Source organism: Dipodomys merriami, unplaced genomic scaffold, assembly GCF_024711535.1.
Source record: "Dipodomys merriami isolate MVZ:Mamm:240054 unplaced genomic scaffold, mDipMer1.0.p SCAF_15, whole genome shotgun sequence".
Classification (NCBI taxonomy): Eukaryota; Metazoa; Chordata; class Mammalia; order Rodentia; family Heteromyidae; genus Dipodomys; species Dipodomys merriami.
In genome coordinates this window covers 30,354,766-30,426,854 of record NW_027202826.1, presented here as the reverse complement: position 1 = coordinate 30,426,854, position 72,089 = coordinate 30,354,766, and the positions used below count along the sequence as shown (strand labels likewise).

General features: G+C 40.2%; 1 protein-coding gene across 3 annotated transcripts; it reads right to left on the bottom strand.

The window, feature by feature from the left end:
• Positions 1-29,755: 29,755 nt before the first annotated feature.
• LOC138827018 (rho GTPase-activating protein 20-like) lies at positions 29,756-59,121 on the bottom strand. 3 transcript variants are annotated; one of them, XM_070022523.1, is made up of 18 exons: positions 59,010-59,121; positions 57,916-58,085; positions 57,088-57,237; positions 54,956-54,997; positions 54,058-54,136; positions 52,930-53,099; positions 52,321-52,470; positions 51,628-51,669; positions 50,775-50,859; positions 46,401-46,478; positions 45,830-45,896; positions 45,141-45,323; positions 43,110-43,288; positions 40,753-40,914; positions 35,730-35,839; positions 34,802-34,991; positions 33,355-33,436; positions 29,756-30,194 (listed from the first exon to the last, which is right to left on the bottom strand). In XM_070022523.1, exons 1-17 carry the CDS (start codon positions 59,070-59,072, stop codon positions 33,365-33,367), a joined length of 1,992 nt encoding a protein of 663 aa, XP_069878624.1. In that variant the 5' UTR covers positions 59,073-59,121; the 3' UTR covers positions 29,756-30,194; positions 33,355-33,364. The 3 variants fall into 3 exon arrangements, with proteins under 3 accessions (XP_069878624.1, XP_069878622.1, XP_069878623.1); XM_070022521.1 differs by having other exon boundaries at positions 43,110-43,302; positions 45,143-45,323; XM_070022522.1 differs by having other exon boundaries at positions 43,110-43,302; positions 45,143-45,323; positions 57,916-58,082.
• Between the last annotated feature and the right edge of the window lie 12,968 nt (positions 59,122-72,089).

Here is a 72,089-nt window from a genome sequence, read left to right as displayed (position 1 = left end):
TGGGATTCTTTAGATACAAGATCATGTCATCTGCAAAGAGGGAGAGTATTATTTCTTCTTTCCCTATTTGGATCCCCTTTATGTCTGCATCTTGTCTTATTGCTGTAGCTAGGCATTCTAATACTAGATTGAAGAGAAGTGGAGGGATTGGACATCCTTTTCTTGTTCCTGAGTTAAGAGGAAATGTCCTTAGTTTTTCACCATTAAGTATAATGCTGGCTGTAGGTTTGTCATATACAGCCTTTATTGTATTGAGGAATGTTCCCTGGATTCCTAATTTTTCCAGAACCTTCATCATTTTCTCAAGAAAATGTGGTGTATATACACAATGGAATTCTATGCCTCCTTCAGAAAGAATGACATTGCCCCATTTGTGAGGAAATGGAAAAACATGGAAAAACTTATATTAAGTGAAGTAAGCCAGGCCCAAAGAAACATAGGTCCCATGGTTTCCATTATTTGCAATATCTAGTATATGTATGAGTCATGCGGAAAAGGTTAGATAATGTGACATTAGGAAAATGAACCCTTAGATATGTATTTTAATGTTTTTTTCCTTCATGCATTTGTTTCTAAGGCATTTATAAGATTATCTCTTTGTTGCTTGGTATGTCCCTCCCCCACAGTATAACCCCTGCTTTCACTATATTTGATGTCAGTATAACTTGTGGAGGAGATGTGGAAAAACAAGTCGTTTAAGGATACAGGTGGACCTGTTGCAACAATGAGAAGTACAAGTTGTCATGTCGAAAACGAGCTTTACAACATCGGTGTGGTGGGGAAGGGGGGGAAGGAGAGGATTGGGATTGGGGGGAAGGGGGGAGGCTGGGAAGGGATGTGAAGGGTAAACAAAGGAGGAGGATGCAAAGCTTGATAAGAAATATACGCATTTTCCTGCCCAGGTAATTGTAACCCCTCTGTACAATTTGTTCACAAAAAAATAAAATTAAATTATATTTTAAAAAAAGAAGCTCAGGGACTGCACCCAGGCCCTGAGTTCAAGTCCTAGATCAATACATAAGCAATGTAAAGAAGATTACTTTCTAACTTTTAAATTAATTTTGACTATCTTGTTCACTATATTATTATATATTAATTGTACAAATAGGTCTTACTGAGATATTTCCATAAATACATATAATGTACATTGATCAATTTTACATCCTCTATTATATTTTCTTAGCCACCTTACCTCTTTTTAAAAAATTCTTTATGGGTTTTATTATTTTATCTTGTTTGTTTCATTTTTTTTAATTTAATTTAATTTTACTTGTGAACATACTGTACAGAGGAGTTACAATTACATGGGCAGGATAATGCATACATTTCTTACCAAGCATTGCAGCCTCCTCCTTTGTTTACCCTTCACATCCCTTCCCAGCCTCCCCCCTCCCCCCCATCCCAATCCTATTCCTCCCCCCCCCCCCCACAGACGTTGTAAAGCTCGTTTTGGACATGACAACTTGTGCTTCTCATTATTGCAACAGGTCCACCTGTATCCTTATAGAACTGGTTTTTCCCCATCTCCTCCACTAGTTATACTGACATCAAATATAGTGAAAGCAGGGGTTATACTGTGGGGGAGGGACATACCAAGCAACAAAGAGATAATCTTATAAATGCCTTAGAAACACATGCATGAAAGAAAAAAACATTAAAATACACATCTAAGGGTTCATTTTCCTGACATCACATTATCTGACCTTTTCTGCTTGACTCCTACATATACTAGATATTGCAAATAAGGGAAACCATGGGACCTATGTTTCTTTGGGCCTGGCTTACTTCACTTAATATAATTTTTTCCAAGTTTTTCCATTTCTTAAAAAATGGGGAAATGTCATTCTTTCTGATGGAGGCATAGAATTCCATTGTGTATATATACCACATTTTCTTGACCAATTCATCTACTGAGGGGCATCTGGGTTGGTTCCATATCTTAGCTATGGTAAATAATGCTGCAATAAACATAGTTGTGCTGGTAGCTTTAGTGTGGTCTTGTTTGTAAACATTTGGGTAAATGCCCCAAAGTGGGATTGCTGGGTCATAGGGGAGTTCTATGTGAAGTCTTTTGAGGAACCTCCATACTGCTTTCCAAAGTGGTTGAACAAGTTTACACTCCCACCAACAATGAAGTAAGGTTCCCTTCTGTCCACATCCCCTCCAGCATCTGTGGTTGTTAGAGTTCTTGATTTTTGCCATTCTAACTGGAGTGAGGTGGTATCTCAATGTTGTTTTGATTTGCATTTCTTTTATGGCTAGGGATGTTGAACATTTCTTCATGTGTCTATTGGCCATCCTTCTTTCTTCTTCAGAGAAGTTTCTCTTTAAGTCTTTCGCCCACTTATTTATTGGGCAGTTGTTTCTTTGAGGATTTGTTGTTGGGTGGTTTAATTTTTTGAGTTCCAAGTATATTTTAGATATGAGACCCTTGTCCGTTGTATGGCTAGTAAAGACCTTCTCCCAATCCGTGGGTTTTCTATTGATCTTGCTAGCTATGTCATTTGCCCTGCAGAAGCTCTGCAATCTTATGCAATCCCATTTGTCCAACCTTTCTTTGATTTGTTGTGTTTCCGGGTCTCTATTCAGAAAATTTCGGCCTGAGCCAAGGAGACCTAGGGTTTCTCCTATTCCATCCTGTAATGTTTTCAGAGTGTCTGCTTTGACTTCAAGGTCTTTGATCCATTTGGAGTTGATTCTGGTGCAGGGTGATATATAAGGATCTAGCTTTAGTTTTCTACAAGTAGTTAACCAATTTTGCCAGCACCATTTACTGAAGAGGTTGTCTTTTTTCCATTCTATTGTTTTAGCTCCCTTATCAAAGATTAGATGGCTATAGGTCTGTAGGTTCATTTCTGGGTTTTCAATTCTATTCCATTGGTCCTGAGGTCTGTTCTTATGCCAATACCAAGCTGTTTTGATTACTATGGCTTTATAGTAGAGTTTGAAGTTTGGTATTGATATTCCTCCAGCAGTGTTCTTTCCGTTGAGGAGCGTTTTTGCTATTCGGGGTCTTTTATTCTTCCATATGAATTTTTGGATTGCCTCTTCTATTTCCTTGAAGAATGAGGGTGGAATTTTGATAGGTATTGCGTTGGATTTGTAGATAACCTTGGGAAGAATTGCCATTTTCACAATGTTAATCTTTCCAATCCAGGAGCATGGGAGGTTTTGCCATTTTTTAAGTTCTGTGTTGATTTCCTTTTTTAAGATTTTAAAGTTTTTATCATAGAGGTCCTTCACTTCTTTAGTTAAGTTAATTCCTAGGTATTTTATTTTTTGTGGGGCTATTACAAATGGAGTTGCTTTCCTAATTTCAGCCACACTTTTCTCATTGTTGGCATACAGAAAAGCCATTGATTTTGGGGGGTTAATTTTATAACCTGCTACTTTGCCAAAGTTTTGAATCAGCTTGAGTAATTTGGGAGTGGAGTCTATGGGATTCTTTAGATACAAGATCATGTCATCTGCAAAGAGGGAGAGTATTATTTCTTCTTTCCCTATTTGGATCCTCTTTATGTCTGCATCTATTGCTGTATCTAGGCATTCTAATAATAGATTGAAGAGAAGTGGAGAGAGTGGGCATCCTTGTCTTGTTCCTGAGTTAAGAGGAAATGGCTTTAGTTTTTCACCATTGAGTATAATGCTGGCTGTAGCTTTGTCATATACAGCCTTTATTATATTGAGGACTGTTCCATGGATTCCTAATTTTTCCAAAACCTTCATCATAAAGGGGTGTTGGATCTTGTCGAATGCTTTTTCTGCATCTATTGAAATAACCATGTGGTTCTTATTCTTGCTCCTGTTGATGTGGTGAATAATATTAATTGATTTGCGTATATTGAACCAGCTTTGCATCCCTGAAATGAATCCTGTTTGATCATGGTGTATGATTTTTTGGATGAATTGTTGAAGTCGATTGGCCAAAATTTTGTTGAGAAGTTTTGCATCAATGTTCATCAAAGAAATGGGTCTATAGTTCTCTTTCTTTGATGAATCCCTGCCTGGTTTTGGGATGAGGTTTATGATGGCTTCATAGAATGTGTTCGGTAGTGAGCTTTCTCTTTCAATTTCATTGAAGAGTTGGAGGAGTATTGGTGTGAGCTCTGCTTTGAAGGCCTTGTAAAATTCCGCTGTAAAACCATCTGGTCCTGGACTTTTCTTAGCTGGGAGGTCTCTTATTGCTGTTTCTATTTCAATGCTTGATATGGGCCTGTTGAGCTGGTTTAACTCATTCTGGTTTAGTTTTGGCATGTCAATATTTGCTAGGAAAAGGTCCATTTCTGTCAAGTTCTCAAACTTATTAGCATAAAGTTTGAGAAGTATTCTCTTATAATGTTCTGAATCTTGGTTTTATCCGTGGTGATGTTTCCATTCTCATCTCTGAGTTTATTAATTTGGGTGTGTTCTCTCCTTTTTCTGATAAGATTTGCTAAGGGTCTGTCAATTTTGTTAAGTTTTTCGAAGAACCAACTCTTTGTTTTGTTGATTCTTTCTATAGTTTTTTTGGATTCTAATTCATTTAATTCTGATTTAATTTTGATTATTTCTTTCCGTCTAGTGGATTGGGGTTTATCTTGTTGCTCTTTTTCAAAGAGGTTTAGATGTGTCATTAAATTGCTAGTTTCAGATCTCTCCAATTTGTTGATGTAGGAGCTCAGAGCTATAAACTTGCCTCTGAGTACTGCCTTTGCTGTGTCCCAGAGGAGCTGGTAATTTGTGTGTTCTTTTTTGTTGAAAAGCATGAACATTTGAATTTCCTTTCTAATCTGTTCCATGACCCACTCTTGATTCAGCAGTGTGTTGTTCAGCCTCCATGTGATACCAGACTTTCTTTGGTGGCTTTTGGTGTTGAGTTCTAATTTTATTCCCTTGTGGTCAGAGAGAATGCAAGGTATAACTTCAATGTTTCTGAATTTCGACAAGTTTGCTTTGTGGCCTAAAATGTGGTCTATTTTAGAAAACGTTCCATGTGCTGCTGAGAAAAATGTGTATTTTGATGCTGCTGGGTGAAATGTTCGGTAGATGTCTGTTAAGTCTAGTTGATCTATGCAGCTGTTTAGATCTGTGGTTTCTCTGTTGAGTTTTTGCCGAGTTGATCTTTCTAGTGGGGAGAGTGGTGTGTTAAAATCCCCAACGATTAATGTCTTTGGATCTATATGGGATTTGAGGGAAAGTAGTGTTTCTTTGATAAATTTGGGTGCTCCATTGTTTGGCGAATAGATATTTAGAATTGTAATATCCTCCTGAAGGAGAGATCCTTTAATTAGTATGTAGCGACCTTCTTTATCTCTTCTCACCAATTTTAATTTGAAGTCTATTTTATCTGATATTAGGATTGCAACTCCCGCCTGTTTATGGGGGCCGTTTGCTTGGTAGATTTTGTTCCAGCCTTTAACATTGAAAATGTGTTTGTTTTTACGGGCAAGATGTGACTCCTGCAGGCAGCAGATAGAAGGGTCTTGTTTTTTAATCCAACTAGACAGTCTATGTCGCTTAATTGGAGAGTTCAGTCCATTAACGTTAAGAGATCGGACTGAGAGGTATTTGGGAGTTCCTGCCATGTTATCCACCTTCTTGGGGGCTGCGTAAACTGGGTTCTTCCTATGGTTCTTGGATTCTCAGTTTGGGTGCAGTTTCTTGGCCTTTGTTGCGGTCTTGTTGGTTTTCTATGTGTAGGACATCTTTAAGAATCTTTTGTAGGGCTGGTTTGGTGGAGATGTATTGTTTCAATTTTTCTTTGCTATGGAAGGTTTTTATTTGGCCTTCAGTTATGAAGGAGAGTTTAGCTGGGTACAGTATTCTTTGTTGATAGTTGTTTGTTTTTAGGGCATGGCATACGTCATTCCAAGCTCTTCTTGCTTTGATTGTCTCTGATGAGAAATCTGAGGTGATTCTAATTGGTTTCCCTTTATAGGTGATTACCCTTTTCTCCTTGACAGCTTTAAGGATCTTTTCCTTGGTCTGAGTTGATCCTGTGTGGATTATAATGTGATGGTGCGATGTCCTATTCTGGTCTGGTCTATTTGGGGTTCTAAAAGCTTCTTGTATCTGAATAGGCCTATCTTTTTGTATGTTTGGGAAGTTCTCTGCTAGGATCCTGTTAAACAAATTTCCTAGACCATTAACTTCTGTTTCTAGGTGCTCCTCTACACCCATTATCCTTAGATTAGGCCTTCTGATGGTGTCTTCCAGGTGTTGGATAGATCTATCATATTTCTTGGACTTGTCTTGGATGGTTGTATGTTCTTTCTCTATAATATCTAGGCTGTCTTCAATCCCTGAGATTCGATCTTCTGCATGGTCTAACCTGCTGTCAAGACTCTACTTTGTTTTTTATCTCTTTTCCTTCTAATTGGTCAGCTTTGATGGCTTCAAGTTCTTTGTTGAAGCTCTGTTTTAGGTCTTGTATGAATTTCTTTACTTCCTTAATTTGGTGTTCAGTGTTTGTTCTCAAATCACTTAGTTGATTGGTTATGGTTTCTTTGGACTCTCATTCCTTCTGTTGGGTTCCATTCAGCATTCCCATTGTGGTCTCTCTGACTTCCTTCAGCTCTTTGTTAATGGATTCCATGAATGCTTTTAGTGATCTTTGTTTATTCTCTACCTGGTCTCTCAATTCCTGAATTACTCTTTGATTAGCTTCCTCCAGTCTGTGGGATTCCTGCAGTTCTCTTTCTTCCCGTTAGTGGGATTCCTGCAGTTCTCTTTGAGTGTTCTCAGCCTGCTCACGCCATTCCTCCCTTTCTCTTTGAGTATTCTCAAGTTGTTCATGCAAATCCTGTATCAGTTTTTGAGTAGCTTCCTGACGCTTATGATATTCCTGTATAAACTTTTGGGTTGCCTCTTCTCTCTCCCTATCACGCTCATACAGAGACCTTTGTAAGTTGTCAAACTTCTCATTTATCATGTTTGCCACCAGTGTTTGTAGGGCTATTTGGGAACTCTCCTCTGGGTTGTTCATTATCTGATCTGACCCCTGATTATCAAGATTGGGAATTGAGATACCCGGATTTGCCATTTTTCTTGTGTTTTTCCGGCTTACTCTGCCCATTTGAGATAAAAATAGCACCAGTTTTGTGCTAGAACACTATCGTAAGGCTACCATCAACCAACGTTTGCATTTATACAGGCAATAGTCTACAGATACAATCTAGTTCAAGAGATACATCTATTCAACATCAAACAACTATATGTTATTGGGTTTCGAACCGCAGAGAAGAATTTGGAAAACCAGAAATTTTTAGGGTTAGGGAGAGATGTGGGTAACAAATAGGAATAGATTGGTGTGGGGAGGCACAGGGAGAGTTAACTATGTCCTAATCTCAATGCAGGAAATGGGTTGGGTAGGTGACAAGTAGAGAGAGAAAGAAAAGGAAGAAAGGGAAAGGTACATGAAAAGAGACCAGAAAAAAATAGAAACATAAAAATTAATATTATTATGGAGATTAAAAGACCATCTATTTAGAGAGGAATGTGAGTATATTAATAGAAGGGTAGGGACATAGAGGAGAAGTGAAAAACTTAAGAAAATGCTTAAGATATTATATAGGTATAAAGAGGTAGTACTGCTATTAAGGAATTAAAGTCTCAGAGGTTTTGAATTGAGTAATAAATTTGTGGATTAAGTGTGTACACAATGGGGGATAGGGTCTACTAGTTAACTACGGGTTTATCTGAGCATGTGCAGGACAAGAGTTAAGTCACATACAGAAGATCAAAAGAGAGGAAAAGGTAAAAGGGATTAGAAAGGGAGAGAAAAAGATCAGAAGTTCAGTAGAGCTAGACAAAAAAACAAAAATATAGTTAAGAAAGAAAGAAAAAGAGAAAGAAGACAAGAAAAGAAAGGAAAACGCACATTCATGTATTCCTAAAATAAAAATTATAAGAGGAAAAAAAGTTACTGGAAAACAATTATTTTTTCAAAAAAGGCAAAAATTAAAGATTAATAAAATTTTTAGAAAAGGAAAAAAATTATATATATATATATATATATATATATATATATATATATATATATAAAAGGTACCAAAAAAAAGAAAAAAAAGAGAAAAAAAAAAGAAGAGGAAGAGAAGAAAAAAAAAAAGTTCTTTGATTTTTTTTTTGATTTTTTGGGAGGGGTGGGAAGAATCCTGTATCTCCCTTTTGTCTGTAAACAGCCTCTGGTTGGAGTCTCTGGTCAGGTTAAGGTCCTGTGGCTTGATTGGTTTCTTAAGTCAGTTTGTTCGAACAGGCAGAAAAATGCTCTGCTTTACCCAAGATTTTGAGATCCCCCTCCCAGATTAGTTTACTGGGAGGGTGATCTGCTTTGAGAATCACAAAAGAGGGGGATGCAGTGGTAAGGCTAGGTTCTGGGTAGAGTTGAGGCCTTTCAACAATCAGTAGCTTCTTCCTGGGGCTATTTTGTGAAGAAAAAAAAAACCAAACTCACAGAGCCCAGCCTGGAGCCGTTCTCAGGGTTTCCGTTTTTCAATTGATTGTTGAGGCTGCTAGAGGGAGGGGCAGCCTCTGGCTCTGGTTACCCAGTTAGGAAAGCCACTCCAATGGCTGGTGCCTGAGCTGGGTGACTTTTCCCTGGATGGAGCCGAGTCTGGCAGGTCACTTCGCCGCCGTTAAGTTCTTGTGACCTGCTAAATGACTCTTTTTATTCCAAGGCCTGGGTTGGAGCTGGCAGCTCCTCCGAGCTTTGTCGGTATCCAAGATGGAGATCACTGGTGCTGGGGGGGGGGGGGGAGGGGTAGCCTTCCCTCCTCTGCTCCCTGAGAAGGAGTGAGGACATCGGGCTTGTACTCACGTCGAGTCTTGGATCCTGGGTCGTCTCTGGTCTGCGAACTGCAGGATGAAGATGTCAGCTCCTCGTCGGTTCTTGCTGGTGTTGAGTAGGATCCTCTCGCCCGCTGTGTCTGGCTCCTTCGTCCAGGACTCTCTGTGTGAGCGCTCAGGTATGGCTGGCTGCGTTTGCCGCCGCAACCCTGCCGCCGCCTCGGAGGGTGCTGGCAGGCGCTCAGATGTGTCTTTTTGCCTTGGCTTCCCCTCTCTTGTCTAACTCTCTGTCCTATGATGGCACACTTGGTATGATTCTCTGGCTTAGGACTGTTCACTGGAACTCTAAAACTGCTTTCTATGCGAGAGCTTGTTCAGATTCCAGCTTCTCCTCCGCCATCTTCCCCTCTCTCTCCAATGAGTACCTTGTTTGTTTCATTTTTAAGATGAGATTTTTTTTTTAAACTGCAGTTTCAACACATAATTTTGTTGGTTTTTGTGGGGGGTCCCATCATGGAGCCTGAACTCTGGGCTTGGGCACTGTCCCTCACCTCAGCTCTTCAGCTCAAGGCTAGCGCTCTACCACTTGAGCCACAGCACCACTTCGGGCTTTTTTCTTTTTGCTTATGTGGTGCTAAGGAATCGAACTCAGGGCCTCATGCATGCAAGGCAAGCGCTCTACCACTGAGCCACCTTCCCAGCCCCCACAATACATAATTTGTTGAAGTAATACTCTGATACAGAACAAGTTCTATCCACTTTTCACATATTTTCCTTTTTGGTATCAATAATTAAGAGACTCTTAAGAGTGGCAAAGTTTCTTTCTGAAGCTGAATAATAAGCATAGCTTATTACAAAATTTGTGGATGGGCATGCATAATAAGGGGAAGATTCTTGCCCTTGGAGGTAATCTAACATGGACCATGATGCTTGGTGATTTCTTTGTACATGGAGCTTAAGCAACAGGTTACCAGGCTGAAACTGAAGCTGCTTAGGATTAGCACTCTACCACTTGAGCCACATCTCCACTCCCAGCTGTTTTTGGTGTTCATTGGAGATAATAGTTTCAAAGACTTTGCTTCCAGGGCAAGCTCCAAAACACATATCTCAGCCTTCTGCATAGCTAGAATGTCTGATTTGGGGAAGAGAAAGGGTATAACAAAATGGTGAAATAAGGACACAGGGTGACCCAATGCAACAATAATATTCACAAGACACTATGCTGAAAATGAACTTTACAACTTTGGGGAGGTAGGGGGAAAATGGGGGAGGGAGGAATAGTGGGAGAAAAACTAAGGAGTAGGTAACAATGTTCGACAAGAAATGTACTCATTACCTTACTTATGTAACTGTAGCCCCTCTGTATAGCACCTTCACAACAAAATAAAATACAATTAAATTTTTTTAAAAAAGAGAAAGTGATTATACATTTTGAAAGAATGACAAAGAATCAGGTGTACAGTAAAATTCAGTGAGAGTACTGAATCTCTGCTTTTCAACCATTGGGACTCTTTGTTCCTAATAAAGATAAAATTGATGCTACACTGCCTAAATCAATAGACATGTCTTTTTTACCTGGTACATGGAAATTCAACTTTCTGATAGAGTATTATAAAAGCTTACCACAATAGAAATGATAGAATTACTATGCCTAATTCTCACACACTGAGTTTGTAATGGCCTGAAATATAACACTTACATTTAGAACTCTGTCTTAAAAATCATGTCACAAGGACTTTTCCTTCTCAGAAGGAAATCTACATTAAAACCATGCTGTCAATGTACTTCTTTATTTCCTATTGTTCTGAATATTCAATAAAATCCTGACTACTCTGGATTTCCTTGTCTCTCTGAATGAGAAATCATAACATTTTCTCAAGTACTCTGTCAAAATAGATTCTATCAACATTCATAGAGTCCTTTAAATACAAAAGCAAAGAACCATTTCATGTAAAACGGGAGTAATGCCACCTTCAGAGGCTCCTGCCAGTAAAGCTTAAGTTGCTCAGGACTCTGAAACCCACAGGACTGTTCTTCAAAGTTGGCCCAGCCAGGAAAACCCAAGTGACTACATTTGCAATGAGCCATTCACAGTGTGCACCACTAGTAAGGAATGTAATAGAACACCAACTGATCAGACACAGCTACTAAGCATGAGGTCCAGGGTTCACACACATCTACTAGCAACACAATCAATTTTTTTTTAAATAGATGAAATTGGGGCAGACACAGAAGCCTCCATGTCCACAGGCTCATTGCAGATGCAGATCAACACTGTCCAGAGCATTAAGGTAGCACATGCAAAGCCATCCTTACCATTCATATCCATGGGAATGTTTCAGGCATGTCTTCTGTTAAAAGATGCCACTAATTATGCACTTACATGGACTTTCCAGTAATAATGAGAGGGAGGATGAGCAAGAAGAAAGCAAAAACAAAGTCCAGAGAAATACCTGAAATGATTGTGATTGAATGCCAGTCCTGGGTCTGGAATGTAGAATGGGAGACTCTCCTTGAAATTTAGTGCTCCAGGTTAGATGTACGCTACTGGGGCCACAGCTCTACTTTTGGCTTTAGGGTGGTTAGTGATGGGCTAGCTTCCTGAGTAGGTAGGATTACAAGTATCAGCAACACCTCCCTGTTGTGAAACTTTCTTAAGCAGAGTCTGAAACTAGTTCATCATAGATAGACTTTGTATATACAACAGAAACATGTGGTGTTAGCAGGCTCAAAATTATATATCAAAAACTTCCTTGTGTTCAATTGCACTTGGCATGAGATTAAGAATGAGATTGTAGGAACCCAAGTACAGACTCATCTCTCATGTCTAGCTGCGTTCAGGTTCTCAAAGTTGAGTCTAGAGTAAAGGAAGAAAATATGACATCATTGTATCATTATCCAAAAACCAATGATAGTAGTGCACCAGTATACATGAGTGAACATAAATGAATCTCTATGCATCCCCATCAGGAAATTGGTTTTTAATTTAAAAAGAGCTTACAGATGACTTACTTTTATTCCAAGGGTCGAGAGTGACTTGCTGATAACATCCTTCACTGTATCTGAGTTTTTTGTTATTACAGTTATTGGCTATAAAACACATTTGAAAAAAGGCATGTATTAAGAATTCAAACAGTATCATTGTATAGTTATTGCCAATTACTTTCTTAGTCTCTCAACAAATTACATTTCTGGTATTTAAAGGCCACACGTGGGTAGTGCACAAAGCATTGAGTAGAAATGTTTCTGCATTTATTCGTATATCATGAAGCCAGGAGAAAGCATTTCAGACACATGGAAACAAACTGCACATCGGTCAAAGCTGCATGACAACTGAAGAAACACCAGAGAGTATGGAGAACAAACGGTACTGAAAAACCATTAAAATACTGAGAGGAGAAAAACATTAAGGCCTAAAATTCAATGAAAATGTCTTTCAAGAAGCAAGGTCAAATAAGGGCCTTGTCAGGTAGGACATGGTACCACAGAGCTGCCCTGTGACCCACAAGCATAGATATGGAGCCTTCCCACAGGCTGACTATCAATCGAGAGACAGATACCCGGCTCTTCAAGAGAAATGACATGCACCTGCAATCTTTACTTCAGGAAACTTAGACCTCAGTAAAGCCCACTTTTATCATGTAGAGCTGAACTAACAGATTGTTCTCTAATCACTTTTGCTATTGGAGTGAGTCAGGCACAGACAAGTCTGTATTTTCCACCGAGAACCATGCAGCCTCCTTTCCCTCCAGCCATGAATATGGAACTTGAAAGAGATCAATCATTTTCAAGACATTTACAAGCATGCATTTAGTAATGTTGTGTCCTTCTGCTTTCCCCTCTCAATACTATCTTGTGTATGTATATGGACACATGTGTATTTATATAATGAACATTTACCTATGTACATAAACACACAGTAGTGAAATTTAATAATATAAGTCACTATAGATCTAAACAATGCATTATTCTTCAGGAGTATTCATGTAGGCTGACACTGGTTTAGAACAATTATAGAGGAAAAAATTACATAAAACCTTAGGTTAAATGTTTCTAAATAAGAAAATTGGGGCAATAGAATCTGTATTGTCTGTATAATATTTGGTATTGTTCCTCTGTTTATGAATTCCACCAAAACAAATGAAATTAATGATAACCTCTCCAAATATAATTAAAAGAATAACATGAAAATTGCTCTAATTTCAGGAAGACTACACTGATTGACTGTTAAAAATGACCTCCAGCCGGGCACCAGTGGCTCCCGCCTGTTATCCTAGCTACTTAGGAGGTTGAGATCTAAGGATCAGGGTTCAAAGCTAGCCCAGGTAGGAAAGTCCACGAAACTCTTATCTCCAGTAAACCACCAAAACACTGGAAGTGGCGCTGTAGCTCAAGTGGTAGAGCACTAGCCTTGACCTGAAGAGCTAGGGACAGGCTCAGAATTCAAGGCCCACGACCAACAACAACAACATTATAAATATAAATAGATACATACATACATACATACATACATACATACATACATATACATATATATACATATCACATTTTCTTTTTTTAATTTTTTAGTATCAAAATTACATACAGAGGGGTTACAATTACATGGGCAAGGTAATGAGTACATTTCTTATCAAGCATTGTTGCCTCCTCCTTTCTTTCCCCTTCCCATCCCTTCCCATCTCCCACTCCATCCCACCCCACCCCCACTCCTGGCCAAAATTGTAAAGTTTGTTTTTTGACATAATGAACTGTACATCTCATTGTTGAAATGGCTCCATCTGTATCCCTATTTAAAGGTTTGGTTTTGGCCTTTCCCTCCACAAATTATACCAAAATCAAGTACAATGAAAGCAAGGGTTATACCGTGGGGGAGGGACATACAAAGCAACAAAGAAATCATCTTAAGTTAGAAATAATCACAAGAAAGAAAAAAATTTTGAATACTCATTTCACCTAACATCAACTTATCTGACCTTTTCTGCTTGTCTCAGACATATACTAGTTACTGAAAATAAGGGAAACCATGGGACCTATGTTTCTTTGAGCTTGGCTTACTTCACTTAATATAATTTTCCAATTATTTCCATTTCCTAACAAATGTGGCAATGGCATTCTTTCTGATGGAGGCATAGAATTCCATTGTGTATGTATGTATACCACATTTTCTTGATCCATTCATCTACGGAGTTGCATATGGGTTGGCTCCGTATCTTAGCTATGGTAAACAATGCTGCAATAAACATAGTTGTGCTTTAAGCTGGTAGCTTTAAGGAATTCTATGCCTCCATCAGAAAGAATGACATTGCCCCATTTGTTAGGAAATGGAAAGACTTGGAAGAAATTATATTAAGTGAAGTAATCCAGGTCCAAACAAACATAGGTCCCATGGTTTGTTTCCCTTATTTTCAATAACTAATATATTTCTAAAACAGGCCGAAAAGGTCAAAAGCTATGTACATATGAACATATAAGATGATGCTAAATGAAATGAATCCCTAGGCAGGGACATAAGTGGTTTTTTCTTTCTTATTATTGTTTTTAACATACTTATAATGTACTATGTGATTTTTTTTATTTCTTTTGTATATTCTTCCCCCATGATATATCCCATTTTCACTGTATTTGATTATGGTGCTCTGTATCTTATATATACAATTTTCTAATTTGGAGAGGGGAAGAGATAAAACAAAATGCTTAAAAAGAGATACCCATGAAAAGGTCAGATAATGTGATGTTAAGAAAATGAACCCTTAGATATGTATTTTAATGTTTTTTTCTTTCATGCTTTTTTTTCTAATGCATTTATAAAATTATCTCTTTGTTGCTTTGTATGTCCCTCCCCCACAGTATAACCCCTGCTTTCACTATATTTGATGTCAGTATAACTTGTGGAGGAGATGTGGAAAAACAAGTCGTTTAAGGATACAGGTGGACCTGTTGCAACAATGAGAAGTACAAGTTGTCATGTGGAAAAAGAGCTTTACAAAGTTGGTGTGGGGGGGGGGGAAGGCGGTGGGGATTGGTGGGGAGGCTGGGAAGGGATGTGAAGGGTAAACAAAGGAGGAGGCTGCAATGCTTCATAAGAAATGTATGCATTAACCTGCCCATGTAATTGTAACCCTCTGTACAGTGTGTTCACAAAAAAATAATAATTAAAAAAAAGAGATACCCATTGTAACAATGAGATGTACAAGACACTATGTTAAAAATGAACTTTACAACTTCTGGGGGGTGGGAGGGAGGAGTTGGAGAGGTGGGGAGGGAAGGGTTGGAAAGGGAAGAACAAAGGAGGAGGTAACCATGCTTCATAGGAATGTACTCATTATGTTAATCATGTAACTGTTATCCCTCTGTACCACTGTTTTTACAATGAAAACCGTATTTTAAAAAATGACCTTCCTTACAATAAAACTGATAATTTGTGTGTATTAAATATGAATTTTTTCTTCTAAATTTATACATGTTAACTAAAGTAAGTGAATAAAGTTTCATACTGTAAGGTAAACATGTGTTTTATAAATGAAAGTCATACATGTTGAAATGAGAATACAACCTCTTAAATGAGCTTTCTTTTGTGTTTTTTCTTTTGCTTTTGTTAATGTTGGATATGGGGCCTGAATTCATGTCCTGGACTCTGTCTCTGAGATCTTTCCGCGCATGGCTAATGCTCTAGCACTTTAAGCCCGCAGCTATACTTCTGGATTTTGAGTGGTTAGTTGGAGATAAACAATCTCATGGGGACTTTTCTGCCAGGGCTGGCTTCCAACTGCAATCTCAGATCTCAGCCTCCTGAGTAGCTAGGATGACAGGAGGTGTAAGCCACCAGGGTGGGCTGGTCATGCTTTCTTAGGAAAAATCAAAAGTAAATAAAATGGACTTAGTTTTTGTACCTCATGGGGCTAAAACCCAGGATCAGGGCTCTGTACCTGAGCATTGTCATTCAAGTCTAACATCTGCCACTTGAGCTACAGCTCCACTTCAAGGTTTTTTCGCTAGTCATTTGGAGGTAAGTGTTTCAAGGTCTTTCCTTCCCAGGCTACAATCCGCAGATTTTAATCTTTTGAGTGGCCATGATTACAGGCATGAGCCCCTTGCAGGCAATAGGTATTCTATTTTCCAGAAAGTTTTATGTCAATTTTTAATACACTGATTAAAAAATCTAACAACCCTAAGATAGTTTCAGACATGAATGTTAGAAATGGATTTGTAAATACAGGAAGCTATGAAATAATGAGCAGAAAATTAAATTGTTCCAAATGGAAGATAATTGTTAAGAACATCTTGTACTGACACTAAGACTCATTGCTATCATGTTTATATTTGTAAATATGACACAAGTGAATCAAGCTCATCTCTCAATATCTTCTTTTCCTATTCTTTTCCTCCCATTTTTCCTAAAAGTTCCCTTACCATTGATAAATTATAAAATCTCCCACCTTTCCCGCCTGAGCAAGTAACTAGAAATTCCTCTTTATTCTACACAACACTTACAAAGTGATTGTTCTTGACCTCATTGATGCAGATCTGCAGAGGAATGCTGTTCTCATCTTCTTTCTCTTTTTCAAGGTTAATATACCTGATTAATTCAACCCAAATTAGCACAATTAATAGCTGGTAACATATTTTTTAAATCAGTCTTGTTAATATTTTTCCGATCTGTATTTTGTAGATCCTCAACACTTATGGAGCAATTATATGTTTGTATCAATGTAATAACATTGTTGGAAAATAAGATTTTAAAGAGAAGAGTGTCCAGGAATGTGACATTTGGGAAGGCATCAGACTAAGTGTTTCAAACTTCACCATCTAGATGGGAGAGCTGATGCCTGCTTAGGCAACTGAAAGGAACAGTGGCTTTGAGCTAGCTCAATGGAGCATGGAATATGGATGGCACCAAACCTGGGACTTCCTCCCAGAGTCTGTGTACGGTTGCTCTGCTCTAGTCTCTGACTCTCACACTGGAGCCACAGCTCCACTTCTGGCTTTTTTCAAAGGTAAGTGGAAATAAGAGGTTTTCAACTATCCTACACAGACTGGCTTCAGTCCTCATATCTGAGCCTCCTGAGTAGGATGTGATTACAGGATTAAGCCACTCATGCTGGATGACATGTATATATTTTCAGAAAAAGTTAGCTGAAGTTCATCATTGCAGTGAAGGGAAATTTAGGGTGGATAATCCAAATGTCTTTAAAAATAAAGACTGTGTGATTTAGAATTGAACCCAGGGTAAATAACTTCCATGGAAAATGGGGCAGAAAGGATTTAAGACATTGGTTTTCATGTATTCGTTCAAAAACGACCTAAAAATTAAATATAAACACTTCCTTAATACCTTTGCAGAAGACAGATCCATTTTTCCTTTTGTTCACAAGAACTGCAAATTAAAATGATAGCCAATGTTAAACTACATCTCATATACAAGATCTTTACAAGTCATTAAATGTAATAGTACTACCAATTCATTGGTCTCCAAGGAAACACAGAATTGACGCTGCTCTTAATTGGGGGTTTGATGGACTTGGGCTTATAAAGGTGATCTTACTGTAATGTGAGGCAAACTGCTGTAGGAGAGAAATGGATTTCAATGGAATCACTGCCACCAAGTAATGCAAGCCACCTGACCACAGGCCAATGTATTTTCTATTTCCCCTTTGATAAAACTGACAGAGCTGGGTGTGCTCTTCCAATACTTTAAAAAAATAGTCATTCAGATCAAGACATCCAGAGGAAATATGGCATTTAGATGGCATTTTCTTGATCCAGAAATAAATGTTATGCAGTTGCAAGGAAAAAAAAACAGGGAAAATGAAAAAGATTGGAATGTTTTACTTCCTAAGAGAATTTCCTGAACTCTATTGTTATATTTGAAATTAGAAAACTTACATTACATTAGTAGGAACAAAGCTCAAGGTTACTGAAACAGTCATTAGTAGTGATAGCTGATATGGCTAAGTGATTAATGAAGAATAACGCCTTTGCTATTTCTCTCCAGCTTTCAGGGTACAGTGGTCAGTCTTACCCGAAGGTGGCCTTGAAGTTCTCCAGGGGCCAGCCCAAAAGAAGGGACTTTCTGGAGTGATGACCACCCTTGTCCAAGTTGTCCCCACACTCAGCCATCCACAGGGCACACAGTGGGACCACACATTTAATCTTAAAGCATTTCTTATACCTAAAAAGGGCAACAAACACCATCTCTCTTAGTTTACTTCTTAAGTGTGGCATGTTAACACCTACTCTCCCAAACTCTTCTATTCTGTTTTATAATTTTAAACTCCTGATACAAGATGATCTATCACATTCTCAATCATGTTGTTTTATTTGGGTTTGTGTCATGGCCTTTATATATAGTGTAGCCTGGACCCTACCTCTGGTTTCCCCATCAAAGTCTATGTGCTGGGACTACAGGATGGAGAGCATGCCTGGTGGTGACTGCATTCTCAACAGTTACACAACATAGGACCTTCATGAACATGGGAGAAATAAACAAGGAATCTGGTCCTTTGAATGCACAATTGACAAAGCACCTGTGATCTAAATGCTAAGACTATCTAAATGCCATTTGCTAGTGTAAAGCCTTTTGTGCTGGCGGGACAGGGAGCGGTCCATACGTACTTGGCATTAGACACAAGTAATAAGTCAGTGAACAGGAAGAGGTGCTGCTTCTTCCTCTTGCATCCTTTTTGCATCTGCACCGGGCTGTGGATGAGCAGGGTCCTGCCGGGGTCCCCTGGGGACACAGGTCTGTCCTGCTGAGTCTTCTTCTCAGGATGATGGCTCTCCTGCTGCACAGCAACACCACAGCACAGTCAGTGCTCAAGCATGGGATACAGCTTTATGCCCAACTTTCGTGGTGCACAATGCAACATTTCCTCAACTGACACTTGGGAACTAACATGCAAGGCACTTTGTGGCTCAAAAGCAAGCAGAAAAGTAGGTCATTCTGAAATGGTTACAGGCAGATATAGAAACAGAGCCCTAGACCTTTGCCACGTTAAGGGTGGGCAAAGGAATAGGCCAGAAGCTCAGTCTACTGTTAGAGGGGAGGAAGAGAGGGCCTAGTAAGGTAGCAATGAGCTGGGTGAAATGAAAGAGCAAAGGAGACCTATCAAATTCATTTTTCTTTTTCATTTTTTGAAAAGACTAAGGCTGGAACACTGGGTCTAGGCTCTGTCTATAATTTATTTTGCCCAAGGCTATCACTCTCCACTTATGCCACAGCACCACTTCTGGCTTTCTGTGGGTAGAGTATTGGAGCTCTGAAATTTGTAGACTTTCTAGCCTGGGCTGGCTTTGAACCACAGTCTTCAGATCTAGCATCCTGAGTAGCTAGAATTACAGGCGGGAGTCACTATTGCCAAGGTGACCTAGCAAATTCTATATCTAAACACCCTCAGCATTGAAATGGATCAGGCAGAGGCAAGTCTGTACTTTCCTACAAAGACTATCCAGACTCCATCATGCCTAAGAGATCAGCAGGTTACTCCCTGTTTATTCTTAAAAACACTTACAGAGCCAGCCTTCTGGAAATCATTGGCAAAGGTCTGCAATGGAATATACTTCTGAAGGTCCTTCTGTTTTTGAATGTTGCTGTATCTGAGAAATTGGATAAGAATGCAAAAAACACAAGGAATTAGCTTGTAGTATGAATTAGAGGATATTATTTGACAGAAAAAAGCATGAGATCCAGAATGCAAGCGATATTCCAAGGAAATGACATCTGGGAAGGAGGTCCATTATTTTCAAAAAATTACTCTGGGAAGAGGAGGACCAATATCTTCCTGTGTAGCAATACAAACACAACTGTTTAGAGAAATGTATTTGTATACGTAAATATATAGGTATATGTGTATATTTGTGTGTGTGTTTATATACATGTATATGTGTGTTAGTATGTTTATACATATATATATATTTATACAAACACACTCACACACACACACGCACATACACATATTGCCAGTTGTGGAGCTTGAAACTTGGGCCTGAATATTGACCTTGAGCTTTTTAGCTCAAGGCCATCACACTATCACTTGATCCACATTTCCACTTTCAATTTATTGGGAGTTTCTTGAAGATAAGAGTCTCAACAATCTTTCATATCTGGGCTAGTTTGGAACTGCAATCCTCAGGTCTCAATCTCCTGAGTAGCCAGGGCAATAGTGTCAGGACACCTACATATATTGTAGAAAATATTCACTCATGTCAATCAGCTGTAGCCCAGGAGACCTTAGGGCTTAAAACTAAATTTTCTTATGAGTAAAAAGTGCATTCTATTTATAAGTGTAGCCAGGCCACATAATTTCTGTTAATATGGGGAAAATCGATTGGGGACACTGTTCCCAGACTTGTATTCATTCACTAACAAATAAAAAAATAAGTATGAACATTGGGAAATACCTTTGAAGTAAAGAGCGCCATTTTTCTTTAGCTCTGAAGAACTGTGATTTAAAAAGAGAGAAAATATTATACAACACTTCACATTCATGCTATGATTTTAATTCTATCCTTAAAGAGACTGGCAGTCCAGGAGTATCAATGTGAATGTGAGTGGAATAAGAACCTACTCATAACTGGGGTTTGATGGACTCTACCTTTTCCTGGTGATCTGACTGTGATGTGAATTAGACTTTAGGGTGGAAAAGAACTTGGACTGATATGGAGAAACTTATTTTCTAACATGTGATGCAAGCTACCTGATCATAGGCCAGTCTCACAATGCCTTCCGTCCATAGTGATTAACACCAGACAGAGCAGATATGCTAGTCAACTATGAAAATGTTTTTCAAATTAAACCCTATGGAAGAAATTGGTCATTTTGACAGAATATTTTTAATCCAGCAAGACAGGATAAAATTTGGAAGAAAATTTTCAAATATTTCAAAGTTGCAAGGTTTCATTTCCTTATAGAAATTTCAGGACTGTAATTTGCTGTGTTATTTCTCAGGAAGCTTACTCTTTATTACCCATCACACTAAGTCTTTAATGATGAATGCTAAGATTGCTACTTACTGTACTCTGTACCATCAGCTTCTCTTGTTATATTTCTCTCCTCTGAAGGGATTGAAAGCAAACATTGGACCTCTTACTCACCCCTTATAACTTTTTATACCTGGCACACATTGGCTTTAGAAACACACTAAAGTTTTACTTTCCAAGTATTTTCTAGGTGTTACAAACCACATCACTATAAATATTATTGCTTTCATTTTGGGGTGAAGTTATACTGTGTATGTGTATGTATTTACATTTGTGAATACCAGGAATAGAATTATTGGGCATGTATCAATCCAATATTTTTCTCCTTATGAACCATCACATTTTTGCCATGTCTGCATATTTTTAATTCCTTCATTAATAGCTCCTCTACTTAACAATTCTATGCTGTCCTGTAACATGCTTCATCAGGAGAGAGGCACCCATCTTTTATGGCCCCTAACCTAACTACATATATACACATAATGTCTATTTCCTGAGGCCATGTTGCAGAATGCTCATAAAAGTCATCTGCCAAAGACCAAGGAGGCTGGACAGTGCAACAGCTTTAGAACGCATATGATTGGTGATGACCTAATTTTAATTTTTACTTAAAGATTAGTTTCTAGGAACCCCTCTTCTATTTCCTAATTTCACCAGCTTCTGTATCCTTGAGTTGCACTAAGCAATAAGAACTGAGAGCCTGCAGAGAACTATGCCTTAGAGAAGACCTGCAGAGGCCAACACACACAATTCCAGCTTCCCAATCTCTTTCGATCATTTTTCAAGACAAATTCATCAGAGAATTAATAAGTGGACAATTTTGGAACTATTTTCCTTCTGTATCTCAAACTTCTGAGGATGCATGAGGTCTTGGCCATGAGGAAAGTTGAACAGCATGCATTCAGTACAAACAGATGTATAAAACAGCTGGAAATGAGGGGTGCAGTTTGACAGCATGGATGAAACAATTTACACCTTCTTGGTGAATCCACATCTTTAAATCTATCTACATTCTCTGTCTTCATGCAGACGTAGGCATATGTGCTAGAAAAACTAACCTGCAGTTTAACAGTAAACCTTCTTTCAGATTACCCACACACCAAATATGATACACTCTACTTACAAAGAAGCAATATGCTAGTATGCTACAGAGCAATTGAAGTGCTTTGCTAACGATGATACATGTGTATATACATACATATAAATATATATCTTTGGAATTAAAATCATTCTCTATAAGGAATTACAAGGAGTGCAAAATTAATTTTTGAAACATACTTTCAGGATTCTCTAACACTTAGCTGAATGAATTCTATTACTGTGATGTAATATATAGGTAACACCTGGTCTTCCACAGTCAACATCCACTCTCCCCCAAGAAGATTCTGTAAACCCATTGAAAATCACTGGTCACAACCACTTCAATACTGAGCCATTCGAATATATTGGAATCTAAAAGTGTCTGGAGGTATGTATATAAAAGGTCACTATGAAGATCAAAAGTTACAGATCAGCCTAGAAGACAATCAGATTGCGACTTTGTTTCTTGTAATAAATTTAGATGAAAATAAGTTATATTTTCCATCATTTCTGGAAACTATGCGCATGGCTTTCTCATAGCATAACTACAATATTCACAGAGCATAGTTGTCAGTCTTACCAGAAAGTGACCTTGTATTTCTCCTGCGGCCAACTCAAGACAAAGGATTTTCTGGAACACCCATCACCATTTGCTGCTCTGTCCACACATTCAGCCATAGACAGGATATGCAGTGGGATTGTATCTTTTATCTTAAAGCATTTCGTATATCTGCAAAGAGAATTGCACACCATCACTCTTACTTTATTACTTCTTTTTAGCAGTGAATGCGTTTGAACTCAGGGCCTCATTACTATATCTGACATTTTTTTATGAAGGCTAACCCTCTATCACTGGAGTCTATCCCTGCTTCTGCATTTTTTGGAGGGTAAATGTATGTACATCCATGCCAGACTGGATTTGACTCACACTCCTCAAGTTTCTGCCTCCTGAGTAGCTGGGATTACAGTTGTGAGCATGCTGCCCTGGGGTTCTTTGGTGGATACTTACATGTTAGGAAGTGTCATTCAGCTAAATTGAAGTAATCACTGTCCCAATATCTACTTTTGTCATATTTAAATCAGATAAAGACTGTCACATCATTATTTCTTTGGTTGTTAAATATGTTTTTTTTGATGGGGCCTTTGTATGTTGTCTAGCCTAGACTCTAACTCTGGAGCCTCCTCTCTGAAACTTTTTGAGCTGAGACAGGCAGTTGATGGATCACAAGGCCATGTTGCTTTCTTCAGTCTGGACTATGTTCTCTACAGGAACACAGCATGGGACCTGCAATGATTTCTTGGGAAATAAACAAGGGATCTAAACTTATGCAAAACCAAATGAATAAAAATTCTAAGTTGTCTTAAATGTCATTTGTGAGTGAAAAGCATTGCGTGCTTTGCAGGAGAGCATGCAGTCCATACGTGCTTGGTATTAGACACCAGCAACACATTACTGAAGAGGAAGAGGTGCCGATTCTTGCTCCTCCAGCCTCTTCTCATTTGCACTGAGCTGTGGATGAGCAGGGCTCTGTCATTGTCCTCCAGGGACACAGGTGTGTCCTGCTGAGCATCCTCCTCAGGAAGATGGCTTTCCTGCTGCACACCAACACCACACAGAGTCAGTGTAAACATATGTCCTGGTTTTATGCGAAATGGATGGGGAACACACAGTGCCACAGGTGGTCTTCTCAATCCCAACCTGACTGTGTTACTGATACCCAGGGGACTTTGTGCTTTGGCTTTTAAAGCAAACAAAAAAGCTCTATCACTTTTTAAGATACAAGGAGGACAGATATAGAAACAGATCTTGGACCTTTTCTTCTCTAAGAAATGGAGAAAAGAACAAGGCAGGAAGCTAATGCAACTGTCCCAGGAAAGGAAAAGAATCTGGCAAGGGAGCGGTGAGCCAGGAGAAATGTTAGGGCAAGGCTAAGCAGATGACCACAGCAAACTGTCCAAACATCACTGCAAACATGAGAAGTGTTTTATAACATAATATGAATATCCACAAAGAAATAATTCCAAAGTAATAAAGTTCATTTTCAACATAACGACTTGTACTTCTTGCCCATGTAATGTACAGTATTTTCACAATAAAAAAAAGAAATAATTCCAAATTTCTTTTCTACTAACACACATAGTGGCCTAACTATACCTGCTTGGATGATTATTCCCACCTTATCAATATCTAATATTGGAGGAAGAGAAAATTGAGAAAGAACATCACAAAATATGTGAAACCGTTAAGAATTCCTAAATGTGAGGAAGTCCTTAGGTTTGTTGGCTGCACTCAGTCTCTTGTCAGTAGAGCTGTGGCTCTATAGTAATGGCCACTACATCAATAAATGGACACCTCTGCTCACTGGCTGAGGTTTGGGCAAGTCTCCTCCACACTGTCTCCCATGCCCTTTCACTCCCATCTCCTCTGAGAATGTGAGGACAACGGGCTTCACCCCAAGCTCTGAACAGTGTCAGCAGGGGCCACTTTTTATGAACAGTGTTGAAGGTCAGAGTCAGTGCACAAGGTCAGGAGAAGGAAGACAGAACACGTTCCAGGGCCGCCCTCTACAGGAACCTCAAAACCAGTATTTTCACAGACTACCTTGTGCAGGGAATCTGCACATGGTGAGCGTGGGGATTGCAGTGAACACTTGTATTTGTCCATTGCATGGCTCTAGACAGCAGAAATAGCTGCAACTCCAACAGAGACCGCAGTCAACTGCCTGGAATCTGAGCGCTGGTGGTTCCTCATTCTGTGATGTCTCGGATCTAAGGCTCATGCCATAACTGCCAGGCTGACATATCCTTGTATTTCCTGATTGGCTCTTTTCAACTTAATATAAACACATACACATATATATTTGTGATTATCAGAACAAATACACCGACTATACACATTTTTGCATTTTCTTTAATATAGCCCTGAATCATAACCCAGAATATTCACTGAAATTTCAGTGCTCTAAATAGGCCTATGGCCTGGATATTTAACAAAGAAAAAGAAAAGAAGTTTAATTGATAACTTCCAGGCTGACATATCCTCTTCCTTTCTTATTAGCTCTTTTCAACTTCCTAATCTAATCCTATACATGTTTACAATTGTTAGAACTTATACACATACTACATATAATTTGTGTTTTCCTTTAATATAGCCCTGCATCGTAGCTCAGAATATTCAATGAAATTTCAGTGCGCTAAGTATGCCTGGGCCTGGATATTTAACATAGAATAGATGTTTAATTCAAAATCATGAAGGAAGAATGTCCCAAATCATGGTATTCTGAAACTAGGCCTGTGGTCAGGGGCCTGGACTGGCTCATGTCTCAGAGACCAAGAGCACTGTGGAGAAAGCCTGTGCTGAGCCAGCCTGTGCTGGGCAGAGTGGGCAGGACAGGTGTTGCTCTTGTAATGCAATCCTCTCCAGAGAACTAACCAGAGCTCCAGAGATTTCTCTCATTCAGAGAGCAGCTTCCTTGTCATTGGATGATAGTTCCACATGTTCCTCTTCCTAAAGACCCCAACATCTCTCCCCACTGACTCTGGGACCAAGCTTTTATCAGGAATCCTCTTGGGTGAAACCAAACCTACACCAAAGCAGCAGATCCTCCATGCAGACACAGCAGATGCCAGGGTGATTCCACTGGAGACACACTGGTTATTTCCTCTTCACAGACACACCCACCACCTCTCCACACCTCCCACTATTACAACCCCTAGTCCATGCTCTTCTGATCTATGCTCTATAGTCTTATCTTTTGTAAACTGTTGTATGATCTGGACCATACAAGAAAATTCATTTTTACATTTTTTTTTCATTTTCTTAAGGGCATATTCATACTTATTATTGAAGGCATTTATCAGTTCATTTCTTTGAAGCAATTTAGTAATATCGTTTAATACATTTTTCTTCCTTCGTTCCTTCCTTCCTTCCTTCCTTCCTTCCTTCTTTCCTTTCTTTTGCTTACTTTTGTACATTATATATTTCTGTCTGTCTTTTTACTTTCTGTGTTTTTTCCCTTGGCACTCCTCTATTATACTTTGTGTATTTCTCTCTGCTTCTTTCCTGCTGGATTTCTTTCTCTATTTCCTTTTTACAACTCCTTTGACTTGAACTCATGGCCACCGTGACTTTCATGACCTTCTTTTGCTCAAGGGTAGCACTCTCACCACTTGATCCACAGCTCCACTTCAAGCTATTTTTTGGGGGGGGAGGCTACTTTTTGTAGATCAGAGCCTCTTGGATTTCCTTGCCCAGCCCACTTCACATCATGATCCTCAAATCAGGCTCCCTTGACTTCTTAAGCTTATATAACTCAGAGAGACACTGCCACAACTAATTTTTAAATTAGCTTTTTCAATGCTGAAAATGGTCTCATTTTGAGGTTTTCATGCACTTGTATAATGTACTTTGGTCACATGCTTATTATTCTAAAACTTCTTCTCCACATTTGAGTAGTTTTCCTCATGCAACCTTCATTCATATGGATAATTTTCTTCAAGAACACACAATAGTTAGTTTAACCTTTTGCCCATCCTAGGACTTTTGTGTTGCCTCCACTTTGGCTTCCTGCAAATAAAGCAACTCAAACCATCTTCATCCAGCCAGGTGCAAAGACCTCATTCCCACTCACCAGGCGCTCACAATCCCGGGACCTAAGCTTCCTGTAGGGTGTAGATATTGGAGCAGCTCTGTCCTGTGCAGAGTCATGGATAGAGTTACTATGTCTCAAGAAAAGCAAATATGCAAACAAAACAACCTTGCTGGATTGGAGAAGTCAAAAGGAAGCACCAGAGCTGTGAAATTCCTGAAGAAGTGAGTAGAAGCCAGATATTCAAATTTCTCAGTTTCTTAAGATTTCAGTAAAGCTTTCAAAACCAAAACCAAAACACTGAGGTACCATGCAGTCTGTGGTCTCCAGAGACATCTTAGTTTTTACATTTTTTAAATAATAGATTTATTGGACAAATGATTGTAAATGACTGGGATATTTTCATACATGCATACAACCTCCCACAGACCAAGTATCACCTTCCTTTTTAGACACCTACTTTCCATTATATCTTTAACACTTAAGATACATTTTCAAATAAACTCTAGCATCTGCCTATGAGAGAATGTGTGATGATTGTCATTTCGTGTGTGGTACATTTCACTTTACACACTGCTGTTCACCTTACCAGAAATGACAGGGCTTCATTCTTCTAAATTGATCTGTGTATATGGTACAGGAAATTTAGTCTCATGAATTTATGCCGCGGACCGGGTTCTGTCAGGACGAAGGAGGACACCTAGGGGAGGAACCTGGAATAGGATGGGGAGATGGCAAACAGACAACTCACACACATTAGGAGTGGATGCTGAGTGCGATTTAATGCAGAGGATAACAAACTTTTATAACAGAAGTCTCCATGAGAAAGGGCAAAAGGTTACACAATCTTGCTGCAGGGCTTCATTCTTGGGTGGTCACCAGCTGGTCGCCTGATAGGCATTTGTCTTTGGCTTATCTCTAAGGAATACAATGGGTTTGGATTTTGATGTTTGTCACCAATTATCCATTACCTATCTTTATAGAAGCCTTAACTTTCCCATAAGATCTTTCCTGTCTCTTCTTTAATAGTAAACTTTAAGGAGACCTAGCAAATCTCTTAGTAAATAGTAGGAAATTCTTCCTCCTAAATAATTATCTCAGCAATTGCCATACATTCTTTCTGTTTTAGCTGAGCCTACAGCTTCTTGTAAATCCCTTACAAATAATTCCTTCTGCTGAAGTGACTTTGTGAAACCTCCAATACTTTTATATTTACTTATAACTTGTCTCCTAGCCTCCATAAGAGGGGTTTCAGGGTAGCATGAACTCTGGTGAGTTCGTCATATTTTTAAGACATTCATCAGATATTGGAGTCGTCAACACTCTTAAGAAAGAGCTTTGAATAAGGGAACGTTGACAATGAGTAAGTACAAAAAGCAGTAGAAGCAGTAAAAGATTATAGGCACTCTTATGAGGGAAAGAAAGGCAGAAACACATCCTTTCCCAGGGGTTTGCCAGCCTTTCCAGGAGTAGGCCTCTTAGAAGCCCTATTCTCCGAGGTAGACTTCGGTGAAGTCCCAATACTCGGAGATAGGTTTTTGAAGCCCCATTCTCAGGTTTGAAAGCTGGTTTCCCATGCTAAGCAGACTCCACTGTAGTCGGCGTGGCAAATTTAAATCAAATTTATAAATGAGGGGAGTAGAGTTTTGGAGAAAAAGAAGCAATGATTTTCAAAAATACCCAAGCAACATATGCATCTGCTGCTGGGAGGTCAAAGAAAGAATAGAGAGTTCCAGTTGTAGAGAATGAGGCAGGAAGATGGGTTTCAGAGTGAAGCCTGGCAATGTAGTTTTCTGACTACACAAGGTGAGGCATGCATTTAGTCTGCATGGTCCCATTGTGACTACGTATTAGCAAATTGGCTGGAGGAGGATCCTGGAATTGATTTGCTTCTGGTTCTGAATATTCCTCAATCCATGGGCAGTGATTTAAAGATAGGTATGTGAGAACCTTGCCTGCAACTGTGAACATATTTCTGAGTTCTTTCTCAGGAGATCTGTGGGGAGATAGGTACAAGAAACCAGAGATCGAGAGAGGGAAGAGAAGCAGACAGACACAGGGACCAGAGACACAGAGACAGAGAGAGACAGACAAAGAGACAGTGAGAGAAAAAGAGAGATTCTGTTTTTTTCTTTTTTTCTTTTGACAATCCTAGCTTTTAAAATCTGGGCCTGGGTTCAGTCCCTGAGCTTCTTTTATCAAAGCTAGTGCTCTACTACTTGAACCATAGTGATGTTTTTGGGTTTTTGAGTATTTGAGATAAGAGTCTCATGGATTTTCCTGCTGGGGATGGCTTTGAACCATGATCCTCAGATCTCAGCTTCCTGAGTAGGTAGGATTAAAGACACGAGCCACTGGATCCTGGAAAACTATGTCTTTATAAGACTTGGGTAATTTAAACTATACTGCCCAGTTCAATATCCTCAAAGTCAGACAAGTATTTTTGTAATAAAAATGAATATATAAATATAGAAATGTAGATGAGAGACATAGTTAGATGAGAGACATAGAAATATATTCCGGTAAATATAAAATAGAAATTTAACGTCATCATTGAAAGCCAATTAATATATTTACATGTGTGGTATGTGTGTGTGTGTGGGGGGGGGGTTATGTGTGTGTGTGTGTGTGTGTGTGTGTCTGTTTGCTGGTTCTGAAAGTACAACTCTGTTGGGTCTTTGCCCATCCCAGAAAAGACAGACCGGGTCTGAGGAAAGGTATCTGTGGGGCTTGCCAGTTCCCCAGCCTCCCTCAGGCCAGGAGATAATCAGACACAGCGGGGAACCAAATCCAGCAGGTAGAAAACTCATTTATTAACAGAGAGCAGCCCTTTTGAAAGCCAAACAGGGCAGGTGGCTTGGCAAGGGAGGAAGAGGAACCAATCACTGTCAAGGTCACACCCTATCATGCACCTGAGCCTTCATGGGCTGGTTAGGCACTGATCGGAAGATCAGTTGGGCTCTGCCCACTCTACTCTCTCCCAGCGCCATCTTTGCTGGCAATGTGCTCTACAGTAAGTTAGGCTCTGCCCACTCAACCCCCTCCCAGTGCCATCTTTGCTGCCCATGTGCTCCAAGGAACTCAGGGCTTGAGTGCTCTTGCTAAACACATGTTGCTAAGGACTAGCATTTTGCTGCTTGAGCCACAGCTCTCCTTCCTGGTTTTTAGTGGTGAGATGGAGATGTGTCTCAACCACTTTCCTGCACAGACTGGCTAGGAACAGATTCCCTCGATCTCAGCCTCTTGAGTTGGTAGAATGACAGATATGAGCCACCAGTTCCTGACTTGAGAGATAATTTGCTAAGACAATTCACCTATTTCTAGAATGAAGTAGATACCCATACCAATGACCATTACTTTGATTTTAGAAATGTTTATTTATCACATCACAAAGCATAACTGATTGATACATATGCAGTGTTATTGCCAGTTTGGTAGTGATTAGTATCAGAATGGTTATCAGCCTTTCTTCCCACACAACTAGACAATTGGGATCTTATCACAGTTTGAGGGTCCCGTAGATTTTATTTCATTTTGTAAGAGTTGACAAGGTATGTAAGAGAACATAGAAGACAAGCGTCAGTTTTTCCTGCATGTAATTCTGGCTAGTCAGAAGGATGCCATCTGAAGAACATGATTGGAAGACAGGCTGCTCAGTGTAGGCGATGAGAATTTTTATCTCTACTTGAAAGAGTGTGGTGAGTAGAGTTGTGTGGCATAAAATGGTGAATACTTGCATAGAAGCCAAGGACATCTCTCTGTATGCATTCAATCACTGGAATATAACTAGAAAAAATAATTAATACTATGTAAATACAGTTATAACAAATTGACTAGAGAAGGCTCAATAGTCAGGGGTCATATGTGTTGAGTAGAGTTGCAATTTAAAGTAAAAAAACACACTAGGATGCAGTCATGGATTTAAACCGACTATTATGAAAGGATTTCAATATTTTTAACAGATCTTATCCAGGCATTACCTTGACGATAAATGAACACAGAGTTTCCCATAAGGTTGATATTTACAGGGTGACATTTAAATAGCAGCATAAATACTGGTGGGGCAAATATGCTTGTGAGCCAAGGACTGGTGCTGAGATCACATGGTATAGAATAGAATATATAATATTGTACATTGCATTATATATACTATATATATCTACCCACAAATACAGTGCATACGCACATATTTAGCATGGTCATTCCTCTGCATATGTTTACTAAGGCCTAGTATGCATTAAGAGCACTAAGACATTAACAATAGATTAGAGGTGCTGGCAAGGTCACTCAGTGGTTGAGTGCTTGCCTTGCATGCATGCGGTCCTGGGCTCCATTCCTCAGAAACACATTTGCAGAAAAAGCCAGAAATGGCACTGTGACTCTGGTGGTAGGGCACTAGCCTTGAGCTGAAAAGCTGAGGGACAGTGCCCAGGCCCAGAGTTCAGGCCCCTCAAGTAACAAAAAGAAAAAAAGATTAGATTAAAACACTCATCACATTGGATTATAATGAAAGAGTGTGATGCAGATCAGTCTCATAATGTGTCACTTGATTTCACATTACACATAAAGAAGTGTTTTCTGGCCCCTCTTTGCCCTTTCTGAGTGGTGGGCTGGACCACTCTTGTGCTATAGTGCCAACCAGCTTTCTCAGGTGAACCACTTCGCGAACACACAGGTCTTCCAGGTACTGCCACACAGAATGTGACCTGTTGACAGGAGGGCTTCTAAGGGACTAAAGGCCCGGTGGCTGGATGAGGTGCCCTGGATGAGGTACGATTCAAATTCTGGTATACACGGCAATGCAGAGACAGTGAGGTTCAGCACACTGCTCAGATTCTGTGCAATTTACAAACTATGCATTGTTTGTTTCTGGAATTCTCCTTTAATGTGTTCAGACAATTGACTGAGGTTCACTGAAAGTGTGCTAAAGAGAACTGCTGATTTGGGGGATAATATCACAGAAAATAAGTGTCTTAACAAAGAGGATCAACTATCTACATTGGGATACAGAGGAAACATGCCAGAAACCACCCCAGAATGCAATGTAGATGGTCTTGAAAGGGAGGAGAAAATCCACAAGTCAGCTGTCAGTTGTAGCCTATAAAGTTAATTTGAGCTACTCAGCATACTGAGGTCTGAGCATACTGAGGTGAGGAATCTTTTGAGACTCTTATCTCCAGTTAACTACCAGGAAAGCCAGTTGCCAGGTGCCGGTGGTGGCTCATGCCTGTAATCCTAGCTAATCAAGGGGCTGAGATCTTCCAATCCTGGTTTGAAGCCATCCTGGGAAGGAAAGTCTATGACTCTTATCTCCAATTAGTTGCATCAAAACCTGGAAATGGTGCTGTAAATCAACTGGTAAAGTCCTCACCTGCAGCAAAATTATCCCAGTGATATCCCCCAGGCTCAAAGTTCTAGACCTACTCCTGAAACAAAGGTAAACACAACAAAAAACCCAAAGGGTAGCTGTAGCTCAAGGGGTTGAGCACTTGCTTCAAGCAAAAACGCTCAGACTCTCTTAGACTTCAGCCTCCTGAGTAACTGGGATTCTAGGAAAGATACTGACACCCACTTGTTTCTCTTTTCAATTAGCTTAAAATTATTGGCAAGAGTTTCATTTTGGTTTTCTATACATTCATAGACTACACACTTTTTAATTACATTCCCCTATTATTCAGAATCCTTTTCATCCACATTTTTGGTGAGTTCCTTTCACTACTTTCATGCTCTTAGATAATTTTCTTCAATGACCCAGGACAGGCTGTTTGACTTTGTGCCCATGGAGGATTCTGTGTTGCTTCCTCTTTGGCTTATTACAAATGAACTGCTCTTTGGATCTTCACACAGCAGGGATGGGAACCTCTCATCCACACTCCCCAGGCCTTTAAGCCTCCCAGAATCCTTAGAAGCATATGCTTCTTGTCAGTGCATAGTGTAGAACACCTGTCTAGCCAGGCCATGGATCCAGTCACCATGCCTCAAAACAAACAAAGAAAATCCTTGCTTGATTGGAGAAATTAAAAGAAGGTAGAAGAGGGGCAACTTACCCAGTGTGGTAAGTAGAAGACAGAAATTCAAATTCATCAGCCCCTCCAGACTTCATTTAAAGCCTCTCACAACAAAGCTAAATTTGAGGGAGCATGTGGACTGTCACCTGCAGAGTCTCTATCCACTTCCACATTGTTATTACAACATGTTTATTGTATAAAGTAATGGAGTTCACGGGGATATTTCCATAAATCTGACAGCCTGCTATGACCAAATAATGCCATTTGGGTATCTAACTTCCCTTACACCAGTAGTAACTACATTATATTGACAAAATATTAACACTGGAGAAAGTCACAGGAAAATAGTTGTTTTCCAGAGAGTGGTGAACTACTCTAAAGACTTTCCCAAAGCAATGAGATAAACACCACAAGAACATGAAAGGGCAAAATAGAAATATGTGATAGAAGTCCTGAGGTTCTGAATCTAAGCTCAATTTCTGAGATGAATCCTGGGGAAGAAGCTATAATTAGAGACCATTAATAAATCAGACCTGGATTTTCTAAGAAACCTCCATTAAATTTATATAATTGGTAAAATTATTTTTTCACAAATTATCTGAAAGGAATCTTCAGATTATGACATGATCCTGCTTGATTTGAGAGCTGAAAGAAACTAACTGTGAGATTGCACAATTAGATAGCCTTTTGAAAACAGACACCTCTTGCCATGGCTTTGGTCTCCTGACAGGGTAATGAGCTGTGATCACCTTTGGGAAGAGATAGAGGTGGTGACCTGGCCTGCACCATTCCCCTCAGGACAGAATCTTCTGCATTAGCCATGGCTTAAAGCATCTCCCAAGCCTGGGCAGCCTCCCTGCTGCTCCTCCCCAAGGGCAGTTCAACTGTTCATTGAAATTGTTCCTGCTTCCTGAGGCCACCTGACATTTCCACAATACCTGAAATCTCCTAAGAGACAGGAGCGAAGTCTTTGGCAAATATTTTGTGAGCATTTTCAATAAAAAACTGCACCAGGGCAACCTGTAACACAAAAGGAGACATGTACACTTCTCTTGTCTTCTGGCAGTTATGAATCCTCTGATATGTGAATCTTGGAGCAAACACACAGAGGCTTGAGGAATGTGGGGAGAAATTCAGAATTCAAATTGGAAATGATGTATAAACCACTTTTGTCAATGACACAATTTACAACCTATGGATGGTGTTTATAGACCAGAACTTGAAACACAATGAATGGACTAGAGGCACAGTGAGTCATTTGCTTAACTGCCAACTTCTTTGTAATGTCCAAAATTATATATTCCTTATGGAATAATTGTTATACCTCTAAATAGAATGTTTTACTTACTGTTGTATATAGTAATATTGAAAAGAAAATCATTGAATAGAATGAACTGATGAAATTCCCTTCCAAAGTGCCCTGCCTTAAACTCAGGCCAGCTTGTGTGTGGAGCTGTGGGGAAGGAAGAGCCCCTGCAGAGGAGCTCTGTGTCATGCAGCTGCAATCCCTGCTCCACACTGCTGGGCCTCAACCCTGTGGCAGGGTGAGCCTGGCAACTCCACTGGTCTCATATACCCTCTGTTTATGTGGAGACTTTTTAGAATAGTTCACTAGTTTCTATTTTGTGTTGTGAATGAGGAATACAGTATATTGATTATATGTTAGGCATTTCTAAAAATCCCTGAAGAATCTTTCCCTTCAGTTGTGTTCATTTGGGAGGAAAAGTTGAATACCTTTCATTAGTGGGAGGTAATCATAAGGAGCTGAGCTCAGAGAATACTGAAGGATGCTAGTCTGTTCCTCTCATCTCTCTGTCTCACTCTATGGACTAGATCAGTAAACGTTATTAGATGATATGCATTACAAATGGGAATCTGATGACTTATCAACAGGGACCAATATTTCTCTGAATAAAAACAACTGACAGAGGGATGCTAGGCATAGGATAGAGATCCTAGCCTTGATGGTTTAATCCCCTTCTTAACAGCAAGTGTCTGGACATGAACAGAGCACTGGGCAGAATCTCCACCTCCATTGTAAAGAGGAAGGCACTAATTTGAAAAACATCCAGGAATCACAGATCCACAATGACAAGAAGAGAGCTGAACTTTGCTGGTTGGACTCACTGTCTCCATTGTCATTCTCCTTTCTTCCCTAGGGTTTGTCAGCCTAGACTCTTCTATACTGAAGGGAAAGAGAAAGGACCACACTGCTGCTTTCTCCTTGCTGCACATGTTCCTAAACCTCACCAGAGATAGGGTGAACTCCTCTTGCTCCCAAGACCTGCAGTTCATTGTGTCCTTAAATCCTGGACTGTCAGGCATGTCTTTCCACATCCAACCAGCCACTCTGCTTATCAGGATGAAGCTAAGAGAGGTCATTACCTTTCTCATGAGTGGAATATCAAATCCTGCCCTGGCATCAAGGGGCGGAAACATCAAGCTGGTGGTTGTGGACACAGCTAGGTTGTAGGAGGTCATCAAGTTTAGGGAGGAATTCTGGTGGATTTGGCTTAACATTCCAAACAGATGTTTCAGCAGCAGTTGGTTGACTCTGGGCAGCATTTCTAAAAGACTGAACTCAGAAAAACACACTTTCAGGTAAGTAATTACTTGTGGCACATTCTAAATACACAAAGTGCCTTTTCTATATGTTGGACTGAACTAATTGAAAGTATAAAGAGAGAAGGATATACTTTAACCTACTGCATAAAATCTATCCTTGAGATGACTACACTACATATATTCATGGAACAGATGTAATTAGAACAAAAGAATGATAGTGTCTTATAAATTAAATCCTGTATTGGTTCACACTGTACTCAAGAAAAATCTTCCTGAAAAATTAAACAGCTAAATTATTTCTGAAATGGCAATTATGGAGTCAGGTTTAGTGATCACATCTCAAAATACATACTATAATGAGAGACTCATTTCAAGAAAGAATGAATATAAAAAATTTCATTGAAGCGATATAGACTTTGATGTTTATGTTAGTATTTGACCAAGCTGAGATCTTGCCCTCCCTACATGGGTCCATCAGTATAATCTGCTATCCATCAGTGTTGACTTTCCTTATGTGTACATGTGAAAGAAGCTATGCAAACAATACCACAGGAAAAAACTCATTCATACAGAGTATAATTGCCTGTCTCTGTGAACTTTTGCATGTATGTGACCAAATGAAAGTTTTACCACACTCACAATTATTTCAGCACCTCAAACTCTCTACTCCATGAGGCTATTTTCCCTAAGAGTGTAAAAGTTGGATTTTTGAGTCCTACCCAGAGCAGACTCATTTCCTGAATCCTACCTCTGGGCCAGAATGATTTTCTCCTCTTCACAGTCTTCATCCATGATCCTAAGCCATGTCTCACAGATGCCAGTGTAAAACACACCGCCTTGCACATTGCGAAGAAAATCCTTCCAGAGACAAAAGCAGGATATTCTGATGGAACAAACTATGTCATACAATTATAACATGCAGGTGGAAGAAATGTATTGATCCCCATCCCTTCTCAATGAGTGAATCTGTGACCTACTGTGCCCTCTCTTCACTTCCCACATAGACAGGTGCCAGCAGCCTCCCCACCTGAACTGAAAGCACAAAGCAGAGCATGGCAGTGCTGCTGAGGCAGGAAGGATTAGGGATCTGGTGAAGACAATTTAGAAACAGGTATTTGGAAACATGCATGTGCTATATTTGCTTCAAACTGAAAGAAGAAGGAAACTTCTTTTCTCAAGGAACAGACTCTGTTTCATAACAGGCTACACCCCTTCCTGAGAGGAATGCCCTTTCAATTAAAAAATACACCCACACATCACAAACCAGAATGGAAAACAAGAGCCAGGAACATCAAAAGATCTAAGTGAACAGTCACTACTTTAAGAATCTTCACAAACACGCACCTGCATTAGGTACTGTGGGAGTGAGGACCCATCTCCCCGTTCTCTGAAAACTCCTACTTGACAGGAACAATCTACTCTCAAGGACAATGCTAGGAATGCAGTGGTTCTAAATCCTATTGCTGAGCAGAAATAGGCCCACACATTTCACCTGTTTCTTTGCAGTATTCTTTGAAAAAGTAGTGTTTTGTTAACTGAATACTTCTGTACATATCATATGGGAAGGATTAGGTATACAGTATGTTAGTTCTGAATTTTGGGTAAAAATTCCCCAACACTCTGGAATGAATGAAATACATTATCTTACACCTGTGAGTACCAGCTGGTTACCTTTTCTTTTACATCAATGAACAGTGCCTATATTAGGTTCCTTTCAGCCTGTTGGGTTAAAGCACCTGTCCAACCACATCAACATGCATCAATAAGAATTTAGATGTAGCACTCCTTTATGATGAAGGTTCTGGAAAAATTAGGAATCCAGGGAACATTCCTCAATACGATAAAGGCTGTATATAATAAACCTACAGCCAGCATTATACTTAATGTTGAAAAACTAAAGACATTTCCTCTTAACTCAGGAATGAGACAAGGATATCCACTCTCTCCACTTCTCTTCAATTTAGTATTAGAATGCCTAGCTACAGCAATAAGACAAGATGCAGACATAAATGAGATCCAAATAGGGAAAGATGAAGTAAAACTCTCCCTTTTTGCAGATGACATAATCTTGTATTTAAAGAATCCCACAGACTCCACTCCCAAATTACTCAAGCTGATTCAAAATTTTGGTGAAGTAGAAGGCTATAAAATTAACCCTCAAAAGTCAATAAGGATACAAGTGGACCCCTTGCAACAATGAGAAGTACAAGTTGTCACATGGAAAACGATCTTAACAACTTTGTTGGGGGAGGGAGGATTAGGTGGAAGGGTACAGGGTAGGCTGAGAAGGTATGGGAAAGGAAAACAGAGGAGGAGGCTACAATGCTTGATAAGAAATGTTCTCACTATCTTGCCCATGTAATTTTAACCACTCTGTACAGTATTTTCAAAATAAAAAATTTTAAAAAAAGAAATAAAAAATACAATGGCTTTTCTGTATGCGAACAATAAGAAAAGCACAGCTGAAATCAGGAGAGCAACTCCATTACTAATAGCCGTCTCCCAATAAAATACCTAGGAATTAACTTAACCAAAGAAGTGAAGGACCTCTATGATGGATACTTTAAAATCAAAGCAGAACTTAGAAAGAGGCAAAAACTCCCATGTCCCTGGATTGGAAGGATCAACATCGTGAAAATGGTTATACTTCCCAAAGCTATCAACAAATTCAATCCAATACCTAACAACATTCCAACCTCATTCTAGAGGAAATAGAAGAGGCAATCCAAAAATTCATATGGAACAATAAAAGACCCAGAATAGCAAAACAATCCTCAACAGAAAGACCAGTGCTGGAGGAATAACAAATTTCAAACTCTACTAAAAAGCCATACTAATCAAACAGCTTGGTACTGGCACAAGAAGAGACCACAGGACTAATAGAATAGAATTGAAAGGCCAGAAATGAACCCACAGACCTATAGCCACTTCATCTTCAATAAGGGAGCTAAAAAATAGAATGGACGAAAGACTGCCTCTTCAGTAAGTGGTGCTGGCAAAATTGGTTAATCACTTGTAGAAAACTAAAGCTAGATCCTTATATACCACCCCGCATCAGAATCAACTCCAAATGGATCAAAGATCTCAGAGTCAAACCAGACAGTCTGAAAAAATTACAGTACAGAATAAGAGAAACCCTTGGTCTCCTTGGCATAGGCTGAAATTTTCTTAATAGAGACACAGAAACACAACAAATCAAAGAAAGGTTGGGATTTCATGCAAATGGGATTGCATGAAATTACAGAGGTTCTGCATGGCAAAGGACATAGTTAGCATGAGCAATAGAGAGCCCACAGATTGGGAGAAGATCTTCACCATCCATACAATGGACAAGGGTCTCATATCTAAAATTTACCTAGAACTCAAAAAAATTAAACACACCAACAACTGCCAAAGAAATAAAAAGAAACAACTGCCCAATTAATAAGGGGGTTAAAGACTTAAAGAGAAACTTCTCTGAAGAGGAAAGAAGGATGCCAATAGATACATGAAAAAATGCTCAACCTACCTAGCCATAAAGAAATGCAAATCAAAACAATATTGAAATACCACCTCACACCAGTTAGAATGGCTATAATCAAGAACTCTAATAACAACAGATGCTGGAGGGTATATGGACAGAAGGGAACCATTCGGCTTTGCTGGTGGGAGTGTAAACTTGTACAACCACTTTAGAAAGCAGTATGGAGCTTCCTCAAAAGACACCACATAGAGCTCCCCAATGACCCAGCAATCCCACTTTTGGGCGTTTACACAAATGATCACAAACAAGACCATACTAAAGCTATCAGCACAACTATGCTTATTGCACCATTATTTACCATAGCTAAGATATGGAACCAACCCAGATGCCACTCAGTAAATGAAAGGATCAAGGAAATGTGGTATAGATACACAACGGAATTTTATGCCTCCATCAGAAAGAATGACATTGCCCCATTTGTTAGGAAATTGAAAGACTTGGAAAAAAATACATTAAGTGAAGTAAGCCAGGCCCAAAGAAACATAGGTCCCATAGTTTCCCTTATTTGCAATAACCAGCATATGACTGAGACAAGCAGAAATGGTCACATACGTTGATGTTAGGCGAAATGAACCCCAAGGTAAGGCCTCAAATGTTTTTTCTTTCTTGAAAATGTTTCTAATATAGTTATATTATTTTGTTGCTTTGTATATCCCTCTCCAATGGTATAAGCCCTGTTTTCACTGTATTTGATGTTCATATACTTTGTATTGGGAAGGGGAAACAAAGGAGGAAGCAACAATGCTTGATAAAAAACATACCATAACTCCTCTGTACAGTACTTTCCCAATTAAAAAAAAAGAATTTAGATGTTGCCAACTTTGGAACTTTGAATCTCAAGGTGAATGACCTGCACATGTAAGCTTCTCCCTCAAGATCATTTTGAACAACTGATCACTAATTCTTGATCCCATAACTTGGCCTATTAAAATGTATATATAGGGCTGGGATGTAGCTCAGTGGCAAAGCGATTGCCTAGCAAGTGCAACGTCCTGGGTTCGATCCCCAGTACCAAAAAAAAAAAAAAAGATAAAATGTATATATACAACATGACACAAGGGGAAAAATGCCCACAGTGTTGGGTGTTGTGTTAACATTCTCAAAATGGCTTCATGGTACATTCATCATGGTCCTGAGCTTATATTTATCTCCAGGCTGGGTTAGCAGAACTCTGTATGCGTCTGTCATGTTATCACCAAGTGCAAGACCAGAGAAGCTGAGATGCACTAGTCTATCTCTGGCTAGTCAGTGATGTGAGTTTCAAGTCAGCAGTACCAAAATTGTTATTCCATGCACAGTAATGCATGCCTATCTTCCTGGCTGAAAATTATTAGCATGGCTATTGTCTACACCAACAATGAAAGGACATAAAAAAGACCTAGACCAAGTAAGAAAAAAATTATTTTTATAAAGCCATTCTTAGTCATTGTCACATGATTTTCTGCAGTAGTGTTCACAAAGAGCAAAATCTATAGATATATTGGTTCTCTATTGAATACTTCCTTCTACAAGCATAAAGATATTTGTAATCTAAATGTATCATTTCAAACTTTATGTACGGTTGGTGAAACTCAGGTGAATTTTCAGAGAGCACAGATGTTTGGGCTACTTAATTCAAGTTAATGATCAAATTTAAGGGTAATGTGGTAAGAACTGACTTTTTAGGTAACTATAATAGTGGGATGTATGGGAAGAAAGGAAAACAGAAGAAAAGGTGCAGATGGAGGATACTGACAGAAGAGGAGCGTCTGCATATCCACACCAACTTTCCTGTAAAGGTATTGGAGATGGGAAAGAATGGTGCATTGAGCTGGCTATGCTGGCCTGGCAAATCATGATGGGACTCATTCGGGCCTTCACCTTTGGTTATGAATGTTTACAAATTCTATATGATTTTGTGCCTTTGTGCAACCTTCCTTAAAGAAGGCAGTGCTGGGTGCTTGTTTGACAAATATGTAGCAGGACTTGTTGGTGCTCATAGTTGTATTGTCATGGCGATTTACAGTGATACAGTAAATCAGATCACTCATTAGTTACTTTGGGCATGGGTGTTCAGGTGGGAAGTTGAGAGGAGCTGAGGTGAGAAGACAAAGTAAACAGACAGAACACACAGACATGTGTCTTTTCATTTCCCACATGCTTGATGTGTGAGGCCCCTCATGGTTCTTGGGTGATTGTGGTGCTGGTGATGCAGTGCTGTGGGCTCACAGTGAAGCTGCCTCCCTGGGTGATGCTGGCTGTGTCCTACCTTTAACACTGAGGCGACCACAAACACGGATTCCTGGTGCAGGTCCACTGGGGCTCCACACATGAGTTTTTCTTTGAGGGCTCTGACGGCATTGATGTTGCCTGACTTTATGAAGATGCCCTCGGTGAGCCGCCCCTCCTGACTGAGGAAGGAAATCATCTCCTGTGTGGAGGAGAGGAAAGAAAGCCTGGGTCCTCCATGTCCACCGGCACAGAGCAGCACCTCACACTTCTCTAAGTAAGATGTTTGAGTGTGCAAAGCTCCAGTGTTCAAGCTAGGCGACCTCATTAATAATTATGTTCAGTTGTTGGAAATATATTCTTTTGTTGTTCTCTTATTGCAGGGTCAGACTCAGAAACATTGAACAGTGAATGGATTTGTCTGTGTAATGAACTGACTCCTGCACCTTCTGCTGGACCAGCCTCCTTCTTACACACGTGTCCCCTCACACCTTCCCAAGAATGCTAGCTTCCTGCGCATTTCTTCTTTTTTAATTTTCCATTTACACCTTCTTTAGTTGCAAGATTCTTCACATCACATTCATACTTAGTCCATTAGGAAGTTTTCCCTGATTGTATTCATCACTGGGGCCTTGCTCTCTTTGGTTCTATTTTGGTGTCCCCTGTTTCAGAGTGGAGGAGTTGTAATGTGACCTTGGACACAGTCCCTTCCTAAGCCCTAAGCCTTTTCCTCCCGCAATCCTTTATTGATTCTTTGGGTCCTTCCCTCCATCTTTTCTTTCCTCTTCTCCTTTCCTTCCTTCCCTCCTTCCTTCCTTCCGCCATGCACACATATGGCTCCGGTGAAGTTCAAAGGCCCACTAGCCAGGCTGTCTTTGTTTCCCCTTCCCATCCCTTCCCATTCTCCCCACCCCTCCCCCCGAATCCTAGCCGCTTCCTGCACTCCCACCCCCCCTCCTGGCACCAAAGTTCTAAAGTTGGTTTTCCACATTACAACTTGTACATCTCATTTCTGACCCAAACTTCTAATCCTCTTTTTTGCTAGATATTTTGGAATAGTAATCAGTGGACATTTCCTCCTGGGCTGGCCTGAAATTTTAGTCCTCCAGGTTTTGGTGTCCCAATGACCTGGGATTATAATAATGTACTGTTTTAGTACAGTAGTATGTCCAATTTTGGATTTTCTACTATTTTTCTAAACGTGAGATTAGAACTAGGGTGATCCTATCTGCCTCCTAAAAATTCTTGGTACAATGTGAGACCAGGGCATTCTCTGTTGCATCCAAGGGAAAATTCCCATCATGTGTTAGTGATTGTACACATGATAGACATCCGTTCATCCAATCCTCACACACACACTATAGTAAATTAGGATTTTGGGTGTGCATGTATGCATGTCCTGAAGCTTTGAACTCATGGTTTGAGTGCTGTCACTGAACTTTGATGCTCAAGTCTTTTGGCCTAAACCTTCAGCTGAAGTTCTGCCTCTGGTTTTTCAGTGCTTCATTAAAGACAAGAGTCTCATGAACATTCCAGTCTGGGCTAGCTATGGAGCAGAAGTCTCACATGTCACACTCAATCTCACACTTCTGAGGAACTAGCATTACAGGTGATTCAGTGCTGCCTGGTTAATATACCATGAAGGAACAGTGAAAACAATATCAATGGTTTTTCAATGATACTCTACCTCGTTACTTAGATTTTGTTGGTTTCTATCAGAGGTTGAAGCTTCTTTTTCAAACAAATGAAAGCAAAGTAATATCTTTCTTTTCCCTTTTGCATACATCACCTAAGAGTCACCATTGTAGCCAGTTTGAAGCACACAGTCCATTGGCCTTCAGTACAAACACAATACTGTGTGACCAGCTTCCTCAGAACTTGTCCATTTTCCTCCATAAAAAGGACAGATCTATTAAACACTATCTGTCCATCCTCCTCTCTGAAACCCAACAACCACCAGTGGGCTTTTCTGATGCTAGGAACCATTAAAATATGATCTTGTCTAATATATGTAAATACCTAGACTGAGGAACGTCTGAGGAATGTCTATGTATGTGACTGGGGACATTGGCAAGTTGGAAGAATAAAGCTGGAAGGGAGCATGAAGGAGGGAGACTTAGAGCTTCACATGCACAGTGCCTGGTACTCCAGGTCTGCAGCAGGGAATGTTGCTGCTGGTGCACCAGTCCCCCACTGAAGAGAATACTTACCTGATGGGCTTGACTTAGGGAATTGTACATTTATACCTGGTAGCAATAGTAACCAAGCACCCCCACCCATTGTCTGATGCTTTGCTGAATTGGACCTGGGGCTCCATGAGAACACTCCTCTCCCTCCCCTCCACACTCAGGAGGTTCCTCTCCTCAGGAAGGCAGCAGATACCAAAGTGGGACCTACCAGAATAGGGGAGGGTAGTTTTCCATCCTTACAAGCAGCCTCCAGGGAAGTCCCAAAGAGCAGTCTTGTCTTTACACTTGAAGATTTCAGGGGTCTGTTCTCCTTGGCTGTGCTGGACCGACGCCCAAAAAGCCAGTTGATGAAAGATCTTCCCCTTCCTTCTTTCTTCTGCTCTGACTCTAAAGAAGCAACAGTTTTCAAGGGATCACTTTAATTTCCTAGAACCTAAGCTTCTGTGTCAAATTATCCACATTCTCTAATGGCTTAATTCCCCTTACAATTGAGTCTTTGCCCAAATCGGTAAACTGTTGGTCATAGCTAGAGGCCTGAGCACATTCAGTTTATCTTTCTGATATTGTGGCCAGCTCTCTTGCACCTACAAAGTTCCTGAGTTGAAATAGGGCTGTCCGGTGTATCTTTCTCTTTTGAAAGGGAAAGCTACCATTCCAGTGGAGTTTTATAACCATTCACATTGAGAGCCATTCTCCTCCTATTTGAATTTCTGCATGTGTCCCATTGATCACTTCCTGTATCAGGCTATTTCCCCTTATCACACGGGGTGCCTGCCAGGTGAAAGACTAGGAGTTGTCTGGTTCTTTGTTTGTGGGGTTTTTTTACTTTAATATAGTTGTGATGATGTTACACAGAGGGTTTACAATTACATGAATAAGACAATGAGTATATTTCTTTTTTCTCATTCTCTTTATATATATAGATATAGATATTCATATACATATAGTATAAAGATAATGTACAAAGATGTTATTCCATGAGCAAGGTATTGAGTCCATTTCTTGTCAAGAATTGTTAACCCCTCCTTTGTTGCTCTCCAACTGTACCTTCTCTCCCTCACCTGCTCCATTCCTCTCTCCCCAACATTACAAATTTTATCTCCAATGAAGTATTTTTTGAGTATCATTATTGCAATGAGTCAACCTGTGTCCTTGTTATTTCCATACCCTCCCCAAAGTAGATAAATTTATCGAAGGCTCACAGTGTCAAATTCAAGCACAGTGACCCCAAGGGATATACCATAGAGGGAAGAACATACAAAGGAAACACAAATCTCATTGTACATTACAAATAACAACAACAAAGAAAGACCTCTTCTGTTCACATCTTGGTGTTCATTTCCCTTAACATCATCTTATATGGTCATATTACAGAGTTTTTCAGTTCTGCCCCTCTGATAAAATTACCCTAGCCATATACTAATTATTGCCAATGAGGGAAACTGTGGTTGTCTTACACTGTCTCTGCTGTCTTGTCCCAGCAGAGGCGTTCAAAACAACATCCTATTTGGGCTGTAAAAATGATAATGTTACTCTGGCACTGGTGGCTCACGACTGTAATCCTAGCTACTCAAGAGGTTGCAATCTGAGGTTGGTGGTTCAAAGCCAGCCCCGGCAGGAAAGTTGGTGAGACTCTTTTCTCCAAAAAATCACCAGAAAACTGGAAGTGGCACTCTGGGGCACGTGGTAGAGTGCTCGTCTTGAGTTGAAGACCTGAGGGATAGAGCCCAGTCCCAGAGTTCAAGCCCCACAACTGACCAAAAAAATGCAAACTCTTATGGGTGACTCTAGTCACATTCTAGTCTTCACTAAGGAAAAAACTCTAATTTAAGCTTGCTGTATACATTCAATATTCTCCAGAAACTTTGGAGGATGTTGACATCTTTTCTTCTCTTTTTGTCCTCCCACAGGCTACCTAGTGACTTCTGGAGCCTTGTCCCTGACATGAGCTTTCTCTTTCAAAGGAACTCTTTACCTCTGAGCCAGTTCTATTCAAGCTTTTTCATGGACATTTGGAGATAAGACTCTCAGGACTTTCCTTTGCACACTGACTTGACTGTGAGAAAATCAGATTGAAGCCTCCTCACTAGCTGGAATTACAGCTTGAGCCACAGGTATCCTGCTTCCATTTACTTAAATGTGTTTTTTATGCATGTCAAATGCTTTAAGAGAACATAGAGGTCCTCAATTGTACAGAAGATAGAGAGCTATGTAACCATATAGAAATGAGAGGACTCACCATTAAGTTGCTGGCCCTGGGCTGGCTGCCTTGGCTTTAGAATGAACCGGCCTCCTGTGGCTAGATAGCACTGCTCCAGGATAGGATTCTGGGGAGGGTGAGTCTCATGTGGCCTTGGTCCTCGTGGCTGGAATGCAGTCTCTCCAAACTGACTCTTTTTAATCACATAGGGATTTTCATGCCCTATGGTGAGAAAACGCTGCAGGGACTTTCATTGGAAGGGGAGCCCAGATTTTGACAATGAATTTCCAATCTGCTTTCTACTTTATGAAAACAAAACCCCTTATTTTAATCAAGAAACCTCAATTTTATTTGTAGTTCATATTTGTTATCTTTATGTAGTGGTACAAAGCAGTTACTACTCAACAAATGAGTTTACGAATACAAGGCATCTTGGCCAATATCATCCAAAAATGCTATATTTCAAGTGAATAAAGCCAACTACCTATTTTTCTCCTCAAACCAAGATTTGCCACATGAAGAAATGAACCTAGGTACCCACCTCACACACACACATATAAATCAAGTGGTGTCTGGTCAGCATTTATTGAAAAACGTACAATCAAATTGTATAGACAATATTTACTCTTAGTAATATTAAGCTTAACACTTAAAGAATCAGTATTGGAGATTTAGAAGTCCAACTTTGACGCCATTCCCTCCCATTTGAAATTTTCTTTCATATTTACCAATGAAGACAAAGGGAGTTTCTTCATGTTCAGAATGGAGCCACAACTGGTAGTCACTCTCAGAGCCCTGGGGGACAGAAGGACTGAGTGTCACACAAAGCCCATCACAGTGGACCCAAGAAGGACACAGTGCCTTACACAGCTGTGCTTCTAACAAGGAAAACTCTGCTTTTGACTTTTGGGGGGTTAGTGATGGGCTGGCTTCCTGAGTAGCTAGGACTGCAGACATCAGCCACACCTGCCTGTCCTGAAACTTTCTTACTCAGAGTATTACACTAGCTCATCATAGATAGACTTTTATATATAACAGAAATATATGGAGTTAGCAGGTACAAATTATATATCAACTTCCTTGTGTGTTCAATTGCACTTGGCATGAGATTAAAAATGAGATTGTAAGAACCCAAGTATAGATTCATCTCATGTCCAGCTGCTTGCAGGTTCTCAATCTTGACGCCAGGAGAGACCGATGTTAGTAGTGCAGCAGTACACACATGAGCGTAAATGCATCTCTTTTCATCTCCATTAGCAAACTGGTTTTTAATTTAAAAAGAGCTTACAGATGACTTACTTTTTCTCCAAGGGTCGAGAGTGTCTTTCTGATAACATCCTTCACTGTATCTGAGTTTTTTGCTAATACAGTTATTGGCTATAAAACACATGTGAAAAAAGGTACATATTAAGAAAACAAACAGTATCATTGTATAGTTATTGCCAATTAGTTTCCTGGTCGGTCAAGCAAAATGAGATTTCAGGTATTTAAAGGCCACAACTGTATAGTGCACAAAGCCTTGAGTAGAACTGTTTCTTCATTTATTTGTATAACATGAAGCCAGGAGAAAGCAATTCAGACACATGGAAACAAACTGCACATGGGTCAAATCTGAATGACAGCTGAAGAGACACCAGAGACTATGGAGAACAAAAGGTACTGGAAAACCATTCACATACTGAGAGGGGAAAAGTGTGAAGGCCTAAAATTCAGTGAAATGTCTTTCAAGAGACAAGGTCAAATAGGAACCTTGTCAGGTAGGACATGGTACCACAGAGCTGCCCTGGACCCACAAGCATGAATATGGAGCCTTCCCACAAGCTGATTATCAATCAATAGACAGATACTCAGCTCTTCAGGAGAAATGACATGCACCTGCAATCTTTACTTCAGGAAACTTAGACCTCAGTAAAGCCCACTTTTATCATGTAGAGCTGACCTAACAGATTGTTCTCTAAGCATTTTTGCTATTGGAGTGAGTCAGGCACAGACAAGTCTGTGTTATCCACTGAGAACCATGCAGCCTCCTCTCCCTCCAGCCAAGACTATGGAACTTGAAACAGATCAATCATTTTCAAGACATTTACTAGCATCCACTTAGAAATGTTGTGTCCTTCTGCTTTCCCCTCTCAATACTATCTTGTGTATGTATATGGACACATGTGTACTTATATGATGAACATGTGCCTATGTACATAAACACATAATACTGAAATTTAGTAAAGAAGAGAGAGTATAGATATAAAGAATACCACTATTCTTCAGAAGTAGTCATGTAGGCTGACAATGTCTTAGAACAACTTATAGAGGAAAAATTACCTAAAAACATAGGTTAAATGTTTCTACATAAGAAAATTGAGGCAACAGAATCTGACGTTCTATATAATATTTGGCATTGTTCCATCATTTAGGAATTCCACAAAAAGAAATGGAATTCATGATAACCACTCCAAATATAAATAAAAAATAACATAAGTAGTACTCTTATTCCAGGTAGACTATCCCCATTTACTGATAAAATTGACCTTGTTTACAATAAAGCTGTGATAATTTATGTATATTAAATGTGAAAATTTCCTTCAAAATTTATACATGTTAGCTAAAGAAAGTGAATAAAGCTTCTTACTATAAGCTAAACACGTATTGAATAAATGAAAGTCATACATGTCGACATGGTAAAGCAATCTTTTAAAGGATCTTCCTTTTGTGTTTTCTCTTTTGCTTTTGTTGTTGTAAATGTTGGATATGGGGCCTAAATTCATGTCCTGGAGTCCTTCTCTGAGATCTTTTTGCATGTGGCTAGTATTCTAGCACTTTGAGCCCACAGCTCTACTTTGGGGCTTTGAGTGGATAGATGGATGTAAAGAATCCCATTGGGAGTTTTCTGCCTTGGCTGTCTGCCAACTACAATCTCAGATCTCAGCCTCCAGAGTAGCTAGGATGACAGGAGGTGTGAGCCACCAGTGCCAGCTGGCCTTGTTTTCTTAGGCTAAAGTCATATGTAAATAAAATGACTTGTTTTTGTACCTCATGGGGCTGAAACCCAGGGACAGAATTCTGTACCTGAGCATTGTGATTCAAGTCTCACATCTGCCACTTGAGCCACAGCTCTACTTCCAACTGTTTTTGCTAGTCATTTGGAGGTAAGTGTTTCAAGGTCATTCCTTCCCAGGCTGGCTGTGAATTACAATCCTCAGATCTCAAGCATGAGCCCATTGCAGGCCACAGTATTCTATTTCCATAAAAGTTATATCTCACTTTGTTATACAGTGATTAAAATATATAATAATCTAAGACAGAATCAGACATGAATGTTGGAAATTGATTCTCAAATACAGGAAGCTATTATACAATGAACAGAAAACTAAATTGTTCCAAGTGGAAGATAATTGTTCAGAACATAGTACTGACATTGACTCATCGCTGTAATCTTTATATTTGTAGATATAAGTGAATCAAGCTCATCTCTCAATTTTATTCTTTCCTAATTTTCTTCCTATCATTGTTCTTAAAAGTTTCCTCAAGGGGGGGGGGGGGGGGGGGGAAGAAGACAGCGATGGGGCAGTAGGGACACGCCACAGCTCTCCCCAACCAAAAAGACAGTTCAAGTTCCAACATTTAATCTCCCCAAGAGACAGACAACAACACACAACAACACAAAGATGAACACTCAGAGAAAAACCGGAGGTGGAAAATAACAAAAAAAGAAAGAGAGGAAAAGAAGAATTTCAGAACAGACAAGAGCGAAGACCCCACCCCAACCTTTACTGGTTGTGCAGCAGTGCTCAAAGCCCCCGGCTCAGCGGGGGCTGCCTGAGCCTCAAAGACACAGGGGGCCACCTGCAGATCACCCCGGCCTGAGGTACCAGTTTGCAAAACAACTGATCACCAGGAACAGAGCAACCTACCAGCCTGGAGTCTCCAGGAGGATCCCACCCCCACCCCCTCACTCTCCACCCCAGCAGAGAGGCTCCATCCCGCCAAAGCCACCCAGCACTGGCAGCACAACAAAGGGCGCCCAATAGCACTCACAACAACCCAGCTGGGCCGCCTGGGTCCCAAAGGCACAGGGGGCTGCCTGCAGATCACCCACGCAGAAGCCATCTGAGGCACCGGCCTCAGACCCACCGGATCTCTACAACCCACGAAGAAGCCACCTGAGCGTGGACACTGTGGACCCGACAGCTTCGATAGAGGCAGAGACAGAAAAGAATCACACAGAGCCATCACCGCCAAGCCCAGCCCGCAACCACCCCAACTGAACTCGGATTGCAACAACAACTGACAACCTACACCACACAGAAACAACCAGCTCCAGGGTGAGTACCACACAGGGGAAGTGTATCCCTCAAGGGAGACCAGAGCTGGAGGGAATCCCCAGACCCTGACCTAGACTCCCTACCCCAACACCCGGACCACAGGACCCACTAAAACTGGGAACTGTTCGAGAGCTCCACCAGCCCATGGAAGTTAACATCCTGTATACACAGGTTAACATCCTGTATACACAGGGAACTCAAGAAACTAATCCCTCCCAAACCTAACAAACCAATTACTAAATGGGCAAGAGAACTAAAGAGGGACTTCTCAAATGAAGAACTAAAAATGACAAAGAAACACATGAGGAAATGTTCATCATCCCTGGTGGTGAAGGAAATGCAAATAAAGACAACCCTGAGATACCACCTTACCCCAGTCAGAATGTCCACATCCACAAATCAGCCAACGACAAATGCTGGAGGGGATGTGGAGAAAGAGGAACCCTATTACACTGCTGGTGGGAATGTACACTTATACAACCACTTTGGAAAGCAGTCTGGAGGGTCCTTAGAAAGCTAAAGATTGACCTCCCTTACGACACAGTCATACCACTTCTAGGCATCTACCCTAAACAACAGGAACCAATATACAAGGACATGTGCACCTCCATGTTTATTGCAGCACTGTTCACAATAGCTAGGATATGGAAACAACCCAGATGCCACATCACAGATGAATGGATCCAAAAATAGTGGTATCTATACACAATGGAATATTATGCAGCCATTAGAAATGACAAAATAATGGCATTTGCAGGGAAATGGATGGAGCCAGAAGGAATCATGTTGAGCGAGGTAAGCCAAGAACGAAGAGACAAACGGTACATGGTCTCCCTGATAAGTGGATGCTAAATCCAAAATGTTAGGTGATACGACAAAACTAACAGGACTTAAGAAACAAAGAAGTCCCACTCATCTGGTTGAACCACTACCAAATATCCCCATGCTGCTGATCACATATATGGTATATAACATGTGAGCACCGTTATATATTACAGACTGTGATAGACAATTTGCTCCAGGAAAGTTAGAATGACCTTGTGACTTTAAATGAGCATCATTATTCCACAATACTGTGAAATTCCGGAAATTATGTAATCATTTAATCACAATAAAAAAAAAGAAGCTCAGGGAAGGGAGGGAGGGAGGGGATGGTAGGGGGAAAACAATGAAGGGGGAAACAATGTTCAAGAGGAAGTGCACTCATTACTTCACTCATGTAACTGTAACCCTCTGTATAGTATCTTTACAATAAAAAAAAAGTTTCCTTACCATTGATAATTTATAAAATCTCCCGCCTTTCCAGCCTAAGCACGTAACTGGAAATTTCCACTTTATTCTACATAACACTTACGAAGTGATTGTTCTTAACTTCATGGGTGAAGATCTGCAGAGGAATGCTGTCCTCATCTTCTGCCTCCTTTGCAAGGTTGATATACCTGATTCATTCAACCCAGAGTAGCACAATTATTAGCTGGTAACTTATTTTTCAAATCCCTCTTTATTGTTAATATTTTTCAATCTGTATTTCATAGTTTATAAACACTTAGGGAGCAATTATAGATTTGAATCAATGCAATAGTGTTGTTGGGAAATAGGATTTGAAAGAGAACAGTGTCCTGGAACGTGACCTTTGGGAAGGCATCAGATTGAGGGTTTCAAACTTCACCATCTAGATGGGAGGGCTGAAGCCTGCCTGGACAACTGAAAGCAACAGTGGCTCTGAGCTAGCTCAATGGAGCACAGGAATATAGATGGGGTCAAACCTGGCCCTTGCACTCAATGTCTGTATACTGTTTCTCTGCTGCAGGCTGTGACTCTCACAATGCAGCCATAGCACCACTTCTGGCTCTTTTGACAGTTAAGTGGAGATAAGTGTCTCTTGACTATCTTACACAGAATGGCTTCAACCTGCAGTCCTTATATCTCAGCATCCTGAGTAGTGGGATAATAGGATTGAGACACTCTTGCCTGATGACCTGTATATATTTTCAGAAAATTTTAGCTCAAGTTCATCAATAAAGTGAAGGGAGATTTAGGGTGGATAACCTGAATGTCTTTAACAATAAAGACTGTTTATGATTTAGAATTGCAGCCATGGCAAAAAAAATTTCATAGAAAATGGGGCAGAATGTATTGAAGATATTGGTTTTCAGGTACCCATACCCTAACAAACTAAAAATTAAATAAAAGCACTTGCTTAATACCTTTGCAGAAAACTGATCCATTTTTCTTTTTGTTCACAAGAACTGCAAAATAAAAGCAGAGACAATATTAAATTACATCTCATATACAATATCTTTACAGTCATTAAAGTTAAAAGTACTATCAATTCATTGGTGTCCAAGCAAACACAGAATTGAACCTACTCCTAATTGGGGTTTGATGGACTCTTGGGTTTATAAGGGTGATCTTACTGAAATGTGAGGCAGACTGCTGTAGAAGAAAAATGGATTGAATGGAATCCCTGCCAATGTATGATGCAAGCCTCCTGACCATACTTCATCTCACACCAGGGACACATTCCATTTCTCCTTGGATAAAACTGACAGAGCTGGATGTGCTTTTCCAATACTTTACAAAATAATCATTCAGATCAAGGCACCCAGAAGAAACATAGCATTTACATGGAATTTCCTTGATCCAGAAATCAACAGTATGCATTTGCTAGGAAACAAAAGGGAAAATGAAAAGTATTGGACTATTTTACTAACTTAGAGAATTTCCTGAATTCTACTACATTTTATTAGAACCTAGAAAACTTGCTTGACATTAGTAGGAACAATGCTCAAGATTACTGAAATTCATTAGGAATGATATCTGACATAGCTAAGTGATTAATGAAGGATAACTCTTTTGCTATTTCCCTGCTGCTTTCAGGGTTCAGTGGTCAGTCTTACCCAAAGGTGGCCTTGAAGTTCTCCAGGGGCCAGCCCAAAAGAAAGGACTTTCTGGAGTGATGACCACCCTTGTCCAAATTGACCCCACAGTCAGCCATCCACAGGGCACGCAGTGGGACCACAGTTTTAATCTTAAAGCATTTCTGATACCTAAAAAGGGCAACAAACACCATCTCTCTTAGTTTATCTTAGATGTGTCGTGTTAAGAACTAGCTACTCTCCCAAACTATTCTCTCTTGCTTCATAATTTTGAACTCCTCATAGAAGATTATCTGTCTATCACATTCTTGATTATGTTGTGTAATGAGTGTTTGAGACCTGGCCTTTATATATAGTTTAGCCTGGACCCTAACTCTAGTTTCTGCCTCAAAATTCTATGTGCTGTGACTAGAGGATCAACAGCATGCCAGGTGGTATCTTCATTGTTGATCATATTCACAACACTTACACAACACAGGAGCTTCATGAACATGGGAGAAATAAACAAGGAATCTGATCCTTTGAATACAAAATTGACAAAGCACCTGTGGTCTAAATGCTGATATCTAAATGCCATTTGCTAGTGTGAAGCATTTGTGCTGAGCACATCAGTGAGCAGTCCGTACGTACTTGGCATTAGTCACAAGTAATAAGTCAGTGAAGAGGAAGAGATGCTGCTTGTTCCTCTTGCATCCTTTTTGCATCTGCACCGGGCTGTGGATGAGCAGGGTTCTGCAGGGCTTCTCCAGGGACAAAGGTCTGTCCTCCTGACTTTTCTTCTCAGGATGATGGCTCTCCTGCTGCACAGCAACACCACAGCACAGTCAGTGCTCCAGCATGGGATACAGCTTTATGCCCAACTTCAGTGGTGCACAGTGCAACATTTCCTCAACTGACACTTGGGAACTAACATGCAAGGCACTATGTGGCTCAAAAGCAAGCAGAAAAGTAGGTCATTCTGAAAATGGTTGCAGGCAGATATAGAAACAGAGCCTTGGACTTCTTCCACTGAAAGGGATGGGCATAGAAGCAGGCAGGAAGCTTATTCTACTGTTTAAGAAGAGGAAGAGAGGAGCTAGTAAGGAAGCAGTGAGCTATGTGAAATGAAAGAGCAAAGGAGACCTACCAAATTCTAATGTTGTTTTTATTTTTTTTTTGGATAATGTTAGAGTTGAGCTCTGGGTCTGGGCTCTGTCTCTGGTTTCTTATGCCCAAGGCTACCACTCTCCACCTGAGACACAACATCACTTCTGCATTTTTGTGAGTAGACTACTGGATCTGAGAGTTTCATGGATTTTTCCCTGGGTTGGCTTTGAACCACAGTCTTCAGATCTAGCATTCTGAGTAGCTAGAATTACAGGGGTGAGTCACTAGTCCCAAGCTGACCTAGCAAATTCTGTATCTAAACACCCTCAGCATTGAAATGGATCCGGCAGAGGCAACTCTATGCTTTCCTAAAAGGCCTATCCAGACTCCACCCTGCCTAAGAGATCAACAGGATATTCCCTGTTTATTTTTTTTTGTGGGGGTTTGGGTGAGTCCTGTCAGGGGCCTGAACTCTAAGCATGGGCATTCTCCCTCAGCTCTTCAGCTCAAGGCTAGCACTCTACCACTTGAGGTACAGTGCCACTTCCGGCTTTTTTTTTTCTGCTTATGTGGTACTGAGGAATCGAACGCAGGACCTCATGCTTACAAGGCAAGCACTCTACCACTGAGCCACCTTCCCAGCCCCACCTGTTCATTCTTAAAAACACTTACAGAGCCAGCCTTCTGGAAATCTTTGGCAAAGTTCTGCAATGGATTACACTTCTGAAGTTCCTTCTGTTTTTGAATGTTGCTATAGTGATGAATTGGGTAATAATGAAAAAGAGCACAAGGAATTAGCTAGTTGTTTGAAAATATCGAACATTGTTTGACAGAAAAAAGCATGAGATCCAGAATACAAGTGATAGCCAAGGAAATGACATTTGGGAAGCAGATCAATTGTTTTTAAAATTTTACTATATGAAGAGGAGGAATAATAACTTCCTGTGTACTACTAGAATCCCAATTTCTTTGAGTAATATATATGCATATATAAGTCCATATGTATGTATGTATATGTATATATGTTTATTTCTGGAGTTATGTATGCATACACACACACACACACACACACACACACACACACACACACACACACACACACACACACACACACACACTCATACACATAGTTCCAGTTGTGGACCTTGAACCTTGGACCTGAATATTGACCCTGAGCTTTTTAGCTCAAGGCCATCACACTATTACTTGATCCACACTCCACTTTCAACTTATTGGGAGTTTCTGGAAGATAAGAGTCTCAATATACTTTCATGTCTGGGCTGGTTTGGAACCACAATCCTCAGGTCTCAATCTCCTGAGTAGCCAGGATGACAGTGCCTAGTCACCTACCTATATTTAGAATATATTCACTCATGTCTATCAGTAGAAGCCTAAGAGAACTTAGGGCTTACAACCAAATTTTCTTATGAAATAAAAAGTGCACTCTATTTATAAGTTTACCCAGGACACATAATTTCTATCAATATGGGGAGAATCCATTGGAAACATTATTTGTAGGGACTTTTATTCATTCACTAACAAATTTAAAAAAACTACAAACACTACTAACCTTTGAAGTAAAGAGCACCATGTTTCTTTTAGCTCTGAAGACCTGTGATTCAAAAGAAAGAAAATATTATGCTACATTTCACATTCCTGCTTTGATTTTAAGTCTATCCCTAAAGAGACTGGCAGTCTGGGAGTATCATTGTGAATGTGAGTGGAATAAGAACCGACTCATAACTGGGGTTTGATGGACTCTGCCTTTTCCTAGGAAGCTTACACTTTATTATCCATCACACTATGTCTTTAATGATAAATGATAAGGTTGCTGCTTACTGTTCTCTGTACCATCACCTTCTATTGTTATATTTCTGTCCTCTGAAGGGATTGAAAACCAGCACTGGACATATTACTCACCCCTTATATCTTTTCCTAATATGAAATACATCTGTTTTAAAAACACACTGCACTTTTAATTTGTAACTATTTTCAGGGTGTTATAAACCACATTATTATATATATATATATAAACATTATTGCTTTAATTTTTCTATGAAATTATACACTTTTTTCTCTCTCTCTCCTCTCTCTCTCCTCTCTCTATCTCTATCTCTCTGTCTCTCTGTCTCTGTCTCTCTCTGTCTCTCTCTGTCTCTCTCTGTCTCTGTCTCTGTCTCTGTCTTTGTCTCTCTGTCTGTCTGTCTTTGTCTGTCTGTCTGTCTGTCTCTCTCTCTCTCTCTCTCTCTCTCTCTCTCTCTCTCTCTCTCTCTCTCTCTCTCTCTCTCTCTCTCTCTCTCTCTCTCTCTCTCTCTGTGCATGTGTGTGTGTAGTTTTGTGAACACCAGGAATAGATTTATTGGGGCATGTATCGATCCGATAACTTTCTCCTTATGAACTAGCAGACTTTTTGCGATGTCTCCATATTTTTATTTACATCATTAATAGCTCTTCTACTTAACAATTCTATGCTGTCCTTTAATGTGTTTCATCAGGTGAGAGGCACCCATCTTAGATAACCCCTAACCTGCCTACATGTATATACATAATGTCTATTTCCTGAGGCCATGTTGACCATCTGCCAAGGACCAAGGACGCTGGAGAGTGCAATAGCTTTAGAACTCTTAGAGTTTATGAGGACCTAATTGCCATATTTTAATTTTTCTTTAAAATATAGTTTCTAGGAACACCTCTATTTCCAGATTTTACCAGCTTCCATTAATCTGTATCCTGGAGTTCCCATGCGCAATAAGTACTGAGAACCTTCACAGAAATATGCCATGGAGAAGACCTGGAGAAATAGACACACAGGTGTCCAGCTTCCCAATAATTTATATCATTTTCAAGACATACCTATCAGAGAATTAATAAGGTAACGATTTTGGAGCCATTTTTCTTCTTTATCTCAAACTTCTTAGGATGTGTGAGACCTTGGCTGTGAGGAAAGGTAACCTGGGTGCATGCAGTGTGATCTCATATATAAAACAGAAATGTGAGGTGCAGTTTGAGACCAAGAATAAAACACTTGACATCTTCCTTGTGAATCCTCCTGTTTCAACCTGCCTAAGTGCATTCTGTGTCTTCATGAAGGTCTAGGTATATGTGCTGGAAAATCTGGCCTGTACTTTATCAGTAAATCCTGCTTCAGATTTCCCACACACCAAATAGCATGCAGTCTACTTACAAAGAAGTAATATGTCAGTCTGCTACAGAGCAAGCCAATCACTTTTTATTTAATGATCTATAGCTATTTATGGAATTAAAATCTGTCTCTACAGAGAATTACTGGGAGTGCAAAATAAAGATTTCAAAAAATACTTTCAGGATTCACTAACACTTGCTGAATGAATTCTATTACTGTGATTCAATACGTAGGTCACACCTGGTCTTCCACAGTCTGAACATCCTCTCTCCCCCAACAAGATTCTGTAAACCCATTGAAATTCACTGCTCACACCACTTCAATATTGATCCATTCAAATATATTGGAATCTAAAATTGTCTGGAGGTGTTTGTATTAAAGGTTATTATTAAATTCGAAGGGGAAAGATCAGCCTAGAAAACAATCAAATTACAACCTTTTTCCTTCTAATAAATTTTAGATGTAAATAAGTTATTTCTTCCATTATTGCTGGAAAATATGTATGTGGCTTAGTTATAGCAGAACTCAAAGTATGCACATGGCATAGCTGTCAGTCTTACCGAAAAGTGACCTTGTATTTCTCCTTGGTCCAACTCAAGACAAAGGAATTTGTGGAACTCCCATCATCGTTTGCTATGTTGTCCCCACATTCCGCCATAGACAGGTTATGCAGTGGAATTGCATCTTTTATCTTAAAGCACTTCTTATATCTGCAAAGAGAATTACACACCATCACTCTTATTTTATTACTTCTTTTGTGGGGAGTCAATGGGTTTGAACTCAAGGCCTTGTTACTGTCTCTGACCTTTGTTTATGAAGCCTAGCACTCTATCACTGGGGTCTTATCCCTACTTCTAGCTTTTGGGAGGGTAATTGTATGGACATCTCTGCCCGACTGGATTTGACTCACATTCCTCAAGTTTCAGCCTCCTGAGTGGCTGGGATTACAGTTGTGAGCATGCTACCCTAGGCTGCTTAGGCGTTTACTTACATGTTAGGAAGTGTCACTCAGCTAAACTGAAATCATTACTCTCCCAAGAACTGCTTCTGTTTGGTCATATTTAAATTGGATAAAGATTGTCACATCATTATGGTTTTGGTTGTTTTATTTGTTTTAGATAGGGCCTTTGTATGTTGTCTAGCCTAGGCTCTAACTCTGTATCCTCTGCCTCAAACCCTTTGTGCTGGGAGAGACGGGGGATGGACCACAAGGCCATGTTGCTTTCTTCAGTCCTCACTATGGTCTTGAGAAATCAGCAAGGAATCTAAACTTCTATAAAAAGAAATGAATAAAAATTCTAAGTTGTCTTAAGGTAAGGGTTATATAAAGTCATTGCTGAGTGAAAAGCATTGCGTGCTTTGCAGGAGAGCATGCAGTCCATACGTACTTGGTATTAGACACCAGCAACACATTACTGAAGAGGAAGAGGTGCCGCTTCTTCCTCCTCCCACCTCTTCTCATTTGCACTGGGCTGTGGATGAGCAGGGCTCTGTCATTGTCCTCCAGGGACACAGGTGTGTCCTGCTGAGCATCCTCCTCAGAAAGATGGCTTTCCTGCTGCACACCAACACCACACACAGTCAGTGTAAACATATGTCCCAGAGTTTTATGCCTAATGGATGGGGACACACAGTGCCACAGGTGGCCCTCTCAATCCTCACCTGACTTTGTCACTCATACCAGGAGGCTTTGTGCTTTAGATTTTAAAGCAAACAGAAAATCTTAATCACTTTTTAAGATATAAGGAGAACAGATTATATTAAGGAACAAATCCTGGACTTTTTCTTCTCTAAGAATGGGGAAAACAACAAGGCAGGAAGCTAATGCACCTGTCCCAGGAAAGGAAAAGGATCTGGCAAAGGAGCAGTGAGCCAGGAGAAATGTTCGGGCAAGGCTAAGCAGATTGACCACAGCAAACTGACCAAACACCACTGCTAAAGGTGAGAAGAGCATTTCTATGGCATAATATAAATATCCACACAGAATTCCAAATTGCTTTTGTTCCACCACAAAAAGTGGCATAACTGTACCTTCTTGGAAGGTTATTGCGACCTTATTTATATCATTATTCAGTATTGGAGCAAGAGAAAGTTGAGAAAGAACATCACGAAATACGTGACACCATTAAGAATTCCTAAATGTGAGGAAGTCCTTAGATTTGTTGGTGGTACTGTGTCTCTTGTCAGTAGAGCTGTGGCTCTGTAGATAGGGTCACTACATCAATAGTGTGGAAATTTCTGCTCACTGGCTCAGGTGTGGGCAGAGCTTCATCCACACCATCTCCCATTAGCCTCACTCCCATCTCCTCTGAGAATATGCGCACACCTGTCTTCACCCCAAGCTGAACAGTGTAAATAGGGGTCACTTTTTGTGAACAGTGTTGAAGGTCAGAGTCAGTGCAAAATGTCAGGAGAAGGAAGACAGAACACTTTCCAGGGCCCCCTCTAAAAGGAATCTCAAAACAAGTATTTAACAGACTACCTCGTGCAGGGAAGCCGCGCATGGTGTGTGTGGGGATTGCAGTGAACACTTGTCTTTGTCCATTTCGTGGCTCTGGACAGCAGATATGACTGCAGCTCCAACCGCGACCACGGTCAACTGCCTGGAATCTGAGCGTTCTGTGATGTCAAGGTTCTAAGGCTCATGCCATAACTGCCAGGCTGACATACCCTCTGCCCTCTTTCAGCTCTTTTCAATTCCTTAATATAATCATATATATGTATATATATATATATATATATGTGTTTGCTATTGTTAAACTACTACACATACTACATATATTTTTCTGTTTCCGTTTAATATAGCCATGCATCATTACCCAGTATATTCATTGACATTTCAGTGCTCTAAAGATGCGTGGGCCTAGATATTTAACAAAGACAAGATGTTCAATCAATAATCATGAAGAATGAATATCCAAATCATGTTATTCTGAAACTTGGCCTGTGGTCAGTGCCCTGGACTGGCTCACATCTCAGTGACCAGGAGCACTGTGGAGAGAGCTTGTGTTGAGTCAGGATGCTGGGCAGAGTGGACACAGCAGGTGATCTCTTGTAGGTGCACTCCTCTCCAGAGAACTAACCAGATCGCCAGAGTTTTTCTCATTTGGAGACCAGCTTCCTAGTCACTGGATCATCTTTACATGGGTCTCTCTTCAAAAAGATCCCAACATCTCTCCTCGCTGACCCTGGGACCAAGCTTTTATCAGGAATCTTTGTGTAAATCCAAATCCAGTCCAGCAGAACTTCCATGCAGTCACAGTAGATGCCAGGGAGATTCCCCTGGAGATATACTATTTATTTCCCATTCCACAGTCACGCCTACCACCTTCCCTCACTTTCCAATAATCCAACACCTAGCCAGTGATCATGTGATCTATACTGTGCAGTTTTGTCTTTTGTAAACTGTTGTATGACCTGGATCATACAAGAGAATTCATTTTAACATTTCCTTTCATTTTCATAAGTGCATATTCATCCTTATTATTGAAGGTATTTATCAGTTCATTTCTTTGTAGCAATTTAGTAATGTCCTTTAATACATTTTGCTTCTTCCTTTCTTCCTGCCTTCCTTCCTTTCTTTCTGTCCTTCCTTACTCTTTTTTCTTTCTTTCTTTATCTTTCTTGCTTTCTTTCTTCCGTTCTCTGTGTCTTTTTTTCTATATATTTTTTTTACTTTTCCGTGTCTCTTGTCTCTCTGTTTCTCTCTGTGTATCTCTCTTTCTTTCTATCCTGCTGCCTTTCTTTCTCTCTTTCCTTTTCACAAGTCCTTTGGCTTGAACTCATGGCCATGGTGATTTTCATGATATCACTCTGATCACGTAAGCCACAGCTCCACTTCCTGCTCTTTTTTCTTGGTAGTTATTAGCAATCAGAGTCTCTTGGATTTCCCTGCCCAGCCAACTTCAAATCTGATCCTAGTTAAGCGTATGTAAGTCAGAGAGACACTGCCCCATTCAATTGGTTATTTCAGTAATGAAAGTGGTCTCATTTTTGTGTTGGTACATTCATAGAATGCACTTTGGTCCCATGCTTTGTTATTCTAAAGCCTCTTCTCCACATTTGAGTAGGTTTCCTCTTCCTATCTTCATCATGTGGATAATTTTCTTCAAGGACACACAACAGTTGCTTTGACCTTGTGCCCATTGTAGGAATTTGTGTTGCCTCCACTTTGACTTCCTCCAAATAAAGCTGCTCTAACCATCTGCATCCAGCCAGGTGTGAAGCCCTTGTTCCCACGCACAAGGCCTGGATAGGCCCTCACAATCCTTGGGACTTATGCTTCCTGTCAGGTTTAGATGCTGGAGAAGCTCTGTCCTGTGCAGTCGTGGATTAAGTTACCATGTCTCAAGACAAGCAAAAAAGCAAACAAAACAACTTGGTTGAAATGGAGATGTCTAAAGAAAGCACAAGAGCTGTGAAACTCCTGAAGAAGTGAGGAGAAGCCAGGTTTATTCAAGTCTATTAGTTTCTTTTCTTTTTTTTTTTAATTTTATTTTATTTGTGAACATACTGTACAGAGGGGTTAAAATTACATGGGCAGGATAATGCGTACATTTCTTACCAAGCATTGCAGCCTCCTCCTTTGTTTACCCTTCACATCCCTTCCCAGCCTCCCCCCTCCCCCCCAATCCCAATCCTTCTCCTTCCCACCCTTCCCCCCCTCCCCCCGCAACGACGTTGTAAAGCTCGTTTTAGACATGACAACTTGTACTTCTCATTGTTGCAACAGGTCCGCCTGTATCCTTAAACAAATGGTTTTTCCCCATCTCCTCCACAAGTTATACTGACATCAAATATAGTGAAAGCAGGGGTTATACTGTGGGGGAGGGACATACAAAGCAACAAAGAGATAATCTTATAAATGCGTTAGAAACACATGCATGTTTCTTAAGATTTCATTAAAGCCTTGGAAAACCAAAATCAAAACCAAAGCATTGAGGTAACACAGAGACTGTAATCTCCTGAGACTACCTAGTTTTAACATTTTTATAGTAATACATTTATTTTGCCAACGAATGGAAATGACTGGGATATTTCCATACATGCATAGAGGCTCCCACAGACTGAATAGCACCTTCCTTGTTGGATACCCACTTTCCCCAATATCTGAAGACATGAGCCACTGAAGCCTAGGAAATTATGTCTTTTTAAGACTTGGGTAATTGAAAGCATACTGCCCAGATCAATAATCTCAAAGTCTGTAGAGTAACTATTTTTGGAATAAAAATGAATAATAGCATATACAAATGTTGATGTGCACATAGGTAAATGAGAGATATGGAAATATATTCCAGTAAATATACAATAATAAGTTAACTTCAACATTGAAAGCTATTTGACATACTTGTGTGTGTGTGTGTGTGTGTGTGTGTGTGTGTGTGTGTGTGTGTGTGTGTGCTTTTTCTGAAAGTAGAACTCAGGTTTCAGGTGTTATTCCTAAATGAATTTTGCTAAAGACTAGCATTTTTCTGCCTTAGCTACAGCTCTTCTTCCTGTTGCTTAATGGAGAGTTGCAGATGTTTCTGAAGGATTTTCCTGCACATGCTGGCTAGGAACAGTAACCCTCAGATTTCAGCCTCTTGAGTCAGTAGGATGACAGACATGAGCCAACATTTCCTGACTTAAGAGTTAATTTGCTAAGACAATTCACCTATGAACCTTTTCTTTCTGGAATGAAATAGATTCCCTTACCAACAACCATTACTTGATTTTAGAAATGTTTATTTATTACATCACTAGGTATAACTGATTGATGCATATGCAGTGTTATTGGCAGTTTGGTAATGATTAGTATCAGAAAGATTATCAGCCTTTTCTGCCCTCACAACTGGACAATTGGACCCTTTCAGAATTTGAAGGTCGGAAGGATTTTCTTATTCTACTTTGGAAGTGTTGATAAGATGTTTAAGAGAATATGGAAGCCAAGAGCCAGTGTTTCCTGCATGTAATTCTGGCTAGTCCAGAGAATGAGATCTGAGGAACATGACTGAAAAATAGGCTGCTCTGCAAAGGCCATGAGACTCTTTATCTCTAGTTGAAAGAATGTGGTGAGTAGAGTTGTGTGGCATAAAATGGTGAATACTTGCATAGAAGCCAAGGATATCTCTCTGTATGTATTCAATCACTGGAACATAACTGGACATAATATTTAATACTAAGCGTGCTGTGAGCCCCGTACAAATACATTCATAACAAATTAACTAGAGAATGCTCCATAGTCGAGTCATATGTGTTGAGTAAAGATGCAATTTAAAGTAAAACGATACACTAGGATGGATTCATGGATAGGACAGATAGGAAGGGCTTCCTTCATTTTAGTAGATCTTTTCCAGACATTACCTTGAGTATAACTGAATGCAGACTTTCCCATAGGGATATTTTTACTGGGTGACATTTAAATAGCAGTATATATATCCTGGTGTTGCAAGTAGGCTTATGAGCAAAGTCGTGGTGTAGAGCTCACATGGTATAGAATAGAATATATAACATTGTACATTCTATTATATAAACTATATAGACCCACCCACAAATACAGTGCATATGCACACAGTTAGCATGGTCGTTCCTATGCACACCTTTACTAAAGCTTACTGTACATTCAGAGCCCCTAGGACATTAAGAATAGATTAGAGCACTCATCATATTGTATCCTAATGAAAGTGTGTGATGGAGAGCAGACTCATAATGTCTCACTTGCTCTCACCTTCCACATAAAGGAGCGCTTTCTGGCCCCTCTTTGCCCTTTCTGTAGTGCTGTAGTGCCATCGTCTCCTCACGTGAAGCAGGTCAGGAACACAGACCCTTCGAGAAACTGCCAACAGTATGTGACCTAGTGACAGGAGGGCTTCTAAGGGACTAAAGGCTGGGTGGCTGGATGAGGTGCCCTGGATGAGATACGATTCACATTCTGGTACACACGGCACTGCAGACACAGTGAGGTTCAGCACACTGCTCAGATTCTGTGCAATTTACCAACTATGCATTGTTTGTTTCTGGAATTCTCCTTTAATGTGTTCAGACAATTGACTGAGGTTCACTGAAAGTGTGCTAAAGAGAACTGCTGATTTGGGGGATAATATCACAGAAAATAAGTGTCTTAACAAAGAGGATGGAATGAGTCTCACCTAACCAAATCACCTATCTACATTGGTATACAGAGAAAACATGCCAGAAACCACCCCAGAATGCAATGGAGATGGTCTTGAAAGGGAGGAGAAAATCCACAAATCAGCTGAATGCAGGTGGTTGAAGCCCATAATGTTAATTTGAGCTACTCAGCACACTGAGGTCTGAACATCTTGACATGAAGCCAGCCTGGGTGTGGAAGATTTTGAGACTCTTATCTCCAGTTAATTACCAAGAAAGCCAGTTGCCAGGTGCTGGTGGTGGCTCATGCCTGTAACCTTAGCTACTCAAGAGGCTGAGATCTGAGGATCCTGGTTTGAATCCAGCCTGGGCAGGAAAGTCCATGAGACTCTTATCTCCGATTAGTCGCATCAAAAGCTGGAAATGGTGCTGGGACTCAACTGGTAAAGTCCTAGCGTTCAGCAAAATTATCCCAGTGACATCCCCCAGCCTTAGAGTTCTAGACCTACTCCTGGAAAAAAAAAAAACACCACAAAAAATCCCCAAAGTGTAGCTGTGGCTACATTTATTGCTTCAAGCAATAAATCTCAGAGCGAAGCCCTGAGTTCAAGACCAGACATACACACACAATCCAGAAACCCAATGACGGTTTTTGAAGGATGAGCAAATTTGTCTATAGATCCCTTCCTAAGGAGACAATGTATTGCATGAATGAAATGTTACATGGTTGTGTTAATAGAGCACACATTTGGTATGTGATTCAAAGATACCTTCCTCCAGGCATCTCTACACATGCCCAGAATTCACAGAGTTCCTTTCTGTACAGGTTACCTTTTTTTCTTTTTCCCCTAAGGCCTCCCAACATCTAAAGGATAAGGACATACTTGTTTGACTAACGTAAAAAGTTTGCTTTGTCACGTCCTTTGTTTGTTTGTTGACACACTAGCTTTGGGGCACCGATTTTCATAGATTTAACTCCAGGCAAATAGTTAGCAGGTCTCTGATATAAAAACAAGATGAACCAGAAAGGTTTGAGCTTCTGTGCATTAAGGGAGCCGCCCTTCTCAGGTGTGGAAAGGGAAAACTCTTCTTTCTGACACCTCTTTGGATTTTAGAACAAGGCTTCATCAAATTGTGTGAAATAAATCCACCAAAAAGTCAGAATTAGGGCTGGGAAGGTGGCTCAGTGGTAGATCGCTTGCCTTGCATGCATGAGGCCCTGGGTTCGATTCCTCAAAACCACATAGCAGGAAAAAAAGCCTGAAGTGGCGCTGGGGCTCAATTGGTAGAGCGCTAGCCATTAGCTAAAGAGCTGAGGGACAGGCCCAGAGTTCAGGACCCACAACTGACAAAAAAAAAAACAAAAAAGAATTACAGTAATATGCAAAGTCTATGAACAAATGTTAGTAAGGAATATACTCTTACATAAGTTTCAGTACTAATTTGATTCTGTATTTTTATTCAGTGGAGGTCAGGCTTTCCCTGTTGACCAGGAGCATGTCTATGTTGAACACAAACACTAGTGAGTACGGGGGGCGGGGGAGGGGAGGTGACTCTCATCTGGACCTCGACTATGTGAACTGGAGTCTGTGAGATGACCTGTTTCCTGTCTCATCTAAACAGTTGTGTGTGGCTCTTCTAATGACACGTGTCACTCAAATCTTATGTTCCTCCTTGTCATTTCCATTACCACCCATGGATGGGGATAGCTTTTCTGACCTCTGTATGAGGTTAAGAAAATCTGCATGAATCTGCAGGACACAATTTCTCTTAGATCTTTCATTTCTTTTTTTTTAATATTATTTTATTTTATTTGAGAACATACTGTACAGAGGGGCTACAATTACATGGGCAGGATAATGCATACATTTCTTACCAAGAATTGCAGCCTCCTCCTTTCATTTCTTATTTTCTGAGGGCTTCTTGCTTTCTTTTTTGTTTTTATCCAGGACAAAGTACATGTGTGTAGCATGTGTAACTGCTTTACATTGTTATTTGTACATCCAGGGGTGGGTGGTGTACATGTATGTGCATGTGTATGTGTGCCACAGTTATGGCTTGAACTCTGGGCCTGGTCACTGATCTGAGTGATTTTTCTCAATTCTAGCACTATATTATTTGAGCATCCTCTCTACCTCCAACTTTTGGGGGTTCCATGGAGATAAGAGTCTCATGGGCTTTCCTGCTCAACTAGCTACTATCTGTTGTTCTCAGATCTGTCTTTCTAGTAGCAAGTGTTTTAGGTGTGAGCCACCAGTGTCTGCTTCTTTTTGGTCACTACCATGAGTTTTTCACCTAAGTCTCTGGTCACATATGGATCCCATTTTCTTTGGACAGCAAATATTTTTAAATGATAGCAACCACAAGTTCTTTCTTCAATCCATTCTTGCTGTGACATTTGTTCCTAGTGACATTGTCTCTTTTGTTTTAAGGTGGTAAAGGGTGAAGTAAAGGAATCCTTTAGGGAAAAAAAATCACTATTCCACAGATAACAAATGGTCTGCTGTTATTTTCTTCACATCTTATATTAAACACCTCATTTTATACATAAAAACGGTTATCATGTTGTGAGAAAAAGTCATCTTTTCTATCAAACTAAATTGCTTTGGTCTTGAATATTGACAGTTCTTTGGTACTGATATTTCCAGAAAGTATTTGCTCTTTGACTTCAATTGTAACTCTGATCTGTGCTGCTTGTGGCCAGCAACCATATGAGGAATATGAATCTTGTGTTGAAGAAGTTCATTACCAAGTATGCTGCTTGTTAGAAAGAGAAATCTTTTATCAATGGAAATAGTAAAAGCAATGGGAGCTTTCCATTGGCTTCAGCCTCTTACAGGTGTGTCTGCCAGTCACTCTGATCCCAGCCCCATTTCCAGCCAACTGCAATGGAGAAAATTGTAAATTTAAAAAACAGTTGTGGAATGGCCCCTTTGCTAACCTTGGTACTCAATTATACTTAGAATGTGAGCCTAACTCCTTGACAAGGAGGAAGGAAAGTTTGGATTGGGATAAAAACCTGGAGCAGCATCACTGTGCAGTTCCATGCTATACAAGATTTAACTGGCTCCACTGGGAAAAAACAACAAAACAAACAAATAAAACAGGGGCAGTTTTAACTCAAACCTCTAAGAAGCTGATCTGATTTGGATGCAAACAAATGTGTTATTACAATATAGTAAGTGATACTATGTTATTTGAATTCAATATTGGTTTTATACTTTTTTATTTTTTTGTCGGTTGTGGGAGCTGAACTCTGGGCTGGGCCCTATCCCTCAGCTCTTCAGCTCAAGGCAAGCTCTCTACTACTTGAGCCACAGCGCCACCTCCAGCTTTTTCTGCATATGTGGTGTTGAAGAATCAAACCCTCATGCATGCAAGGCAAGTGCTCTACCACTGAGCCAACTTCCTATCCCCTGAATTCAACATTTTTTAAGAGTTAACCTGAAGCACAAATTAATGAATAAACAGTAAGAGGCTTAGCAAATGTAAAGAAAGAGGAAATTTAGTAAACAAAGACTTGGAAAAGGACTTGAGGAAACAGAAAAAAATGGTTGCTTTTGATAAGAAAAGATTTGTGAAGTAAGAATTGTCCTAAATGTTTGTTCAAAAATGGAAAAAGGGAAAATTTGACACTGACCACAAAACACTGGAGGAATAGATAGTATAATTGTATCTGGAGCTTTATAAGATGGAGCTTATGAAGTTAGAGTAAACATGAACACAGTTGGTATGTAATTAAGTTGACTGACTTAAAAATTTATCTAAAGATTTTTCCTATGGTCAAGATTAATACACTGATGTAAAACCAGTATCTCATTCTTTTTTTTTTATTGTGAAAATACCGTACAGAAGGGTTACGATTACATGGACAAGATAACAAGTACATTTCTTATCAAGCATTGTTGCTTCCTCCTTTGTTTCCCCTTCCCATCCCTTCCCAAGCTGCCCCCACCTCCCCACCCTATCCTTCCCCCACACACACCAAAGTTGTAAAGTTCGTTTTTCGACATAACGTCTTGTACATCTCATTGTTGCAATGGGTCCACCTGTATCCCTATTCAAACGATTTGTTTGTTCCCTTCCCCTCCACAAATTATACCAACATCAAATACAGTGAAAGCAGGGGTTATACCGTGGGGGAGGGACATACAAAGCAACAAAGAACTCATCTTATAAATATATTAGAAACAATTGCAAGAAAGAAAAAAAACATTTGAATGCTTATCTTGGGGTTCATTTCTCTAACCAACTTATCTGACCTTTTCTGCTTGTCTCAGACACACACTGGTTATTGCAAATAAGGGAAACCATGGGACCTATGTTTCTTTGGGCCTGGCTTACTTCACTTAATAGAATTTTTTCAACGGACAAAGGTCTCATCTACAATATACCTGGAACTCAAAAAATTAAATCCCTCAACAACAAATCTTCAAAGAAATAGTATCTCATTCTTTATGTCCAACTATGAAAGTAAAGTAATTGCTTAAGTGTTTGTTTCAAGGTACCTCAAATAATGACATTTTAAATAATTATGGAAAACTAAAAAGCTGTCTCTGGCTATTTAAGATGTCTGCTTCCCAAATATGTAAGCACCCTTGGATAAGAACTAAAAGGACACCAAAAAGTTCCTGCATTATTTGTTGTTATTACACATACTTAGTGATATCTACAATGTTTTTCATCTCAATTAGTATCCTAAAATCCTTTAAGCAATTATGAATAACAAGATTGTTTAATCATTTTCTGTGTCAAAACTCTCATCATGACTACTATTGCATTTTTTTGTTACAGGTTTGATCCCCTGTAGAATTTACAGTCAGACCCACAGAAGTACAAAAGTATTTATTGGTGAAAGATAACTTATTCTTAATGAGTTCAAGGTAGGCCCTACTTATGAAAACTATTTCTCTTGATCTTCTTGTTGCTTACATTATAGATTAAAGGGTCTATTGGCACAGACACTCATTTCACCCATCAGTCCCTCCCCTCCAACGTGGGATTCAGCCAACAGAGACGTGTCATCCCAGCAATGAGAAAGACTCAGTGGTGCATCATCCCAGCAAAGGACAAGAACCCCCCCCCCCCCCCAGAGCGATCTGGACAGAGCTGGCTCTGGTGACCAGGGTCCATCCAGAATCAGTTGGGAAGAACTACTCAGGTAGGAGGGGATGGTGCAGGATCCTCAATGGAGTCACTTGTGTTTGTCCCTTCAAAAGTGACTAAGAGTTGGGAGATGCAAAGAAAATAGTTCATAAGCATGTCTATTGAATGTCCACATTTGTCTACCTCCTAACTGGCTAGGAACTTAGATTCTTGCCTCTGTTTCCTGCTGTTTCTCTTTATAGTGAGTCTTGGAGTCAGGATAGTCAGCCTTGGCACCTTCCTGGGTCACCCACGCATACTTGGCAGACAGCCCAGTGACAGGAAATGATGAAGGCCTTCCACTGTGCCCTTAACCACTCCTGTCTAGCCCTAATCTGGTTGCTGGATTTGTACAGAGCCAGGCACCATGTGATATCTGGGTGTTACTGTTAACCAGGCCACCATGCTCTCCTCTACCCAGTCTACAGAAACCCTAGAATCTCCCTTCCTGCCCCCAGTCCAGTTATATGGAAATTCCTCCTTCCCTGTATTGGACCACAACCAGGTTTTTGCTCCAGATGAAATTTTTCTGGCTTGTGACCAGGCTATGTTTTCCTGTGTCATTCTTATCAGTCAGTCCTGCCACCTGGTCACCCTTTTTTTTCTGATCTTCCCAGGAAAGAAGCTTTACTCATCTGGAGGTCTCCCTGATGTTCTAGATTCTTCTCCACTATCGCCATCCCTGGATTAGCCATGCCAGGTGCAGTCCCTGAGCCACTGGTATCCGAATGTCACAGGACCAGTGCAGGAGCTGAGTTGGCAGGTGGCAGAGAATGTTGCAGGCCTTACTCAATCAGCCCTCGCCTTACAGCAACAGCTGCAACTCATTGGCTGTCGTTGTCTTCCAAGACAGATGGGTCCGACCTCCTCACTGTTGCCCAAGGGGGACTTGGTGCCTTTTTACAGGAATGCATCATCACACGGGAATCACTCCAGTGGACATCCGGGTGGGAATCCCTCTCCCAGAGGATCCCCCAGGCTGGTCCCTCTAGTAGGACCTTTAACAGTCATCCTCTTACTCCTCCTTCTTGGCCTTTGATTTCTTAAATTTTCAAAAGTTTTGCTTTAATGCAATAACCACCCTCACTCAACCCCACCCAGGAGCAAGCCTTGGCCATTCTATTACTGCAGGCCACCTGTGGTTTTACTTACATGGCCCTGCCCCCGCCTGGTTCAGTCCTGGACCCTGAAGACTCCAGCTTCACTGACCCTTCCACACCTCCATGTCAGCAGAAGGAACCAGAAAAGACCACGACATCCCTCAAGTCTTCGTATCACTACAGGGTCTCAAATAATGGGAATCTGGTTTATTTTCATGACTCCATGCTGCTCTCATGGCCCATGGACACTGCCGCCCGGACCCCCCCCCGGGGGGGCCCTTCTCCACCCCTGACCTCATGTGAAAGTGCACAATCACTGGTATCAGGAGGATACCACACAGGACGGTTTGCACCCTAAATCCCCAGCAGGATAGGACCAAGAAATCCCACCGAAGAAGGAGCTCATGCCAGGATGCATAAAAATCTAAACTCCTCCACTCCCAGGTCTCTGGCTCTGGCCCTACTCAGTGTTAATGGAGTCCCTTGGCAGCCCTGATCAAAGCCTGCTCTGTCCGCTGAGGTCTCTGCCTTCTTCCTCTCCTTTCGTCCACTTCATCTTTCCTAACACTAGTGACTCCGTTCCCTACCAAAATATACTTTTGAAAAACGTATTTAAAGTATTTCTAAATATAGCTACATTAAAAGTATATCTAAAGAATGAAAGACTCAAGGCTAGGGAGGACAATACAGGATACGTGGTAATGATACTGTCAACCAAATGGAGGTGAAGTTTAGTGACGCTTCTCTTTCAATGTAGGAACTCTTCAGTAGGGTCTTCCATCGCAGAATAAGAATTTCTGGACAAGTTACAATGGTAAGAAAACTTGGCAGAGCTTTATTGAAGAAGTAAACAAGCAGCCAAGCAGACAAACAGACAAAAAAGCAGACAAACACAGAGAAAGGCAGGGGCACACTCTACCAGTGTAGATGGCTCTCATAGGTAGAGACACACAGTTCCTTGGGCTGTTGAGATATTTATAGGGTAAATACAGGGAGTCAAAATTAAGTAAAGATAGGTGCTTTGTCTTTGTTCTAATCACTCCTGAGTTTCCAGGTAAGAATGCATCTTGCCATAAAACAGATCTTCCTCCTTGAGACAAGGAGGTGCCCTGCTATCTGCATTTTAGGGCAGGTGGCTTAAGTTTGGGGAAGCATTTTTCTCAGGAAGGCAAACATAAACTAAAATGCATCCCTCAGGAATGAATGCATCCTGCTCTCTCTTTGAAGCAAAGGTAGCATGTTTAAGTTTCTAAAGACCATATTTCTAAGTTGCCTTCACCAGACTTCAGTTTCCTTAAGTTACCCTCAGTTTCCTTAAACTGTTTCATTTCCCCTAAATAACTTTGTTCCCTTAATCTTAAGGGACGTTCATGAAGGAATATCTCCTGTATTAGCTGTAAGCTGGCTGTACCTCATTTTCCCTTCATTTATCCTGCTTCCTTTCCCCTAAAATTACTTTGTTCCCTTAATCTTATGGGAAGTATATGGACAAGCTTGAAGCTTGAGTCTTTGCATCCCTGGCAGCCAATTACCATGCTTCATTTTCCTTAGGCTATCCTATCAGTAGGTCTCACTAAGTAATTGGCATGTGAATAATAATGGCTGGAAGGATGAAGGACGATGTACTGTGTAGATATGTAGGCGAATGAGTGTCTCAGGGAAAGGAAAAGGCAGAGCACGATTCCATTGAGAACTTTCTAGGCAGACTGAGAAGCAACAAGGATGGTAATTTGAAAAAAGCAAAAGAAAACAGAAACTCTGAAATGACTATCAAAGTAGTACTGTGAACTCTGACTGGGTGTAATGTTGGTGGTTAGGATTTCTTTTCTTTTTCTCCTTAGAATTGAGATTTTGAAAGCAATAAAATAAGAAATTGATTCGAATTTATGAAGACTTAGAGGATGGAGGTCTGAAGTGAAAAAGTCTAAATAAAAGGTAAGAAACAGACACACAAGGATCTAATGTGAAGGTTAATGGGGAATGAAAGATAGAGTGCTAGCCTTGAGTAAAAAAGCTAAGGGAAAGCACCCAGGCCATAAGTTCAAGCTCCAGTACTTACACAACAATAAATAAAGAAAAAGAAAGAGAAAATGAAAAGGAGAGAGAGAAGGGAGGAAGGGAGGAAGAAAAAGTAAAAGAAAAAAGGAAGAGACAGGATTCAGAGAGGAATTGGAACTGGTCCTAGAGACCTAAGTGATAGACTCTCTCGCCATCTAGTGGCCTGAGAA

Excerpts from the sequence above, each read along its gene's own strand:
- LOC138827018 (XM_070022521.1), bottom strand. The coding sequence starts at position 59,072 with ATGGACAAAGACAAGTGTTCACTGCAATCCCCACACACACCATGCGCG. Across the intron at positions 54,998-57,087 it reads AAATACAAGGTCACTTTTCG|GTCTTCAGAGCTAAAAGAAA; the intron begins GTAAGACTGACA and ends TTTGAATCACAG. Across the intron at positions 40,915-43,109 it reads AACTACCCTCCCCTATTCTG|GAGATGATTTCCTTCCTCAG; the intron begins GTAGGTCCCACT and ends TCCTCCACACAG.